Genomic DNA, 71,595 nt, shown 5'->3' with positions numbered 1-71,595 from the left:
CTCAGGAGACATAAAAGACACGGCTTTCGAATGAAGAGAGATTAGAAGAGATCAGATTCTGGTCTAACATTTACTTTCATTGATCTTTTGTATGGTTTTCCTATTCTCAATGTTATTTATTTCTGCCCTAACTTTAGTAATTTCTGTCCTTCTGGTTGCTTTAGGGTTTCTTTGTTGTTCTTCTTCTAGGTCTTTAAGATGTGCAATCAGGCTGTTTATTTGTGCCTTTTCTTGTTTCCTAATGTGTGCTTGTATAGCTATGAACTTCCCTCTTAGGACTGCTTTAGCTGTGTCCCAAATATTTTGATAGCTTGTGTCTTCATTTTCATTGAACTCTCGAAACATTTTGATTTCTTCCTTGATTTCCTCTTTGACCCAGAAGTTGTTAAGAAGTGTACTGTTGAGCTTCCACATTTTGGCACTGTTACTAATCTTTTGTTGATTGTTAAGTGTTAGTTTAATTCCACTGTGGTCTGAGAAGATGCTTGGGATGATTTCAGTGCTCTTGAATTGGCTGATGCTGTCTTTGTGGCCTAACATATGGTCTATCCTTGAGAATGATCCATGTGGATTTGAGTAAAATGTGTATTCCAGTTTCTTGGGATGAATGACTCTGAAAATGTCCAATAGTTCTAGTTTATCTGTCTCTTCATTTAGCTCCCTTATGTCTTTACTGATTTTCTTCCTGGATGATCTGTCAAGTTGAGATAGTGGGGTGTTGAAGTCCCCTACTATGATTGTGTTACTGTTAATATATTGCTGTAGCTCTTTCAGTAGAAGTTTGATGTATTTAGATGGCTTCTCATTGGGTGCATAGATATTAATAATTGTTAAGTCCTCTTGATTGACTGATCCTCTGAGCATTAAGTAGTGTCCATTCCTATCTTTTTTAATCTTATGTATTTTAAAGTCTATCATGTCGGATATGAGAATAGCTGTTCCTGCCCTTTTTTGTGGGCCATTGGCTTGAATGATAGTTTTCCATCCTTTCACTTTAAGTCTGTGTTTGTCTTGTTGCATTAGGTGAGTTTCCTGTAGACAACATATTGTTGGGTTGTGTTTTCTGATCCATCTTCCTACTCTGTGTCTTTTAATAGGTGAATTCAGGCCATTCACATTTATTGATATCAAAGATTGAAGATATTTTAACGCCATTCTTGTAGAGTTTTAGAGTGTTTTGATATATGTTCTATTTGTGGTGGTCTGGTTGTTTATAGGAAACCTTTCAGAACTTCTTTCAAGGCAGGCTTGGTGATGGTTGCTTCCTTCAACTGTTGCTTGTCTGAGAAGGTTTTGATGCTTCCATCTAGTCTGAATGACAATCTAGCAGGATATAGTATTCTTGGCTGAAAGCCTTTCTCATTGAGCACTCGATAGATATCTTGCCATTCTCTTCTGGCCTGTAGTGTTTGTATGGAGAAGTCTGCTGCTAATCTTATGGGTTTTCCTTTGTAGGTGACTCTTTGTTTTTCTCTTGCAGCCTTGAGGATCCTTTCTTTATCCTTATTCCTTTCCAATCTAAGTATGACATGTCTTGGTGTCTTTAGGTCTGGGTTAATTCTGTTTGGGACCCTCTGGGCTTCTTGAATCTTTATGTCTTTGGTGTTGTCTAGACTAGAGAAATTTTCAGCTATTATGGCCTGGAGAACGCTTTCTTCCTCCCCTTCTCTTTCTTCCTCTGGTAAGCCAATAATGCGTATATTGTTTCTTTTGAAGTCATCCCATAGGACTCTGTTGTTGTTTTCAGCATCTCTTAATCTCTTTTTGAGATCTCTTACTTCTTCTTTAGTTGTCTCTAATTCATCCTCAATCTTGCTAATTCTGTCTTCAGCCCCATTGATTCTATTCTCTCTGCCCTCTACTGCTTTCTGGAGTTCATCTATTTTGTTGCCCTGCTCTGATACTGTTTTAGCTTGTTCAGCTAGTTGCCTTCTTAGCTCAGCAATTTCAGCTTTCAGCTCTCTAATAACCATGAGATTATTAGAATTTTCTTCCATATTCTCATTTGTTGTTCCTGCAGTTCTGATTACAATTTTTTCAAATTCTTTACTCACTCCTGTTATTATTTCCTTAGCTAATGTTTGGATGTTGAACTCGTTATTTTGTGCTTCGCCCTCTGGAGGACTTTTAGCTGGACTCTTGTCCTGGTTCGAGTCTCCATTATTTTTTCTTGTTGTTTTAACCATTTTATATAAGTTAACAGTTTTTTCAATCCCTGAGTTGGAGTTCAGTGGTGTAAAAGCCTTTTTAAAAAAACCATACAAAAGATCAATGAAAGTAAATGTTGGTTCTTCGAAAGAGTAAACAAAATCGACAAACCTTTAGCCAGACTCACAAAACAAAAAAGGGAGAAGACCCAAATAAATCGGATAGTAAATGAAAGAGGAGATATCACAACAGACACTGCAGAAATTCAACATATCATGCGAGGCTTCTATGAACAACTATATGCCACCAAGTTAGAGAACCTGGAAGAAATGAATGATTTCCTAGATACCTACCAACTTCCAAAACTAAGGGGAAGTGGATAACATGAACAGGCCCATCACAGCTAATGAAATTGAAACAGTTATCAAAAATCTTCCCAAAAATAAAAGTCCTGGACCAGATGGTTTTACAAATGAATTCTACAAAACTTTCAAAGAAGAACTAATACCTCTACTTTTAAAAGTCTTCCAGAAGATTGAAGACACTGGAATACTCCCTGCCAGCTTCTATGAAGCCAACATCACCCTGATACCAAAAGCAGACAGGGACACAACCAAAAAAGAAAACTACAGACCAATATCTCTGATGAACATAGATGCGAAAATATTGAACAAAATTCTAGCCAACCGGATACAGCAGTATATCAAAAAGATTGTTCATCATGACCAAGTGGGGTTTATCCCAGGCATGCAAGGTTGGTTTAATATACGTAAATCAATCAATGTGATCCACCACATCAACAAAAGCAAGACCAAAAACCACATGGTCATATCAATAGATGCAGAGAAAGCCTTTGACAAAATACAACATCCCTTTATGATCAAAACACTACAAAAAATAGGAATAGATGGAAAATTCCTGAAGATAGTGGAGTCTATATATAGCAAACCTACAGCCAACATCATACTCAATGGTGAAAAACTGGAAGCATTTCCCCTCAGATCAGGTACTAGACAGGGCTGCCCACTATCACCATTACTATTCAACATAGTGTTGGAAGTTCTTGCCATAGCAATCAGGCAGGAGCAAGGAATTAAAGGAATACAGATTGGAAGAGAAGAAGTCAAACTCTCCTTATTTGCAGATGACATGATAGTATACATGGAAAAACCTAAGGAATCTAGCAAAAAGCTTTTGGAAATCATCAGGCAATACAGTAATGTGTCAGGCTATAAAATTAACATTCAAAAGTCAGTGGCATTCCTCTATGCAAATACTAAGTTAGAAGAAATTGAAATCCAGAAATCAGTTCCTTTTTCTATAGCAACAAAAACAATAAAATATCTAGGAGTAAACCTAACCAAAGAAGTGAAAGACTTGTATACTGAAAATTATGAGTCACTACTCAAAGAAATTGAAAAAGACACAAAGAAGTGGAAAGATATTCCATGCTCATGGGTTGGAAGAATTAACATCATCAAAATGAATATATTACCCAGAGCCATCTACAAATTTAATGCTATCCCCATCAAGATCCCAAGCACATTTTTTAGGAGAATAGAACAAATGCTACAAATGTTTATCTGGAACCAGAAAAGACCTAGAATTGCCAAAACAATCTTGAGAAAAAAGAACAGAACCGGAGGCATCACACTGCCAGATCTCAAACTATATTATAGGGCCATTGTCATCAAAACTGCTTGGTACTGGAACATGAACAGACACACTGACCAGTGGAATAGAATTGAGAGCCCAGAAATGAGGCCCCACACCTATGGACATCTAATCTTTGACAAAGGGGCCCAGACTATTACATGGGGAAAGCAGAGTCTCTTCAACAAATGGTGTTGGAAACAATGGGTTGAAACATGCAGAAGAATGAAGCTGAATCACTGTATTTCACCAAATACAAAAGTAAATTCCAAGTGGATCAAGGACTTGGATGTTAGACCAGAAACTATCAGATACTTAGAGGAAAATATAGGAAGAACTTTTTTCCGCATAAATTTTAAAGACATTTTCAATGAAACGAATCCAATTACAAGGAAGACTAAGGCAAGTATAAACCTATGGGACTACATCAAATTAAAAAGCTTCTTCACAGCAAAAGAAACCACTACCCAAATCAAGAGACCCCTCACAGAATGGGAGAAGATCTTTACATGCCATACATCAGATAAGAGTTTAATAACCAACATATATAAAGAGCTTACCAGACTCAACAACAAGACAACAAATAACCCCATCCAAAAATGGGGGGAGGAATTGGACAGAATATTCACCACAGAAGAGATCCAAAAGGCTGAGAAACACATGAAAAAATGCTCCAAGTCTCTGATTGTCAGAGAAATGCAAATCAAGACAACAATGAGATATCACTTCACTCCTGTGAGAATGTCACACATCAGAAAAGGTAACAGCAGCAAATGCTGGAGAGGATGTGGGGTCAAAGGAACCCTCCTGCACTGCTGGTGGGAATGTCAATGGGTCCAACCTCTGTGGAGAACAGTCTGGAGAACTCTCAGAAGGCTAGAAATGGACTTACCCTATGACCCTGCAATTCCCCTCCTGGGGATATATCCTAAGGAACCCAACACATCCATCCAAAAAAATCTGTGTACACATATGTTCTTGGCAGCACAATGTGTAACAGCCAAAACCTGGAAGCAACCCAGGTGTCCAACAACAGATGAGTGGCTGAGCAAGTTGTGGTATATATACACAATGGAATACTACTCAGCTGTAAAAAATGGTGACTTCACCGTTTTCAGCCGATCTTGGATGGACCTTGAAAAAATCATGTTGAGGGAACTAAGTCAGAAACAGAAGGATGAATATGGGATGATCTCACTCTCAGGCCGAAGTTGAAAAACAAGATCAGAAAAGAAAACACAAGTCGAACCTGAAATGGGTGGGTGGGTGGGGAGAATACAGGTCCATGCAAAATGATGAATTAAATAGTGGGGGTTGTATTGTTAAATGGGAATCTGGGGAATGTTATGCATGTAAAAAAAAAAAAAAGAAGTAGAAACGCAAAGCAGAAATTGACTGAGTTTGGAGTATGGCACCAAAGTAAGAAAGCAGAAGTATACTAGAGTTTGCAGTGAGTACCTCCCTAATACTTCCTCTCCACTTTTCCAAGCTTTGGGTCCATGATTGCTCAACAATTTGTTTTGCTTTGTATGTTAACTCTCTTTTCAGTCACCAGGTTCCAGGTGTCATCAGGATGCCGACCAGACTTCCCTGGATTGAAGACCCCACCAATGTGTCCTGGAGCTCAGCTTCCCCAGAGACCCATCCTACTAGGGAAAGAGAGAGGCAGACTGGGAGTATGGACCGACCAGTCAACGCCCATGTTCAGCGAGGAAGCAATTACAGAAGCCAGACCTTCTACCTTCTGCAACCCACAATGACCCTGGGTCCCTGCTCCCAGAGGGATAGAGAATGGGAAAGCTATCGGGGAAGGGGGTGGGATATGGAGATTGGGCGGTGGGAATTGTGTGGAGTTTTACCCCTCCTACCCTATGGTTTTGTTAATTAATCCTTTCTTAAATAAAAAATAATAATAATAAAAAAAAAAGAAGAGATCAGATTGTTGAACTGCATCCCCGCTCCTCAATAAAGACTGAAATGCGTTCCCAGCTCAGCCATGAGGCCCTGGTCATCTGTCTCCAGCCCACGAAGCTAGCCCAGCACTTACTGACTTAAAGCAATATTCCCTTCCTTGTCTTTCTTCCTTCCCTTTCCCTTTCCCTTTCCCTTTCCTTCTCTCTTTCTTCCTTCCTTCCTTCCTTCCTTCCTTCCTTCCTTCCTTCCTTTCACTATCATCCTCTTAAAAGGAAGGCATACACAACTATTTCTCACATTTTAACTGCTCTTTTAAGATTAATTTGCTTAGTTTATATGAGATAGAATATGAGAGGAAGAGAGTGAGAGAGAGAGAGAGAGAGAGGAATCAGAGCACTGTCCAATTAAATGACTGGGAGCCGGGTGGTGGCGCAGCGGGTTGATCACAAATGGCGCCAAGCACAAGGACCGGCGGAAGGATCGTGGATTCACAGGCAGTGAAGCAGCTCTGCAGGTGTCTGTCTTTCTCTCCCCCTCTCTGTCTACCCCTCCTCTCTCCATTTCTCTCTGTCCTATCTAACAACGATGACACCAATAACAACAAAAACAACAATAAACAACAAGGGCAACAAAAGGGAAAAAATAAATTAAAAATAAAATTTCTTTAAAAAAATTAAATGCTTGTGCTTGGGATTGAACCTGGGGCCTCTGGGGTCTCAAGTATGCCTGTCCTGTGGTCCACCTCCTAGTCTCATTACTTCTCCGTCTGTTGCAATATGGCTTCGCCTCCCCACAGAGCTCACAACCCCGTCCAAACTGCGCTTGCCAGCAGCAGTAGTAGCAATGTAGTCATGCCTCCATGTCACTTCTCATATATACATTTATATTTACCAGAGCACTACTCAGCTCTGGTTTATGGTGGTGCCGGGGATTGAGCCTGGGACCTTGGGGCCTCAGGTCTGAGAGTCTCTTTGCAGAACCATTCAGCTTTCTCCCCCACCCCACCACCACTTACTTCTCAAATCTGGTCTGAGTGCACCTGACTGCCACATAGCTTGTCCAGAAGCTTTGCTGCAAGGGTAAGACGGCCTGAGGCAGCTAGGCGTTCGTTTTCTCCTTATGCACACACAGCAGCCTAAGTTCCTAAAAGTGACCAGATGACACAATTTGTTAAATGCTTTTTGTACCAACAATGCCCTTTCATTAACAAAGGAATGCTAAGTAAGGTGCAATTCTTTAAAAAGGTACTCATACAACTTGGCTCATTATTACTGATAAAGTATCAGGACCTCCTAGCAGGTGGCTGATGATAAGGTCACCAACTGCCCAGTTGGGAACTGTAGAGCTTAAAAGAAAAGCCCTGAATATTGAGAACAGGCGTTAACCTGAAACCAACTGTCCCTTGTTCCGCGTAACTATTTCCACCTGTGCCCAGCCTGTGATACCTATAAAAATGTGGGATGGAGAATGATCGGAGTCCCCTTGCTTGGAGGGGTGTCGGCGGCCCAAGCTTATGCTTGCTAATAAAGGTTCTTGCTATTGCATGTGATTCTGGTCTTCTTTGCATGAGATCTCGACTCGAACTTCTGGGCAAACAGTAACAAAAACAACACAAAGGAAGCTAGAAGCCAGCCAAGGGAGCCTTGAGCAGAGCCAGACCAGGGAGAGTAAGGAATGCAGCACGGGGCTAATGGCAAGTTCATTTTGCATGAAGAAATTATAAGGGTGATTTGTAATCAAGTAAACGATAGCTCCACTTCCCAATAATGAGGGAGAAATGACTGTGGGTGAAGTGTGCTGATAAACACAGCTGTTTGGAGTCAGTGGATGCAGGTGTGTGTTTCAGTAATGCTAATGACACTCAACACCTGGCCTTCCAAACCAAGCAAGGAGCCTTCCACCCACCTCCAGTGGAGAGAGGGCTGGAAGAAGTCTATGCCCTCCAGACTGGAATAGGCACCGCCCCGTGCCATAGTTAACAGCAGGTGAGCTGCAGCCAACAAACTGAGCTCTGTCCAGCGTCCATGCTGAGCACGGTGCGTTATTACAAGAGCCCTGGAGGACCGTCCTTGGCACCATTCTAGAGGGGAAAGCGTCACATTGAGGGAAGATGAGTGATCCATACGAGCTCATGGAGACAGTAAGATGCAAAGCGGTTTCAGACTCAAAGGTGCGGGTGGGAACGTGTTGGCTTCGCTTGCCCAGAGCTCTTCTTCTGTTTGTGGGTCAGCTGAGTCACTTCTCCTGTTCCTTGACATGGGATCTAGAAAGGGCTCCAGGGCACAGTCACCAGAGCCATCACCTGACACAGTGGGATCCAGAAAGGGCTCCAGGGCACAGTCAGCAGAGCCGTCACCTGACACAGTGGGATCCAGAAAGGGCTCCAGGGCACAGTGACCAGAGCCGTCACCTGACACAGTGGGATCCAGAAAGGGCTCCAGGGCACAGTCAGCAGAGCCGTCACCTGACACAGTGGGATCCAGAAAGGGCTCCAGGGCACAGTCAGCAGAGCCGTCACCTGACACAGTGGGATCCAGAAAGGGCTCCAGGGAATAGTCACCAGAGCTGTCACCTGACAGTCACAGCCTGTTGGAGAGAGTTGCTACATCATCTATTCTAATATGCAGACATACACAGAGGTGTGATTATCATCAATACACACTGACTTTTTAAGACTATTTATTTAGTGGCTAGACAGAAATTGAGAGGGGAGATGGAGACAGAGAGGGAGGGTGACAGAGAGACACCTGCAGCCCTGCCTCACCACTCGTGAAGCTTCCCCCCTGCAGGTGGGGACCAGGGGCTTGAACCCAGGTCCTTGCGCGTTGTAACTTGTGCGCTCAACCAGGTGCCTGGCCCCTCAATATACACTCTGTACACTGCCACTAGCTTGCCTCTTCCATACCAGTGAAAAATGACATACATTTGAGGATTGGTAACACCAAGAATTGTCCTATAAACACAAAGTACATTTCACAAAGATGATCACTAAGAATCACATCTGTTGGCAATTATAATATTTCTCCATGGACTGTGGCTGGTTCAAAAGCAGAGACCATGCCATGGGTCGGAGATACAGTGGACTTGGAAATTCTAACTGCTAAAAGCTACAGACATCAGGCAGGCTAACATAATCCAGGCTGTTTCTTAAAAGCCCCAATGGTGTGCCTGATTTAGAGCACATATCTTTACCATGCTGAAAACCTGGGCTCAACCGCCTGGTCACACCTGCAGGGGGGAATCTTCAGAAGCAGTGAACAGGTCTGCAGGTGTTTCTCTTTTGTTATCCATCTATCACTCCCTCCTCTTCTCAATTTCCCTCTGTCTCATTCAAATAAAATATGAAAGGGGAAAAATGGCCCCTGGGAGCAGCGGATTAACTGTGCAGGCAGGCACCGTGGCCCATCAGTAACCCAGATGGCAATCAGCAATATGTGAACAAACCAACCAACAACCACAAATTTCAGGGAGCTTTGTTTTTATCAGCTTTAGTTTTTGTTCACTCTTTATTACAAAGTGGTTTAGGTGTTCTGTTCCTTAGAGTCACTCAGGGGTGGGGCTTCAACAACCAGGAGCTTCTCCATCGAAAAAGCCATCGCTCTTATCTACTCTAATAGAGAAAAGAGCTGAAGAAGTCCTAGCTTTTATAAATGATTCCGCAACTTAAAAAAAATTACTATCTTTATTTCATAGAGACTGTGAGAAATCAAGGGGGGGTAGAAAGGAAGAGAGATAGAGAGACAATCGCAGCCCTGCTTCACTACTTATGAAGCTTTCCTCCTGCATGTGGGGACTAGAGACTTGAACCCTGGTCTTTGCACATTGCAACACGTGTGCTCAACCAGATGTGCCACCGCCCAGCCCCCACAGCTGTTTTTTTTCTTTATTTTTTTTTAAATTTACTTAATCCCTTTTGTTGCCCTTGTTGATTGTTGTAGTTATTATTGCCATCGTTGTTGGCTAGGACAGAGAGAAATGGAGAGAGGAGGGGAAGACAGAGAGGGGGAGAGAAAGACAGACACCTGCAGACCTGCTTCACCGTCTGTGAAGCGACTCCCCTGCAGTTGGGGAGCCGGGGCCTCGAACCAGGATCCTTATGCCGGTCCTTGCACTTTGCATCACATGTGCTTAACCCCCTGTGCTACTGATCGCCCCCCAAAAAATATTTTTAAGGGTCAGGTAGTCAGAAAGGCCTGAGGTGTGTGTGTGAGTGTGAATGTGTGTGTGAGTGTGTGAGTGTGAGTGAGTGGTGTGTGTGTGTGTGTAAGTGTGTGTGTGTGTGTGTGTGTGTGTGTGTGTGAGTGTGTGTGTGAGTGTGTGTGTGTGTGAGTGTGTGTGTGTGTGTGTGTGTGAGTGTGTGTGTGAGTGTGTGTGTGTGTAAGTGTGTGTGTGAGTGTGTGTGTGAGTGTGTGTGTGAGTGTGTGTAAGTGTGTGTGTGTGTGAGTGTGAGTGTGTGTGTGAGTGTGTGTGAGTGTGAGTGTGTGTGAGTGTGTGTGTGAGTGTGTGTGTGAGTGTGTGTGTGAGTGTGTGTAAGTGTGTGTGTGAGTGTGAGTGTGTGTGTGAGTGTGTGTGTGAGTGTGTGTGTGAGTGTGTGTGTGAGTGTGTGTGTGTGAGTGTGAATGTGTGTGTGAGTGTGTGAGTGTGAGTGAGTGGTGTGTGTGAGTGGTGTGTGTAAGTGTGTGTGAGTGTATGTGTGTGTGAGTGTGTGTGTGTGAGTGTGAGTGGTGTGTGTGTGAGTGTGTGTGTAAGTGTGTGTGTGAGTGTGTGTGAGTGTGTGTGTGTGTGAGTGTGTGTGAGTGTGAGTGTGTGTGTGAGTGTGTGTGTGAGTGTGAGTGTGTGTGAGAGTGAGTGTATGTGTGAAAACTGATAAATGTTTTACATGGACCAACAGCTGTATTTACTGTAAAACCATTAATCCCCTGATAAAAATATTTTTAAAGGCTACATAAACATAAACACCTGAGAACGAACATCCACTGAGCACTGTCTCAAAGGCACACACACACACACACACTCACACTCACACACACACTCACACACACACTCACACACACACACTCACACTCACACACACACTCACACACACACACACACACTCACACACACACTCACACACACACACACTCACACACACACTCACACACACTCACACACACACACTCACACACACTCACACACACACTCACACACTCACACACACACACACTCACACTCACACACACTCACACACATTCACTCACACACACTCACACACTCACACACACTCACACACACACTCACACTCACACACACTCACACACACACTCACACACACTCACACTCACATACACTCACACACACACTCACACACACACTCACACACACACTCACACACACTCACACACACACTCACACACACTCACACTCACATACACACACTCACACAGTCACACTCACACACACACATACACACAGTCACACACACATACAGGCTTCTGTCTTGTCCAGTAATTTGCCACTCCCTCCTCTTTGGCATGCCTTCCCCACCCACCGGCCCCTTTCTTTGATGCCAGATACCACAAGCTCTGGAAAGTGCAGCTTTTCCTACCCAAGTAGACATTTTCACTCTTTAGAATCATGGAGCAAAGGTCACAGGCTTGTAGTGACCTGTCACATCAACTCGACCCAGGCTGGGGTCTTGGGGTTAAATACATCGCTGCGTTTCAACCCCTGCACAACCCCTGCTACCTGGTGGGAGTTCCATGCATATTCACTGAGCTGGCATGCTGCTTCTTCAGAAGAGGTTCAGTGGCCGTCCAGGACTGTGAGTGAGTGAGTGAGTGAGTGAGTGAGTGAGTGAGTGAGTGAGTGAGTCAGTGACTGACTGACTGACTGACTGACTGACTGACTGACTGTGACTGACCGACTGACTGCCGAGATCATCAGGCCCACACTTGCTCGGGGTGCAGAGAGGATCCTGGTTGCTGAGAGCCCAGCTGTGGGCTCAGTCAGGTCTTTCTGCTGACTTCCCTGGTGGTGATCACTCACTGCTAATTAGCCAGGGAAAGACAGCTACATTGTGGTGTTGCTTGTAAAGTGCAGTGATTTTCTTCAGAGTCGTTACTGTGAGCATTCAGAGGGCTGAGTCTCACAAAAGTCCAAACTTGAGTCTTGTCAGAGAACAGCTTTCAGCTAGAAAGAAAATTGAGCTCTGGGGTCCTCACTTAAGGAATTATCTTTCTCTTCCCCTCTTTGATTAAAAAAAAAAAATCCTACAACCTTTGGTCAACTTTTGGAGGGAAAAAATAAGGAACTAGATAAATTATTTGAAAGATTCGCTTTAGAATGATGATGTTATCTCCTTCACCTCATCTTGGATGGGATTTGGAGGATTCCTGTTAAGTAAGAGAAGCCAGTAGAGGATAGGCAGTGAGTTCACTTAAGAAACTAACACAGAAGGGAGTCGGGCTGTAGTGCAGCGGGTTAAGCGCAGGTGGCGCTAAGCTCAAGGAACCGGCGTCAGGATCCCGGTTCGAGCCCCCGGCTCCCCACCTGCAGGGGAGTCGCTTCACAGGCGGTGAAGCAGGTCTGCAGGTGTCTGTCTTTCTCTCCCCCTCTCTGTCTTCCTCTCCTCTCTCCATTTCTCTCTGTCCTATCCAACAACAACGACATCAATAATAACTACAACAATAAAACAACAAGGGCAACAGAAGGGAATAAATAAAATAAAATAAAAAATAAAAAAAAAGAAACTAAGAAAAGGGAAAACAAAGTGCCGCTTAAACTGGGTGTGGTAGACTGCAGGGAGCCAAGGGCTCTGAGGAAGGAAGGGGAGGGAGGAGGGAGGAGGTTTTGGAGTCCCAGTGCATGAAGGAGGAACGGGAGCTGAACTGGGGGCCAGAATGTTCTTCAGCATTTATCCCGGAGAGGTGAGATAAGTGCACTCATGTGTCAACTACTGCAAACCATTAAGCCTCAATAAAACATTGTTTAAAAGAAATACTTGGTGAGAAAAAATAGAGAGAGATAAGTAGATACAAGCTCCGTTTGTGTGATTCAGATGACATTGACAGTACTCTGAGCTCTTCTAACACGGAAACTGTGTCCGAATGCGGACACTTCAGTTTTAGAGTATTGTCTCTGGCATCATAAAGATTTTTGGGTGAGTGGTCAGAGTGGGGAGAAGTCCAGGTTATAGGACTCATGTCTGCAGGAGTCCAAGACAAGAGTCAGCAATGCCTATGCGGTCAGCAGCCACACTGGGGAACTATATGGAGGGAGGGAGAGAGGAAGGAGGGAGGGAGGGAGAGAGGAGGGAGGGAGGGAGGGAGGGAGGGCGTGCTCTAAAGAGATTTGCCTGCTTTAGTCCATACTGCTGATCTCACAGTGCACATGTCACGGATAGGAGGCTGCTCAGCCTATTCTGGCCCCTCGAGGAAGACAGGTCCTGAAATGAGAGCAGCCTAGAATGTTCCCAGCTGTGACCATGGACTGTGAGCTCAGACGGATGGACTCAGAAGTTACACAGGTTCCCATGCTGAATATGAATAGACATGGGCCCTGGGTCTGATTGATGGGGTTAGCAGTTCATGGTATTTATAGACTTTCCTCAGGTTTGGAAGCTACTCTCTGCCCTGATCCAGCTTTCTAGGCCTAGTCTCAACTCTGACACCATCTTCCCAGAAAATACTTGTAGTCCACCTGCATGTTAGCGGTCAGGCTCAGGCAAAAATTATTAAAGACATGAGCCCCTTGGAATATACCTAAAATAGACTTCCTAGCTTCCTTCCACATGCAGAACTCTAGTTTTATTTGCTCTATTCCTACCTTTGGGTGCATGTTTATTGAACATTTTGCTGTATAAACTATCACCTTTCAGCCACAAAGATGCAGATACTACCATGACACCATCCTGACCCACCCCCAGCAGACGCCCTCACCCATGTGTCTTGGAGCCTCCCCTCCCCAGACCCCTGCCCCACTAGGGACAGACAGACACAGGCTGGGGGTGTGGATCCGTCTGCCAACACCCATGTCCAGTGGAGAAGCAATGACAGAAGCCAGAACTCCCACCTTCTGCTCCCCATAAATAATTTGGGTCCAGACTCCAGAGGGGTAAAAAGTGAAGGGGATGGGACAGGGAACTCTGGTGGTGGGAACTGTGTGGAATTGTACCCCTGTGATCTTACAATCCTGTCCATCATTATTAAATCATTAATAAAAAAAAAACTCTTTCATCGGTAGCTTAGAAGACAGCTGGAGGGCAGAGCACCTCACGCCTGAGTCTGTTTTGAGCCCTGCTGACACACCTACTGGAGTACTGCTCTGGGGTATCTCACTTCCTGCCACTGTGAAACTCTATCTGTTATGAAATAAATAAAAGCAATTCTTTGAAAAGATCTTTCATTTTACTCATTCTGAAGCAAAGTGGAGCAAGTTCATTTTCAGCCAAAAGAACAGAACTAACTGCCTGTTTTCTAAGATCCAGCTTTCAAATGCAGGTAACAATAGAGCCGCCCTTCACGCCCACCAAGACGGCAACCCGTATGGGCAGATGGTGTATTGTTAGTTAATAGCACATTCACCCATAAAATGACTGTGTTTCCAGAGGGGAAAAATGGGCAGAAAACTGCTGGAAAGAAATGCAAGGGTTCTGTCTAGATACATCAAAACTTTCCCTTCCCATGGCCCACGATTTACTGAACAAGGCTTCACTTGTGTTTAAGAAAAATGTATATTGTCCTCTTCCCTAAGGGGAATGGACAAAAAAAATGCAGCTTGATTTTAATACTACTAGGTTATATCTCTAAGATTCTGTGGTTTTGAACTCTGTATGTTTCCCCCTGTAGGTGGGGGCCAGGAGCTTGAACCTGGATCCTTGTGCACTGGTGTGCACTCAACCAGGTGCATCACCGCCTGGTCCCTGGACTATAAGTCTTTATGGGGTGCAGAAGGTGGGAGGTCTGGCTTCTGAAATTGTTTCTCTGCTGGGCATGAGTGTTGGATCCACACCCCCAGCCTGTCTCTGTCTTTCCCTAGTGGGGCAGGGCTCTGGAGATGCGGAGCTCCAGGACACATTGGTGGGGCTGTCTGTCCAGGGAAGTCCGGTTGGCATCATGGTAGCATCTGGAACCTGGTGGCTGAAAAGAGTTAACATACAAAGCCAAACAAATTGTTGATTAATCATGGACCTAAAGGCTGGAGTAGTGCATGAAGAGTTGGGGGGGGTCTCCATTTTGTAGATAGCTAGTAGGCCTATTTTAGCTACATTCCAAAGGGCCTGTGACGGTGCTATTTTTTTGTTTGTTTGTTTTTTTCCCTGAGCCCGAAATCTGATATGCAGGTGGATCCAAGTTATTGTCTGGAGAGATGATGTCATGGCTGGGAAAAGGAACAGAAAGCTGCATCAGGGAAGAGAGCAGCTTCCAAATATGGGAAAGGTGTATAAATATTGTTGACTGTAAACCCCATTGATTTGATGTGATCTGGGGCCCATATTCAGCTTAGGAGCCTATGTGACCTCTGCCTCCCTGTAGATCTGAGCTCACATTCTGTGATCATGAGTAGGAACATTCCAAGCTGCCCCAATTTCAAGACCCCATTTTTTTTTTGCCTGCCTATTCCTTATCCCCCCCCAACTCAATGCTTCGATGCCCCACATCTTGTCTCCTCCCAACTCTGGTTTTTTTTTTTTTATTTTACTGGATGGTACTTAGGAATTATGCCACCTTCCTAGTTAATATCAAGTCCTGCACCAGTGTAAGGAAGTCACTCTGAAAGCAGCTGTTAAATTTGAGCATGACAGTCAACAATCTGACTAATCATGTGGGACAAAAAGAGTGGGTAGAGGAAGGGGAGTGGGGAGGTGTGATCCTTCTAGGATGCAATGCATTTGAGTCAGAGGGCTGTATCAGAGGCCACGCCACAAGCCCAGCGGAACAGCGGTGGGTGAGACAGCCCCTCACCAGGAGTGTCATTTCTCTGGCTGTGGTCAACTTGTTCTCTTACTGTCTTACCTTGAACGCTCCAGTGTGGCCTGCTAATCACACGGTTTTTCAATAGACAAGTTCCTTTTTTAATATTTTATTTTAAATATTTATTTTGGCTAGAGACGGAGAGAACTTGAGAGGAAAGGGGGAGATAGAGAAAGAGAGAAAAAGAGAGACGCTTGCAGCACTGCTTCACCACTCGTGAAACATCCCCCCTGCAGGTGGGGACCGGGGGCTTGAACACCAGTTCTTGTGCAATGTAGCGTGTGTGACCTGCCCGTTGCACCACCACCTGGTCCCTAAGAACATTTTAATGTTAATGAATGTTCAAACTGAATGTCTGTTGGGCTTGGGTATTGTAGTGCCCAGTGTGGAGTCTGATAAGAAAGCAAGGCTTCTCAAACTTGAGCAGATGGGAGAACCAGAGGAGATCTTATCAAAACCTCTGCCCCCTGGTTGTTTTCCTCTCCAGAACTCTAATAGTTCGGGGACAGGCTGAGAATTATACACAGACTCAGAACTGATCCGGAGAACACGTTGAGAAGCACCATGTCAGAGAAACTCCAGATAGGGTGAGTGGTTGTGAAATGTAAGCGTAAGAATGTAAACGTGACTTGAGATTCCTGCTTTTCTTTCTCCCGTCTTCTTGCCTTGTAGAGAGCAAAAAAATACATGCAAGGATGGGAAATTGGAAAACATGACCAGAATGACTGCAGACAGCCACGTAAAGGCTCAAACAGTAGAAATAGAATATCGCATTCTCTTACTCACAGAGGGCTCTAAGAAACAAAAGGGAAGGACAATACAATATGACTCCTCCATGGGCTGTTCAGGGATCCAGTTGGGGGAGAAGATAATTACAAAGGACGTAGAGACCTAAGTCCCTGTTGTGGAATGGGATAACGGTGTGATTGAGGATGAAATGTGCTGACACCTTCCTTGAAGAAATGGTGTATCCTTGTTACAACAAAAATCCTGTATTGTTGGTCTGCTTCTAAATTCTGCTTCTAAGACCCCTTCTGCTGCATTGCTTGGCGTTGTAGTCTGTTTACATCATCACTGTTTTCTTTGGTGTAATCCCCACTGGTTCAGGCACTATTTTCCTTCTCCCCACCCCCTTATCCTACATACTTCCTCTTCCTGACACTTCCGCCTCAGGAGACATAAAAGACAGGGCTTTCGAATGAAGAGAGATTAGAAGAGATCAGATTGTTGAACTGCATCCCCGCTCCTCAATAAAGACTGAACTGCGTTTCCAGCTCAGCCATGAGTCCCTGGTCGTCTGTCTCCCGCCCGCGAAGCTAGCCCAGCATTGTATGTCAATATTTCTTCCATAAAGTGATATTGGAATTGGAAAAAAAATCAGAAAAAAAACTAAGATGACTCTGCAAGGTTTTTTTGCTTCACCATAGGAACAGGAGAACGTCCCCTTTTACTCATTACAGCCTGCAGAACTGCCCCCTCACACCCACCTTGTCCAGATTCCAACCCTCTTGTCTCTAAAGGGAGCCATGGAAGCCTGGGAATTACTTCTCACCTAAACAAATGTTGGGCCAAGTTTTTGTCACTTATTTTGCATTTTTTCCTACTAGAATGGCTCTTCTGCTCCAAGATTCATACATATTAATTCACATATACTTTATTTATTTTATTTTATTTATAAAAAGGAAACACTGGCAAACCATAGCATAAAGGGGTAGAACTCCACACAATTCCCACCACCAGAACTCCATATCCCATCCCCTCCCCTGATAGCTTTCCTATTCTTTGTCCCTCTGGGAGTATGGACCCAGGGTCATTGTGAGATGCAGAATGTGGAAGGTCTGGCTTCTGTAACTGCTTCCCCGCTGAACATGGGTGTTGGCAGGTGGATCCATACTCCCAGCCTGTCTCTCTCTTTCCCTAGTGGGGCAGGGCTCTGGGGAAGCAGGGCTCCAGGACACATTGGTGGGGTTGTCTGTCCAGGGAAGTCTGTTAGGCATCATGCTAGCATTTGGAACCTGGTGGCTGAAAAGAGAATTAACAAATTATTGACTGATAAAACAAATTATTGACTAATTATGAACCTAAAGGTTGGAATAGTGCAGATGAAGATTGGGGGAGGTCCCTCCGTTTTATAGATAGCTAGTAGGTATATTTTGGTTATATTCCAAAGGGCCTGTGGCTGTACTAGTTTTTTTTTTCAAATATACTTGAATGTGCACTCTCCCAGAGAAGTATCTGATTTATTCAAATTATCAATGTGAATGAAAGCTTCTATAATGTAAAATTCTCTTCTTTTGCTTATTAAAGTTGAGGAAATGTATCAAAGCATTCTGCCCTGGTCTTTTCTCCTGGATGAAATATAATAACAATTCTGAAATTAAAAGCAAATTCTTTTCCATTTTCCCCATGCAATCATGGTGATTTATTTAAGTCAACTTTTCCTTCTTTGTTTGAATACCCATTCCTTTAATTTCTGTTTATTTTCTTTTTCTTCTTCCTTCTCCTCCTTCTCCTCCTTCTCCTAGCTCTCTCTTTCTGCATTGTTTAGAACTTGCACATTACCACAGGCAAGGACTCAGGTTCAAACCCCTAGTCCCCATCTGCATGGGGAAGCTTCACAAGGGGTTAGGTAGTGCTGCCAAGTGTCTCTCTCTCTCACTCTCTATACTTCCTTCTTCCTACTTTCTCTCTGGTCTATCAAATTTTAAAAAGTGATGGGTTGATCTGTAGGCACTGAGCCCCCACAATAACCGTGATTGGAAGGGTGGGGAGGACTACTATGGGAAGGTTAAATGCTAATGACTTCTAGCAGATATTCTTGATGTATTTGCAAACTTAAGGAAAACACTTCTAGAGTTTCTCACTAAATGCAGTATGGGTGTTATAGTGGTTAAACTGGAGACGGACCATCTGGAATAAGGTGACTCAGTAGCACGGACAGTGAACAGAGTGTTTCCAGAGAAGTAATAATCTCAAGGAAATTAAAAGGATATGACAAGGCAGACATGAATAACAGGATAGATCTTCAAGGGCATGCTTGTGTCTTTGAAATGATTCTCACGTCACAAGTTTTTGACCAAAAAATGTCTCCATCTGTTGACTCCGGTAATAATCCTGAAGAACGGTGTGAATGCTGACCCAACCATCTCTCACCATTGACTCAGAAACAGTGGGAGGGAGGGTTCTCCTTGAAGCAGACTTGTATAAAAGCACCAGGGCACAGTGTCCAGGAGAAGAGCTCACCTTTCAAGTGGGCCCACTCACCATTCCTTGAGAGTGTGGTTTTGCTTTCCCAAGAAATGCTTCATGCCCACTGATGGAATGAACCTCATGTTCTGAAATTCTTTTCAAGAGATCAAGAAAGAACCTGGACTGGGGAGACTCAAGCAGACCTCTGGTGACATATTGGTAAGCCAGCCAAGAGAACCTTGCTCCATCTGCAGACTCCAGCTTTTGGTAAGATGGATCCACTTCACTTTTGGTCCTTGCTCTCCTCTCTAATATCCTCATGCCTTGGTCTCTCTGGGATTTGATCCTTCTCCATCTTCTTCACCTTTGCTTTCAATAGGAAACTTAGACCAGTTGGCTTGGATGTACACCAGCCGTCTCCCCTCTACTTTAGATAAGACACCTCACCTCCGTCCCTTCCTCCATCCCTGGAGCCAGTCCACGTACTGACTGCCCTTTTCGCTGGAAATCCTTCACTTGCTAATGGTCCCGCACGTGCTCAGTGATCAGGGGAAGTGGGGTGAGATCGAAACATACAGTCATCAGTGAATTAAGTAGACTTCTGCTGGTCCTCTAAAAATATAACACTGACCCAGAAACTAGTGAGAGGTGAGGCATTTTATTTTTAATATCTATTTATTAAAATAAATAAATATAAGCTCGCCTCTGGCTTATAGTGGTGTTGGGCATCACACCTGAGTCCTTGGATCCTCAGGTATGACTGTCTTTTGCAGAAATATTAACCATTATACTATCACCCTAACCCAAGGACAAGGCACTTTGTTTTTTTATTTATTTTGGATGAAAATAGAAATTAAAACGAAAGGGGAAGACAGATGAGAGAGAGAGGGAGGGAGACCTGCAGCTCTATTTCATGACTCATGAAGCTTCCCCCCACCCGCTGCGGGTAGGGACCGGGGGCTTGAACCTGGGTCCTTGTGCACTATAATGTGTGTGCTCCACCAGGTATGCACCCAGCCCCCTAGACAAGGCATTTTATATATGCATTTTATCACTTAGGCAGCCCCAGTCTTAGGACAAACAAAAAGTGGCCTAAAAACACAGGGGTCCAGTTAAAAAGAAAGAAAGAAAGAAAGAAAGAAAGAAAGAAAGAAAGAAAGAAAGAAAGAAAGAAAGAGTGGGCATAGCCTTTTCAGTGATCAATAATAGGGAACAGGAAAAGGAGATATAACAAAATCAGGCAAGGATTTTGGCAGACCTGAGAAATGTCAAATCCACCTCAAGGTTACTCAGAAAAGGGCCCTTAGAGGAAAAAACAGAAATGCCTGTTTCAACTATAGAAGTTGCCACTAACAGAAGGAAAAAAATAAATAAAGGACTGTATTGTGTATATGCCTCACATGTCATACCCTTTCTGTAAAAAGAAGGGAGACTGAAGGGAGACTTGTCCTCCAGCTCCAAAGAGAAGAGGGAGTGTTAGACTCCTCTTAGTCAGTGGCGATGGCCAACTTGGAGTTTTTTAACTTTACTTTATTGTTTTAGTGACTCAGAGGTTTATAACCTTCATAGAATGCCTCTCCATTCTACTATTGACTTGAACTATTACCTATAGGTCTTTTTTTATCTTTATTTTATTGGACAGAAATCAAGAGAGAACGGGGAGCTAGATAGAGACAGAGAGACACCTGCAGCACTGCTTCACCACTTACAAAGCTTTCCCCCTGCAGGTGAGGACTGGGGGCTTGAACCTGAGTCCTTGTGCATTGTGACATGTGAGCTCAACCAAGTGCGCCACTGCCCAGCCCCTGTATCATTGTCCTGAGAATATGATGGCTCCGATGGCTGACCTCAGACTCAGTGCCAGGAGCCGCCACAACTCACTGAGATTTGCCCTTTGACTCCCAGTTATAACCCACAGTGAAGTACCTCACTAGCGTAGGTCCAGTCCAGAGAGCAGTCCTGGGCTACAGAGAACAGTCCCTCTCCTCTACTGACTCTTGACAACATGGTCCATCCTAGAAATTGAGAACTCCAGATACGACAGGAGAGAGCTCCCCGCCAAATATTTTTAGTCCCGTATGGAAAGGGACATGGCAAGTCCTGTTGGACGTCTCAACTGCAGTTAAACTATAGGGAACAGTGCCCTGAGTTCATTTGTCTTGAGCAAAAGTCTTTCTTGCAGGACTGGAGGAAAACCTGCCAGGGAAATATCGCTGTGAAATCTTGTGAGAACTGGAATCCTTCTTCAAACAGAAGACTCCCAGGGAATCATTTATGAATTAAGAGAAGTACTCCTTTCCTTAACCTAACTAACACAGCTAGCCAGGAAAACACCATAACACTAGCATGTCTGTAGGATATCGGCTCCTTTTGTGGATCCTAATCCAAACCTATTTATGACTAGGATCTACTCGACTACGTTTAGGATCACTGGTCGAAAATATGTTGACTCAGCAGTACCTAGATGACTGCTTGTTCTGTGCCCATATAAACAAATTTGGTCAAGAGCCAGAGTTAGTGGCAACCCCCTTAAGCCTGCCCGATATTTTAAATCTCAAAGGTAGCTATTCAGGGTTTGCTTACACCTTACATGCAGACTCTCAGGCGCAGATGTTTGGCCCACGACCTGGGGACCCTCAGTGGATCCCTAAAGACAATGCAGCTGTTGTGCCCGAGATTGTAGGACAAGCAACAACTATGCCCTACAAAGCTTCCCTGTGCTTTGGAAACTTCTACGGGTCAGGCCCGTACATCGGGTCTTTAGAACCTGAGACGAACTGCGATTACACCCTTTACTTTAACCTCACAGATCGTGCCTTCACACCAGTTGCTGAGACATCAGTAGGAGAAAAAGCCCAATATGAAGTCACACGACACAATGTATCTCTGACCTGGGGGAACAGTCAGAGCAGTGGAAGGGCTAGTTGGCAGGCTGAGATCCTGAGCATCCAAGAGTCGCCCAACTGCAGCCCTACGTGGGGAGTCGACAAGTGGTCTGGAACTCCTTGGGTCCTTCACAATGATCTCCCCATGTATAACCTGACTAATTCCACTTCACAAAGATTTCTCGTCCCTCTACTGGTCTACCGCAATATCCTATGCCAGTTCAGCCACACCCACATGGACAGGCCCGGCCTGTTTCCTAGTCTCTTGGACCATCACCAGGACAACACAGACTTTGCTATCTACCATCCACTGTGCATGGATGATTATGTCCGAGATAACAGACCTGCGTGGACATTCCATGCAAAATGGAAACCCACTCTACATCCTGCTCAGTTTGGAATGTCAACCAAAGAGCCTTTCATTGTAGCGCATGGTTATACTGGTGCCGTCACGCTTAAGGGCACAGGCCATTATTTCCTGTGTGGGGCCAATCTTTTCATGACTCTACCTGCCAGCTGGCGGGGTCTCTGTACAGTTGTCCAGACCTCGATTCAGGTATAAACTCTACTTCCCTGAGCCCCTCAGCTAACATTTCAGACCTTGTCTTGTAGCTCACCGCTGCTTTACAAACACTTCACCAATCAGAAAGGTCAGAAAACAGCTGTACAATTCCAACCTAGATTTCGGGAACCTGAACACTAAAATCCCAACAATGACGTGCTGTGGGGTTGGTCACGCTCTCTCCCAGGACTTGTTCTGGTATATTGGAATTTCAGAACATGAGAAATCCATATTGGGAGCTCCTCTCTGCCCTAATCCAGCTTTCTAGCCCTAGTCTCAACTCTGACACCACCTTCCCAGACAATACTTTTTAGTCCGCCTGCATGTTAGCTGTCAGGCTCAGGCAAAAATTACTAAGTCATGGGTCCCTTGGAATATACCTAATATAGACTTCCTGGCTTCTTCCCACATGCAGACCCCTAATTTCATCTATTTTATTCCTACATTTGGGTTCCTGTTTATTACACAATTTGTCCTGCTTTATCTCTCCCTGCCTTTCAGCCACCAGGTTGCAGATGCTACTAGGATCCATCCTGACTTCCCTGGGCAGACGACCTCATCCATGTGTCCTGGAACCTCATCTCTTCAAAGCCCTGCCCCACTAGGGACAGACAGACACAGGCTGGGGGTGTGGATCGACCTGCCAACGTCCATGTCCAGCAGAGAAGCAGTTACAGAAGCCAGAACTCCCACCTTCTGCTCCCCATAAAGAATTCTGGTCCACACTCCCAGAGGGGTAAAGAACAGGGAAGCTTTCAATGGAGGGGCTGGGACAGGGAACTCTGGGGGTGGGAACTGTGTGGAATTGTGCCCCTGGGATCCCACCATCTTCTTCATCATTATCAAATCACTAATAAGAATGAAAAAAGAGAAATGTTTCCATTTCTATGCATGCATCTATTCCAGTAACCCTGGAAACTCAACAAATAACCTTAGACTCTTCTGGGCACGTGATCCCTCAGAGTTACAGATCCTAAGCATTGTGACAGTAAGAGTGTGTTGAACTATGTACCCTGTTAGGAGAGAGAAGTTGCATTTATAACGAAACTTAAAAAATTTTTCCCTTTTGTTGCCCTTGTTTATTGTCATTTTTATTATTGTTGTTATTGCTGTCATTGTTGTTGAATAGGACAGAGAGAAATGGAGAGAGGAGGGGAAGACAGAGAGGGGGAGAGAAAAACAGACACCTGCAGACCTGCTTCACCGCCTGTGAAGCGACTCCCCTGCAGGTGGGGAGCCGGGGCTCGAACCGGGATCCTGATGCGGGTCTGGTCCGTGAGCTTTCCACCATGTGCACTTAACCCGCTGCGCCACTGCCCAGCTCCCGAGAAGTCACATTTATAACAAGACCCCTGGAAGAGCCACTAGAAAACCTAGAAACACTAAAGAAACATACCAAAATCTGGGGTAGAAATGGAATCCTGGCTCTTGACTCCAAATGTAAATGAAACAATTTCAAACTCAAGACTCAGTCTGAGTTCCTTGCTTACGACATAAGACAGTAGTGGTCCTGCCTCTCAGGCTGGATTTCTCTACGCAAAACCCAACTGTTTTAACTTGTCGCTTCTAGATTACACCCATTCCACAACAAAGTGAAGCTGGCACAGGGGTTTCACCTCTTTTCCCATGTAGCTATCTGGAACTGAAATGTCAGGGGCAGGGGCAACGGCGACCCAGTGGGACGCGGTGAAAGCCCCCCAGACAGTAAACAGTCAAGGAAGTGGACAGAGATGGCAGCACAGCCGTGAAAAACTAGGACTCTGCTGCTCCTGGTGGCCATTTTCTCCTTTTTTGTTTTTGGATAGGACAGAGAGAAAATGAATGGTGAGGGACACACTCAGAGAGAGTGAGAGAGATACTGCTGCAGACCTGCCTCACCACCGCCTATGAAGCATCGCCCCCCCTGCACAGGTGGGGAGCCAGGGGCTCAAACCTGGATCCTTGCACAGGTCCTCACACTTCGTACGGTGTGCAGTTTACTGGATACAGCACCACCCGGCCTCTCTCTCTCTCTCTCTCTCTCTCTCTCCCCTGTCCCTCTCCCTCTATCACTCTCTTTATTTCTCTCTGCCCCTGCAGGTAAGGAGCCTGGTGCTCGAACTGAGCCCCTTGCGTGGGTCCCTGTGCCATGGTCCCTGTGCCATGGTCCCTGTGCCTGTGCCATAGCTTGTATCGGGGAGCCGGGTGGCAGCGCTGCGGGCTAAGCGCACATGGCGCAAAGCACAAGGACTGGCATAAGGATCCCATTTCTCTTCTTAGTAGACGGAGTCATTCTTTAGTTTATCCGTAGCCTGGGAGGACTTTGGGCCATTTATCTTACACGGAGCTGCCATGAACTGTACACATCTTGGTATTTCAATACTGTTACTCAGTATTACTGAGTACTATTTTACATGCTTATATACTGCTACAAACTATGTGCCACACTTTATACTTGTACGTGTGACTACTGGGAGTTTTCTGACCTTTCTCTTTCCTCTTCTGTAAGAAGCTCTTTTGTTTCAACTCCATTCAGCGTGATTATTTCAATATCATCACGTTGCTGTGTGCGTCATACCCCTCAGCTGTGTTCAGTGGCATAACCGTTCCACTGTGTGAGCACCCACCCATTCAACTTCCGGTGGACATCTGGGTTGTTTCAGGATGAAAATAATAAACTGCTACTGACAACAACAACAACAAAACCCAGGTTGTAAGGGAAGTGATGCAGGTACCTGTGCATATACAAAATCAGAGGAATCTCTGGTGTCTACAAGAAGAGCGTGTCCAGATGCGCTTGGCCTTGGAGCTGAAAAGGAAGCTTCACAGAGACATCTGACCATGTGGAGAACTTTATAAGACTTGAGATGAAAGAGCTCAGTCAGTCTGGAGGATCTGGAGAGAGCACAAACAAGGAGTCTCTCTTCAGGGGTGGGTAAAGGGGAAGTCGGCGAGAAGGAGGGAGGTAAGGAAGGATGAGGAAGAGAAGTGATCCAGGCTCAACTATGTCAGATGTATTGTATATGGAGATGTATCCAGATTCTCTCTCCCTCTCTCTCTCCCTCTCCCTCTCCCTCTCCCTCTCCCTCTCTCCCTCTCTCTCTCCTTTTTTACTTTCTTTTTATTTTATTTATTTTTTTCACCACTCCCATAACTAAAAGTCTGTGTCTCCATCCGCACTCAGCTTAATTGTCTTGATCAGAGTTGTTTTGTTTTCCTGTATGTCATTCCCACTAAAATCAAGTTGGAACATCAATTTCCATTCTGTCTCCACTGTCTCTCCTTATTGAACCCTCAGGTCAGAATAAACACTCGTGGATTCACCAAGCAGCTTATAGTGTCGCTGTTATTATTGTTACGCTTATTATTTTACTTCTCATCAATCACCTGGAAACAATTCCCAGCTTGAAGTGACGTCAAGGAAGATAACCAGCCAGTCTTTGATATGCCTTTATTTCCTTTGCTGTCAGATTAAACTGTGAATGCAAAGGATGTGTGATATGGGGTGGCAAAATGGTGACTAACCCTCCCCTCTCAATTTCTCTCCGTCTCTACCTAGTAGTAAATAAATAAGATTTTAAAAGTAAATGAATAAATAAGTTTTTTTTTTTTTCAAAAAGGAGCTAGGTGGTGGTGCACGTAGTTAAGCACACACATGGTACAGTGCACAAGGACCCAGGTTCAAGCCCCTGGTCCCCACCTGCAGGGGCAAAGCTTAACATGTGGTGAAGCAAGGCTGCATGTGTCTCTGTCTCTTTCCCTCTATATCTCCCTCTCCCCTCTCAGTTTCTCTACGTCTCTATCTAATAATAAATAAACAATATTTCAAAAACACCAAAATAGTAACTAAGTCCACAATCAGTGCAGTTGGCAGAACTTGGTGATCAAGGAAAGCAGATCCTTATCCAGAAGTAGTTTCTATTTCAGTTAGAGCAGATCCCTGCCCACTCCCTGATGGATGGGTGTCTGCACCCATTCTGCATGGGGGGTTGTGTGCGTGTGTGTGTGTGTGTGTGTGTGTGAGAGAGAGAGAGAGAGAGAGAGAGAGAAAGAGAGAGAGAGAGAGAGAGGAGAGATCATTTCTAGATGTTCTCTGTATTGAGACAGTTGTCAATAAATCTCTTTGTCACTTCTTGTTCTCAAAATCTCTTCTATAAGGCCCTGGTTGGGGTTCCTTGGCATAAGGTAGACTCCGGAAAGGCTTTATAACCTTGAAAATGTTGGAAACCTTGGATGCGAGGACCTTGCTGTGATGGAATTTGTTCTTTCAGTTCCAGACTCTCTGGCAGTTCCCATTTCCCAGCAGGCAAAAACAGAGTGATCAGTTTTGAACAGAACCTCTACTGAGAGCATTTTCATCAAATGGAATGAGTATGGAGTAGCTGGCTCACCACCAAGAATTCAGAAGCGTGTCTGCACCCAGTTTGGAAAGCAATAAACAGCAGGCACCAGGCCAGGTCCATTTGGTATATTAGTTTCTTACTCCAAAATAGATCTCAGAAACAAATTTTTTTTTTCTACTCCCATCCACAAAAGTCTTTATTCCTAGCTGTCTACCACCCATGTTACCAGGACAAAAGCAGTTTAAACTCAGCTTACAATGTAGTTTCAGTAGCCTTAGACATTTTGTGTTCTTGTTGTTTCCTGCACGTCTCTGCCCCCAGAGCCCAGCTCAGCTCTGGTTTATGGTGATGCTGGGGATTGAATCTGGGACTTTGGAGTCTCGGGCAGGAGAGTCTCTTTGCATCACCGTTATGCTGTCTACCCCTGTCCAGCCTTTGACATGTTTGTATCCAAAAACCAAGAACAAAAAGGGCTAGAGAGAGAGAAGACAGGTAGAGGGAGTCAACATAGGAGAATTTACTCTTGTGTCCTTTTAAAGATAGTTAGGATCGTTCATTTGACTTTGAAACTGTGGCCATGCTAAGAGGCGCTTTCAACAGCCAAACCTTACGTATCTAAAGGAAGGAGACACATAATCACTTCAGGAGAGTACCAGTGATTAAACATATTTTTGAATTCTTTCTTCACAGTGTCTCCCAAGGCCATCAGGAAATTCAATCTTGTAGACCAAATTCATATTAGCAGTAAAATATTCTTTAATGTATTCATGCCCTTCCATCGGTCTTGACTCTGAGTGACTTTCAGCAATTCCAGGAAGGGAAATCCATTCTCAAAAGACATTTTGCTATCTCTAGAGATCCTGAAAGCAATCTATCCGTGACAGATAGCCCTAATATGACTGTCAAATATGTGGACGCATTATAGGAATGTCAGAATAAGGAATCACCCACCTGAAGGAACTACTCTAAAATAATTTTCATTTCAGACTTATTTATTTATTCATTCATTTCAAAAGAGGGCGGGCAGAACCCTACTGTAGAGTGTGCTGGCTGGAGTCAACTCTTCACCTGCATGCTTGCAAGCCCTGCTCTCCATGCTGAGACCTCCTTGTAAGTGAGGTGATGTCTATCAAATATAAAAGTTTTCACATGTCTGTCAAAAGTTCACAGTATTACCTGATAATGTTCATCATTTTGTAATTTATCACATAGTAGTATAGCTTCCTAATTTCTCCCCGTGGTCTTTTTGCTTTCAGCTGTCATTGTTTGAAAAAACTAATACTCAATGGAAAAGAAAAGAAAAAAAAAGTTTCACAAGTAGCAGAGCTGCAGGTGTCTCTCAGTCTTTCTCCCTGTTATCTCCCCCTCCTCTCTCAGTTTCCCTGTCTCTATCCAGTAATAAACAAATAAAAAAAAGACTGCTCCCCGCCTGTAGGGGAGTGGATTCACAAGTGATGAAGCAGGTCTGCGGGTGTCTGTCTTTCTCTCCCCCTCTCTGTCTTCCCCTCCTCTCTCCATTTCTCTCTGTTCTATCTAACAACGAATGACAACAATAATAATAACTACAACAATAAAACAACAAGGGCAACAAAAGGGAATAAATAAACAAATAAAGGTTGTTTTTTTTTAAAAAAAAAAGTGTTCTAGCTTCCTGTGTCTTTTCATAGCTCCGCATAACTGGTACTAACTTGAAAATAAAAACGAAAAGAAAACTAAAGAGGGAAAAAAAAGAAGGTGGGGTGGTGTGCATTGCCTTGCAATATTTTGTCATGCCTCACAGCTTATTTCTCCAGTTTCTATAGGCTAAGATGCAAAGTTATTTTCTTGGGGTCAAGAGACCTACACTGTCGTAGTGTCAACATAGTGCCATCTCTGCAGTTCATCATGACTCAGAACCTGGATAGAAAGAAAGAAAGGAAGAAAGAGAGAATGAATGAATGAATGACCAGAATTGTCACCCTACTTTTCTTGGTCCTCTGTAAGAAAAATGGTCTCTCCCAGAATTCTGTTACCTCGATCCTCGATTGCTCTTGTCCACCTGCTCCAGTCCAGATCAGAGTCAAAGGTCAGTTCCACATATAACTATTATTTTTTTCCTCCAGGCTTATTGCTGGGGGTTGGTGCCTACACCACGAGTCTGTTGCTCCTGGAGGCTATTCATATATATATATATGGGAAACACTGTCAAAAACCATAGGATAAGAGGGGTACAACTCCACACAATTCCCACCACCAGAACTCCGTATCCCATCCCCTCCCCTGATAGCTTTCCTATTCTCTATCCCTCTGGGAGCATGGACCCAGGGTCATTGTGGGAGGCAGAAGGTGGAGGGTCTGGCTTCTGTCATTGCTTCCCCGCTGAACATGAGTGTTGGCAGGTGGATCCATACTCCCAGCCTGCCTCTCTCTTTCCCTAGTGGGGCAGGGCTCTGGGGAAGTGGAGCTCCTGGAGGCTATTCTTTGCCCCTTTGTTGCCCTGGTTGTTTTATCTTTGTTGTGCTTATTATTGTTATCATCGTTGTTGGATAGGACAGAGAGAAATGGAGAGAGGAGGGGAAGACAGAGGGGGAGAGAAAGACACCAGCAAACCTGCTTCATCACCTGTAAAGCGACTCCCCTGCAGGTGGGGAGCCAGGGGCTCGAACCGGGATCCTTACGTGGGTTTTTGTGCCTCACACCTTGTGTGTTTAACCCACTGTGCTACCACCCGACCCCCCCTTCTTTTAATCTTTATTATCTTCACTTATTGAATAGAGACAGCCAGAAATTTAGAGGGAAGGGGGAGATATAGAGGGAGGGAGACAGAGAGACACCTGCAGCCCTGCTTCACCACTTGCAAAGCTTTCCCCCAAGCAGGTGGGGACCAGAGACTTGAACCTGGGTCCTTGTGCACTGTAATGTGTGTGCTCAACCAGGTGCGTCACCACCCGGCCCCATATTGCTACTGTTTGCTATAGGTTTTCAGTCAAGTTTTGCTCCACTCTCCTTTTTTTTTTTTTTGCATCATTATTTTTCAGAGTCCTTGGAACTAGAGTTTTGTCTATTTTTCAGAATTTTCTTTGCAGTCAGTGAGAGTGATAAAGGCTATAGTCTACAAACTCCACTTTGCCTTTGTGGGAATAATAGTAATAAACACTTCCTTACCTAGTCAAGAATAGTTTTGTTTTCTTACTGACAGACATATATCTATAGTAAGTCTAGCAATGACTTGACTACTGAGTACAGATTACCCAGAATACTTTGCGCCAGACTGAAAGGACAGCAGCATGAAAGCTGCTTGTTCTCCTGAAGCCACACGGGGCTGTGGAAAAGCCTTTGGAGTGAGTGAGCAGTTTTCAAGTTCTTAGTGAACAGAGTAGAGTCCGTGCTCCCACTCTCCTCTCCCTGCAAGTGTTCTCACTCTGCGTGTTTTTCATGTCTACATGCATCTGTACATTTCTGTCGACATAATTTCCCCCTCTCCATAGACCCTTCTGGCAGCAGTAAGATATTCTCCTTAGAGGGGAATAAGAAAAGAGGGGAAACATAATACATTTCAAACTGAGCATTAGCAGCTCCAAAAGAGCCTCCAGAAACTTATTTCACTTTATTTTAATCAGTGATTGTAAGATCACAGGGGTGCAATCCCACACAGTTCCCACCACCAGAGTTCCTGTCCCATCCCCTCCACTGGAAGCTTCCCTGTTCTTTATCCATCTGGGAGTGTGAACCAGAATCCTTTATGGGCAGCAGAAGGTGGGAGTTCTGGCTTCTGTCATTGCTTCTCCGCTGGACATGGGTGTTGGCAGGTGGATCCACACCCCCAGCCTGTGTCTGTCTGTCCCTAGTGGGGCAGGGCTCTGGGGAGGGGAGGCTCCAGGACACATGGGGGAGGGCGTCTGTCCAGGGAGGTCAGGATGGCATCATGGTAGCATCTGCAATTAGTTGCTGTTTTTAAAGGAGATCCTAAATGTGCTATTAAGGAAAAGACCACCAAGGGACCACCCATTTACGTGTTTTAGGAAAGTAAACCTGGAGTGAATGGAGGTGAAGTGAAGGAGTGAACGGAGGTGAAGTGTACCCTTGAAGGCCAACCCCCTATCATGTCACGTCACTCCTCAGGGCTTAGCACAGCAGCTACAGGTGAGTCTTTCACGTGCTTTGTGTATGGCTTTGTGGTTTGGGAGCTTTTAGATTATGGATTTTTGCACTGTGAACAGGTAGGATGAAAAATCAACAGTGGGGAAATAATAGGGCTAGAAGCAAGTAATGAACAAGCACCACTCTGTCTCTCCCCCTTTACCTCCCCTCCTCTCTCAGTTTCTCTCTCTATCCGATAATCAATCAATCAATCAAATGAATTAGCACCACTCTGTCTCTCCCCTCTACCTCCCCTCCTCTCTCAGTTTCTGTCTCTATCCGATAATCAATCAATCAAATGAATTAGCACCACTCTGTCTCTCCCCTCTACCTCCCCTCCTCTCTCAGTTTCTCTCTCTATCCGATAATCAATCAATCAATCAAATGAATTAGCACCACTCTGTCTCTCCCCTCTACCTCCCCTCCTCTCTCAGTTTCTCTCTCTATCCGATAATCAATCAATCAATCAAATGAATTAGCACCACTCTGTCTCTCCCCTCTACCTCCCTCCTCTCTCAGTTTCTCTCTCTATCCGATAATCAATCAATCAATCAAATGAATTAGCACCACTCTGTCTCTCCCCCTCTACCTCCCTCCTCTCTCAGTTTCTCTCTCTATCCGATAATCAATCAATCAATCAAATGAATTAGCACCACTCTGTCTCTCCCCCTCTACCTCCCTCCTCTCTCAGTTTCTCTCTCTATCCGATAATCAATCAATCAATCAAATGAATTAGCACCACTCTGTCTCTCCCCCTCTACCTCCCCTCCTCTCTCAGTTTCTCTCTCTATCCGATAATCAATCAATCAAATGAATTAGCACCACTCTGTCTCTCCCCTCTACCTCCCCTCCTCTCTCAGTTTCTCTCTCTATCCGATAATCAATCAATCAATCAAATGAATTAGCACCACTCTGTCTCTCCCCTCTACCTCCCTCCTCTCTCAGTTTCTCTCTCTATCCGATAATCAATCAATCAATCAAATGAATTAGCACCACTCTGTCTCTCCCCCTCTACCTCCCTCCTCTCTGTTTCTCTCTCTATCCGATAATCAATCAATCAATCAAATGAATTAGCACCACTCTGTCTCTCCCCCTCTACCTCCCCTCCTCTCTCAGTTTCTCTCTCTATCCGATAATCAATCAATCAAATGAATTAGCACCACTCTGTCTCTCCCCCTTTACCTCCCCTCCTCTCTCAGTTTCTCTCTCTATCCGATAATCAATCAATCAATCAAATGAATAAGCACCACTCTGTCTCTCCCCTCTACCTCCCCTCCTCTCTCAGTTTCTCTCTCTATCCGATAATCAATCAATAAAATGAATTAGCACCACTCTGTCTCTCCCCCTTTTTATCTCCCCCTCCTCTCTCAATTTCTGCCTCTATTCGATAATCAATCAATCAATAAAATGAATTAGCACCACAGACGATGCTTGGGTAACGTGGTGTCTCTCCCTTTCTGTCTCTCTCCCTTTCAATATACTGAAAGTAAGATTCATCCAGACCAGTCATATTGTGCACAGAGAAGATTCCAGAGGGGCAAATGAATCTGGCTGGTGTAGAGAATTCTGCAGCTGTGCTGATGGTCACTTCCAGATTCCATCTCACACAGAGGTGCCCAAATTTCCTGTCACAAATCAAATTTCTTTTTAAAAATAATATTGATTTACTTATGCCCTTTTGTTTCCCTTATTGTTTTATTGTTGTAGTTATTATTGTTGTTGATGTCATTGTTGAATAGAACAGAGAGAAATGGAGAGAGGAGGGGAAGACAGAGGGGGAGAGAAAGACAGACACCTGCAGACCTGTTTCACCGCCTGTGAAGCGACTCCCCTGCAGGTGGGGAGCCGGGGGCTCGAACTGGGATCCTTACTTAGGTCCTTGTGCTTTGCGCCAGCTGCGCTTAACCCACTGCGCCACCGCCCGACTCCCACAAATCATATTTCTTAATCTGAATGAGACAATAGTAACTTGAACAGCAGAATCACCTTTAGTCCAGAACCCTCAAACAGAGACTGAATAAAAGCGGGTTGTGACAGCGATTCAAGCGAAGAGGTTGTTTACTGGCGGCAGCCGGGAGGTGGCTCAGCGGTAGAAATAGGACGTAAATGTATGAAGTCCTGAGTTAGATCCTGTCACGGCCGCCGCTGCTCTGGTTCTCCAGCTCTCATAGATAAATCAGTGAGTATTTTAAGAGAAGTCACTGACCCAACTCCATGCCTCCTTTTTTTCTTCTTCTCCCTCTCCCTCTCCCTCTCCCTCTCCCTCTCCCTCTCCCTCTCCCTCTCTCTCCCTCTCCCTCTCCTTCTCCTTCTTCTTTTTTTTGGGGGGGCTTTATATGTTAACTTTTCATTTTTTAATTTTTTTATATTTTTATATTACAGAATTACATGTCGACAGGGGTTTGAATCCACACCATTCCCACCACCAGAGTTCTGAACCTTCACTCTCCCCACTGCAATGCACCACAGTTCCCCTAAAGTTGTGGACATGGGCCAACCATCTTCTCTACAACTATCTGTCCATGTTTATACATAGTTGCCCCTTCTTTTTCTGATTCAGTCCTCTCTTTCCCTCTAAGCCACTCATGACAACATAACTACCTCCACATGTCCCTCTCCTTTTCCTTCTGTCTCTCTGGGTGCTGATGGAGCTGGAGTGCAGAGTCCTCTGATCTCCATCCTGTCACTTCTCCCCCACTGGGAGTCTGGATCAAGGTTGTTTATGGGGAGCAGAAGGTGGGAGTTCTGGCTTCTGCAGCTGCTTCTCCGCTGAGCCTGGGCGTTGACAGGTCCTACACATCCCCAGGCTGTTTCTGTCTCTCCCTAGCGGACCAGAGCTCTGGAGACGCGAGGGTCCAGGACCCATTGTTGAGGTCGTCTGCCCAGAGATGTCGGGTGGAGTCACGGGAGCCTCTGTAGCCTGGTGTCTGGAAGGTGGCGTGACCTCAGTTGAGACAAGTTGGTTAATGAACAGGAACCAGAAAGCAGGATCAGAGCAGATGAGGTTAGGGATTTTAGGGTAGAAGAAAGCTAGGAGAACCATTTTAGGCGTGTTCCTGGGGGCTCACAGCTAGAGTAGTTTTGCATTTGGTGGCTCGCCTGAGGTTGGATGAGAATAGTGTCTGAGAGAAAGAAAGGTGTCAGAGTGGAGAAAGGGGCCTAGAAAGTTAGATTAGAAAAGGAAGCAGTGGGAGTCGGGCGGTGGCGCAGTGGGTTAAGCGCACGTGGCACAAAGCGCAAGGACCGGCGTAAGGATCCTGGTTCGAGCCCCCGGCTCCCCACCTGCAGGGGAGTCGCTTCACAGGCGGTGAAGCAGGTCTGCAGGTGTCTGTCTTTCTCTCCCCCTCTCTCTCTGTCTTCCCCTCCTCTCTCCATTTCTCTCTGTCCTATCCAACAACAAAGCAACGTCAACAATGGCAATAATAACCGCAAAGAGGCTGCAACAACTAGGGAAACAAAAAGGGGGAAAAATGGCCTCCAGGAGCGATGGATTCATGGTGCAGGCACCGAGCCCAGCAATAACCCTGGAGGGAAAAAAAAAAAAAAAAAAAAAAAGGAAGAAAGAAAAGGAAGCAGCTCCCATTCTTATAAAAAATAATTTTGTGGCTACATTAGCTATTCCCTCCATCCACCTGCTCCAGGGCCCAGATGTAAATGCACACTGATATTTAGTGCCAGGAGCCTGTGTGACCTCTGAGTCCCTGTTGGTCTGAGCTCACAGCTCACGGTCACCTCTCAGGAACATTGCAGGCTGCTCTCGTTTCAGGACCCGTCTTCTTCAAGTGGCTGGGCAGGATACCCCCAGCCTCCCTTCAGAGACTGGGTCATCCCTACCGTCACTGCTTTTGGGCAGAGCCAAGGTCCTGAGAGGGCCCACAAGACGCTGTTCCTTATGGAAGCGACCAGTGGTGTTCCACGCCTCCTTTTCCAGAGCTGTTGTGTTCCCACAGGGAAGTCTCCATCTAGATCCCAGGAATACATTCTGAATGATGGAAATCCACTCTCACGGTCTTACCTTGTGTAAGTCTAGTTGTAGGGCTAAGCAAGGAAACAATAGCTTAAACCAAGTAGATGTCGTTTTTCTCTGTCACACATTGATGAGGTGGTAACTTCAGTGACAGACGTGCTCCCTGGTGCTGGAGACAGCGGCCCTTCCTGTCTCTGTGTCTGAGCCTTTCAGTCTGCTAGCTTCTCTCAGTCTGACATGGCTGCTACAGGTCTGGCCATCACAGCTGAACTCTCCCTGTGGGGCAGGGGTTATTTATTTTAACTATTTGCTATTATTGTTTTGTATTGTATAAAGATAGAGAGAAATTGAAAGGGGAGGGGAGGTAGAGAGGGAAAGAGACAGAGACACACCTGCAGCCTTGCTTCACCACTCATGAAGCTTTCTGCCTGCAGGTGGGGATCAGAGACTTGAACTTGGGTCCTTGTGCCCTGTAATGTGTGTGTTTAACCAGATGCACCACTGCCTGGTCCCCTTGTGTTGTTGCTTTTTATAGAGAAAATCCATAAGTTATACACAGCAATTCTCTTTACATCCATTAGCAAGACCCTAGCTGCAGAGGCTCTGAAAAGAAAAAAAAAACATAGACAAGTCATTTTAAACTTGATAATCTTATATTTTTATTACTTAGAGTAGAAATACCTATTTTGAAGAAAACCAGAAAACTGTCATAGTAATTCTGCTTAAGGTAAAGCTTTTCAGTATTTTTGAGATATACTGGTTCCTCAAACATTCACCTTTTGGATATTTTAAAACAAGCATTTGTTGGATGGCAGGACACAAGGTTTTCTGCTATGTTGTTGTTGTTTTCTGTATATACTCAGCCATTTATTAACAAGAAAGGTGGGGAAGACAGACATGCTATTTGCAAAGTTCAAATTTGTGTCCTTATACTTGAGAGTCTAATATTTTATCTACTGCACCATGTAGATATCTAGTTTTAAAAATTATACAGGAATTGAACTTTTGATTTATAATTCTGTTAAAAACCCATGAGTGATAGGATGCACAGTTTTTTAAAAACAAGCAACTATTTTTTCTTATTTGTACTCAAGTGAGCAATAAATTGTGCAATTTATAGAAAGTTCACTATTAAGAAATCTGCAGGAGCCAGGCAGGAGCACACCTGGTTAAGTGCAAAGAGTACCATGCACAAGGACCCGGGTTCAAGGCCCCACTCTCCACCTGCAAGGGGAAAGCTTCCGTGAGTGGTGAGGCAGGGCTGTAAGTGTCTCTCTGTCTTCCTCTCTATCTCCCTCTCCCCTCACAACTTCACTCTATCTTATCAACTGCAGTAGAAAGAAAAAGAAGAAAATAAATAAACAAATGGGAAAAATGGCCGCTGGGGGCGGTGTGTGTCAGCACCAAACCCCAGTGATAACCCTGGAAGCAATAACAAGTCTTAAAAAGGGGCTGGAGGGTGGCACAGCTGGTTGATTGCACACGTCACAAGGCTCAGCAATCTGCGTTCCAGCTCCTAGTCCCCACCTGCAGGGGCAAGTTTTATGAGTGGTGAAGCAGTGCTGCAGGTGTCTGTCTGTCTCTCCTTCTCTCTACCCTCCTTCCTCTTGATTTATAGCTGTCTAATCAAATACATAATTTAAAAGTATTTCTAATATGTATAACTCAGCTTATTACAAAGATCACTATTTAGCACCTTGAGCAAACGATGAAAACAAATTAGTCTCTTAGATTATTACATTATTAAATTAAAATTTGCATATGAAAAGGTAATATCACCCCCCCAAAGAAAACTATAGAATTAAAGAAAACAGCAATATGTAAATAAATAATCTAGTTTAACATTAAGCCAGATCATACAACTTCACCAGTGTGTCCTGGAGTCTCCCCTCCCCAGAGCCCTGCCCCACTAGGGACAGACAGACACAGGCTGGGGGTGTGGATCCACCTGCCAACACCCATCCATGTCCAGCAGAGAAGCAATGACAGAAGCCAGAACTCCCACCTTCTGCTCCCCATAGAGAATTTGGGTCCAGACTCCCAGAGGGATAAAGAATAGGGAAGCTTCCAATAAGGGGATAAGATGCAGAATTCTGGTGGTGGGAACTGTGTGGAATTGTACCCTTCTTTTCTTACAATCTTACTAATCATTATTAAATCACTAATACAATTTTAAAAAAATAATAAGCCACAGACCTTAACAGACACCTCAATAAAGAAGATATACAAGTAATAAACAAGCCTATGAAAAGATGTCCTACATAGCATCAGGAAACAAAAATAAAATTAAGAGAAATTTCTATATACTTATGTTCACGCTCCAAAATCTATACAATTGTCAATCCCAAACTCCGGATGCAAACTTATAGGAGCAGGAGGTGGGAGTTCTGGCTTCTGTCATTGCTTCTCCACTGGACCTGGGTGTTGGCAGGTGGATCCACACCCCCAGCCTGTTTCTATGTTGGTCTGCTTCTAAATCCTGCTTATAAGACCTTCTGTTTTGATCATCACATTAGGTTCGCTTGTATTACTCACGATGTGTTCTGTTTACATAACCACTGTTAACTAAGCACCCCCTGCCTCCTGGACATTGGTTTAATCCTCACTGGTTCCTGCTTTTCCCTTCTCTCCACCCCCTAGCCTACGTACTTCCTTGTTCCTGACTCTTCCGCCTCAGGAGAGATGCAGGACAGAATTGTGTTGTGATTAGAAGACATTAGATTGTTGAACCGCATCCCTGCTCGTCCATAAAGAGATACTGCTTCCCAGCTCAGCCATGAGTCTCTGGTCGTCTCTCTCTCCCTCCCACGAAGCTAGGACAACAAAATGGCACCCAAACAGGGACAGAAATCTCGGCTCCACACACATGCAGCAGACGAAAGGAGACCAGATAAGTAAAGCCACCATAGCCTGCCTTTCTACTTATGAAGAGGTTTCCAAAAGCCTCTACTCTTTCTTCATGAGACAGTTTCTCTGTCTCTGGAACATTTTGCTCTGGGCCACACTTTGGTTTCTGCCTGCTGCACAGGGGCACTAGGCGCTGGCTCCCTCTGCGCTGCTCGGCCGCCGGGAGCAGGGCAGCGGGCATGGTGGGCAGGGCTGTGACCCATCACGGCCCCTGCCCTGGGGTGCCTCGGCCCGCACCTTCTACACAGCTGGCCCACCCACCCTCCTGCTGGTTTTTCATAGACTGACCCACAGTAGTTCATGGACCTTGCAGCCAGCAGCCTTGGGGAATCTATAGGCCACCCCCCTCCTTGCTAGGTGCTGCCCAGAGAGGCAAGAAATGCCCACAGAGGCAGGAAACGTCCTTTAGCCTGATAGGCCTTGCCCTTTGAGGCAAGAAACGCCCCCCTCAGGCCTCCCCTTGGCATCACACTGGTTCTTGCTGCTCTCTTACTTGCTCCTCCATGTCTTGTGCAAGTTCTTTTGAAAATGCCTGTACGATATAGGTTTCTGTTCACCCCACGCTCCTGATACTATGGCTATTAGTTAAAAAGAAAGGGGGAATTGTTGCTATGCTTCTAAATCCTGCTTATAAGACCTTCTGTTTTGATCATCACGTTAGGTTTGCTTGTATTACTCACAATGTGTTCTATTTACATAACCACTGTTAACTAAGCACCCCCTGCCTCCCGGACATTGGTTTAATCCTCACTGGTTCCCACTTTTCCCTTCTCCCCGCCCCCTATCCTACATACTTCCTTGTTCCTGACTCTTCCACCTCAGGAGAGATGCAGGACAGAACTGTGTTGTGATTAGAAGACATTAGATTGTTGAACCGCTTCCCCACTTATCTATAAAGAGATGCTGCTTCCCAGCTCAGCCATGAGTCCCTGGTCGTCTCTCTCTCCCGCCCGCACCTGTGAAGCTAGCACGACATTTCTATCTTTCCCTAGTGCGGCAGGGCTCTGGGGAGGGGAGGCTCCAGGACACACGGGTGAGGGCGTCTGCCCAGGGAGGTCAGGATGGCATCACAGTACAATCTGCAACTCAGTGGCTGGAAGGGGACAAGGCACAAAGCAGCACAAAATGATTAATGAACAGTAACCAACAAGTCCAGCTTTGCTTCTTTTAGCATTTATTACTCTAACCTATGAACTACTCAGCTCTGGCTTATGGTAGTACCGGGAATTGAACCTGGGCCCTCTGGTGCCTCTAGCATGAGGGCATGCCGTGTTGTTTCCCCTAGCCCAATAACAATGTTTCTAATCCTTCACGTGTCCCTACACAGACAAATACTATCTATTTCTTAACATAAACAAGTTAATAGAATTGACTTGCTTGCAACTTGCTCCTGCAATCATTAGTATGTCTTAGATAAATCTGCCAATCCTCTAGGTCTCCTTGGTTGCTCTCTAAGTGCTCTTTGGCACATAAATAGTGATAATTAAGCCCTTACTTATACCCATAATGTCTACATTTTCTTTATTGATGGTTATGTTCATTTTTACACTATTTAAAATTATGCTTCCAAGATCTCTGCATCAGTTACTGTGCACACAGCTAAGTCTTTCCAAAGGGTAGGTAGTGTCCAAGAGAGAGAATTGCGGAGTCAGTTTTCACATATTTCCCTCCTACCCAGCAATGGCAAAACACACTTCCTACATTTTTTTAAATTTTATTTATTTATGAGAAAGATAGGAGAGAGAGAGAAAGAACCAGACATCACTCTGGGACATGTGCTGCCGGGGATCAAACTCAGGACCTCATGCTTGAGAGTCCAGTGCCTTGGCCACTGTGCCACCTCCCAAAGCACACTTCCTACATTTTGATCAGCACCAGACACTGGGTATTGTCAATATTTTAAAGTAAAAATTCAATTAAAAAATTTTACCAATATGGTGAGTAGAAAAGTTTCACTTAAGAAATATTTAGTTCTTTATTATGAGAAGGTGAATTCACCATTTTTAATAGCTGAGTAGTATTCCATTGTGTATACAGACCACAGCTTACTCAACCACTCATCTGTTGTTGGACACCTGGGTTGCTTCCAGGTTTTGGCTATTACAAATTGTGATGCTATGAACACAGGTGCACACAGATATATATTTTTTTTGGATGGGTGTGTTTTGTTTCTTAGGATCTATCCCCAGGAGAGGAATTGCAGGATCACAGGGCAGGTCCACTTCTGAGAGTTCTCCAGATTGCTCTGCACAGGGCTTGGACCCATTGACACTCCCACCAGCAGTGCAGGAGGGTTCTAAAGGAAACCTCTTAAACAGGTAAGAAGAAGCCTGCTGTCAATAGCAGCGGACTCTCCATGGCTAGTTAGGGGGTCTAGAGTGGAGGGCGCCCCAGAGTAGGCTGGGGGCATTCTCACATTGTCCAGGACTTGTTTGTTCTCAGCCTGAAGGTCCCTGGCAGTCAGTATTTCCTCAAGTTTTGTGGCCCAATTCTAGTTAGAAATGTCCACTACGGTCCTTTCAGCCTGGGCATCAGTACTGTTTCAGTTCTGGTTGAAGATGTTTGGTGTAGGTGGGGATAAATTCTTGTGTGGGTGTGGAGTTTACTTTATTCCTTTCAGCAAGATAATTTCTTCCCATGAGACTAGGGAGGTCAGGTGTCCGCTTATTTCCTTCAGTTTGTAATGGAAGAAAGCCTGCAGAGTGGAACTCCTTACCCATTAATTTCTGAAACGTGTGTGTGTGTGTGTGTGTGTGTGTGTGTGTGTATCTCAGGATATGATGGAAAAGATGTTCGTGTCATTTCACGAACATCTCATAAAAACTGCAGCAAAGGTGGGCGCGAGGAACAACATCATTGCAAGACTGGCCAGCTCCTCATGGGGCGCGAGCGCTTCCACACTACGATCATCCTCTCTGGCATTATGCTATTCCACTGCAGAATACTGTGCCCCAGTATGGTTCCGTAGCCCCCATGTCCACTTGGTCGATTCCAAATTATATTCCTCCATGAGGATCATTTCTGGAACCATCCATTCCACCCCGGTTCCATGGCTGCCAATTCTTAGCAACATCGCCCCGCCAGATATTCGTCGTGATTCGGCATCATCTAAGTTCATTTCCCACGTCTACACTTGACCAGACCTGCCAATATACGCGGATATCTTCGCCCACCGTGTCCAACGCTTGACGTCTCATCATCCAATCTGGTCTCCTAAGCCTACACTGAACTTCTCTGTTCCAGACTCTTGGAAACAGAGTTGGCAGTCAGCTGAGGTAAAGAACAAACACCTCATCACAGACCCCTGCAAGCGTCAACCCGGCTTTGACCTAGCACGTTATGACTGGGCCCTCCTCAATCGCTATCGAACAGGCCATGGCCGGTGCGCCGCTATGTTCCATCGCTGGGGAGCCAGAGACGACCCGAACTGCCCCTGCGGCTCCAGACAGACTATGACCCACAGAGTCAACGACTGCCACCTCTCCAGATTCAAAGGAGGTCTCGAAACTTTACATCAGGCTCAACCTGACGCTGTTGACTGGCTACAGAAGAAGGGCAAACGCTAGAAGAAGAAGGGAAAAGAAGGTTTGCTTCTTGTGATTCAACACCTTAAGTAAATTAATGATCAAATCAGCATTACTCTCCATAAAATATCTAACACATTATTCTCAGATGTGTTCTACTCTGTCATGTAGACTCTGGCCACATACTTAAATTTTCATCAGCGCTCCCTCAAGCTTTGAATGTGTCACTGGAACAGTGTTCCTGCCCACGCATTTCTAGCCTTCATACCTCAGCTTGCTGTGTCTTCTTCCTAAAGGTCAGTGGACAAAATTGCATTTTGCAGTGCAATGTCCTGGATCACAGACATTCTGCGACACCAAAATCATTTCACGCTGCAGAAGCAGTGCCTGGCCCATGGAGGAAGCCGCAGGTCACAGGGACTGTTTGTTCAACTCCTCTTGTTAATAGCGCCAGTGAATGTCAGCCATCTCAGTGTTAAACTGTCTGAGTACCGTGACTGCATAGCCACAGAGCCTCAAGTACCACTCCAGTCTCTCAGCAAACTTAAACTGGGTCATTTGTGTGCTTTTGCAGAATAACGTGGAGAAGCGTGAGATCTCTCTGCTTGCATATACGCGTTTACTGCTGCCCTGTTTCACAAATGTGTTCGTGTTCACATACTGAGAATTTGAAAATAAGTGCTATATACTCAACTTCTGTATTATTCACATTTGAGTGAGATCATTTTTTTTTTCAGGCAAACTACTGTAAGAATGACATAGGACCTTGCCCTCAATGTGGATCAACAATGGTAGAGAATGTTCCATCCTTCGAAGGGAGGCTGGACAACATACTCCATGTTCCACCTGAGGAAGATGGGTCCTGAAATTGGGGCAGCTTGGAATGTTCCTACTCATGACAGACCCCTGAGATTTAATTGGAAGTCGTCTCAGTCTGAGATTCAAAGGTGCCCTGAAGCCAGTGGTCTAGCAGGTGGCTCAGTGATCAGATGCCCTCCAGGGTGGGTGTGACCTGGGCACCACAGTGGCAGCTCCAGGCATATGGAGGCTGCTTTGGCCTCTCTCATTTCTGTCTCCTTCCTTTCACTCTGCTTCAAAAGAAATATCAAGGGAGTCCTCCAGTAGCACAGTGGGTTAAGCACACATGGCACAAAGTGCAAGGGTCGACATAAGGATCCAGGTTCAAGCCCCCGGCTCCCCACTTGCAGGGGAGTCACTTCACAGGTAGTGAAGCAGGTCTGCAGGTGTCTGTCTTTCTCTCCTCTCTGTCTTCCCCTCCTCTCTCCATTTCTCTCTGTCCTGTCCAACAACAATGTCATCAAAAACAACAATAATAACTACAACAATAAAAAAAAACAAGGGCAACAAAAGGGAAAATAAATGAATAAATATTTAAAAAATTAAAAACAAAGAAATATCAACATAAATTGGGCAGAGGATATAGTTCAGTAGGATTATACTTACCTACGGCCCTAGGATTATTCCTTAGCATGACATAAAAACAAAAATAAGAGATCGCTCGCCCGGTGAGAGGACCTGGGTCCAAGTCCCCTGACACTACTTGTAAGCATCATACAGAGTGGAAGTTTTGCCACTAGTGGCGCATTGCTCTGGAGTCTCTCTCTCTCTCTCTCTCTCTCTCTCTCTCCCTCCTTCCCACCCTCCCTCCACCCCTCTTTCTCTCTCTGTCCCTCGCCTTCTACATGGAAAAAAAAGTCCACTGGGAGAGGTAGAATCTCTTGGAAACTGAAGAACCAGTGAAACCCTAGTGACAAAAAAATAATAATAATTAAATTTAAAAAATAAATTCCAGGAGAGCCAGGAAGTAATGCACCTGGTTAAGTTCACACTTTACCATGCACGAGGACCCAGGTGAGCCCTGCAGGGAGGAAGCTTCACAAGCAGTGAAGCAAACGCCAGGTGTCTCTCTCCCTCTCTCCCTCTTCCCTCTCAATTCCTCTCTATCCTATCAAATAAAAAACAGGGGGGAGGGGGAGTGACTTCCCAGGGCACTGAGTTTGTACTGCTGGCACTGAACCCTGGTGATGACCTCCCCTCCTCTCAATTCCTCTTTGTCTTATCAGATAAAATAATGGGGAGAAGGGGGCTATGGCCACCAGGAGGGGTGGATTCACAGTGAAGGTGCCAAGTCCCAGTGATAGGCCTGGTGGCAATTAAAATAAATAAATAAAGTGTGGGCAAAGTCAATTATTGCTGCAGAACAGTCTTTGTCATTCCCACACACCTGCCTTGCCCCCAAGACAATCTTGTTCAGCATCCATTCCACCCAGTGACTGGCTCTACTTTCTCAGGTCAGGCAAAAGTAATGAACTGGCAGGAAACTGAAAAGCAAGTCATGATATTTGCTTCCCAAAACTGTAAAGTTTTCAGCAGATTGTTCAGTGTGTCCAGTGTCTGTGTTTGATGCCAGCTCTACGGTAAATGCCCTCAGCATCACCCCTTTATAGCATTCCCGGCAGAACTCCTTCTGCTACAGCTGTACCTTTCCCTGGCCCCGTGGAAGTTATCTGTAGACAGAAAAGACTAAAATGGTACACAGACCTGTTGGAGACGCATGCTACCTTCCTGTGGCAAAGCTGTCTGTTGAAAAGTAAGTAAATAATGCTTGTGGAGAGACTTCCAGAGGTTTGGCTATAGAGGAATAGCAGCCTCGCTTTGTTCTCCCTGGTTAAATAGAAAAAGAGAGGGGGGGAAATCACCTGAGAACAAAACACAACCAGGATTTCTTCAGAAACTCAACAAGCCACAGGTGAGAGCAACGCCTGTGGCTAGTGGGTGGGGAAGAGGTGAGGGAGAGGTTCTCAGGACTCAAGAAACTGTGCTCAGTGTGACTGGTGCCTTGTCGGGGCTGCTCAGTGTCGAGCACGTGTCTGGTGGCAGGAAATCAGCTCTGAATGCTTAACCTGTGAACTCAGGGGCAACTGGACATTGAACTGCCCCAAAGGATCCACTAGTGTTTAAGGGGGGGGGACATCTGGCTGAAATTAAAGCCCTGGGATTGGCTCAGGCTCCTGCAGCTGGCTAGAGATATCCCAGCTGAGCTCCTGCTCTCTGGCTAGAGATTATCAGCTAAAGGGGCATCACTTGGGGAGCAGGGGGCTGAGTTAAGGCAACGACTGTGTTGTTGTTGTTTTTAATCATATAAAAACTCACCAATTTACAGCTGTGACTTCTTAAATAACTCATTTAGCCACAAGTGGGTATAGGCAGGTGTGGTCAGGAGCGAGGAAGAGGCTCTCTGGATTTTAAAATCCCACTCAGAGACAGCAGGTGTGGTCAGGAGCGAGGAAGAGGCTCTCTGGATTTTAAAATCCCGCTCAGAGACAGCAGGTGTGGTCAGGAGCGAGGAAGAGGCTCTCTGGATTTTAAAATCCCGCTCAGAGACAGCAGGTGTGGTCAGGAGCGAGGAAGAGGCTCTCTGGATTTTAAAATCCCACTCAGAGACAGCAGGTGTGGTCAGGAGGGAGGAAGAGGCTCTCTGGATTTTAAAATCCCGCTCAGAGACAGCAGGTGTGGTCAGGAGGGAGGAAGAGACTCTCTGGATTTTAAAATCCTGCTCAGAGACAGCAGGTGCTATTTTGGTGCTTAAAAAACAGCCTATGGTCAGAGTGAAGAAGGCAAGGCATTTGGGGGGGACTTAAACTGTGATCCCAGGGGTATCGAGATATTGAACTGCCCACAAGGATCACTAAGATTTATGACAGAAACCTGAGAACTAATCCTGTGTAGGATACACAAGCACTGGAACCTGGATGGGGTAATAAAGCCTCCCATTACTTATAACACTAAGGAGAAAGGAATTCTCCAAGACTGTTACTCCTCCCCCCCAAGGCTGAAACCACAGCAGAGAGACCCTGTATTGACATCGAAGACACTAAACCAGCCTGGTGATACCTGATTAAATCTCCCCTCCTGCCCTTCCCCCACCAATTTCCCTGTAAACAGGGAAATCCAACACCTTAGCCTCAGTGCCTCCAGCTGGCATAACAACAAAAGCCACAGTAAACCCAGAAACTGAGAAGTAGACAGCTATGTCAGAAACCCCAAATGACCAGATGCAGATCTGAAAAAAAAAAATGACAGAGATAGAGTTCAGAAAACTTTATGAAATCAATTCAAGAAAATAAACTCAAGAACCCAGAGATTATTTAAGAAAAGAATGACAAAGTATAGGGGGAAAAACAAACCCTCCAGAAAGAGCTACAATGTGGAAGGACACTTTGACAGCAGTTCAGGCTGCATTGGGAGGCCCAGGAAGTAGACTAAACTAGGTGGGGGAGAGAATATCAGTGCTAGAAAATACTCTGTGAATTTAAAGTTTTTTGGAGTACAAAGGTTTAGGAAAAATGATGCATTTCTCTCTGAAATAGCAGATGCCGTCATAAAGGCAAATGTTAGAGTTATTGGGGTCCTGAGGAAGAGAGGGAGAGAGGAGTAGAGAAATTATAGCAGAAAATTTCTATACCCAAGCAATGTTCAGAACATAGAAATACAAGAAGCTAAATGCACACCTAAATTCCTGAATGCATACACCAAGGCACATCATTGCAAAACTATACGAAATTTTTTTTAAAAAAAGTGTATTTGTTCATGCATACACATTGGGAAATAAACAGGTTTGGATTGCCTGAATATCTTCATTTTTTAATTTAAAATAATTTAAATGTATTGCCACTCACTGCAAACTTATCTTTTTTTGTCATTGGAATCATCTTTGGAGCTTGGTGACAGCATAACTTCACCAGTCCTGGCAGCCACTTTTCCCTTTTCTTTTTGATTGAGGAAGAGAGAGAGAGGGAATGAGAAGACAATAAACAGAGAGAGAAAGACATAGAGAAGGAGAGACATCTGCATCATGATCCCACCACTCATGAAGCTCTCCCTTCTAGATAGGAATCAGAACTTCAACCCAGGTTTCACGCATGGTAACATATACACTCTACTGGATGCCCCATCACTCAGCCTCTGTCCTGATTGTCTTTAAAAAGAGTTTTGTATTCTGTCCCAAGCCCTCTCTAGATGTGTTACCTTCCTAGTACCTCCACATGCTCTGAGCCCCATAGTTTAGTGATTTGATTTGATGATTTGACCTCATAGGCATGGTCAATTGCTAACTCAATAACCTGCCCAGCCCCTTTTCAAACAATGGTCCATGGGGCTAAAAGTTTCAAACTTCTAATCTAGGCATGGTCCTTCTTATGACTTGTACCTACCTACCTACCTTGAAGTTATCCAGAGGCCCAAGAGTCACCTTACCTGAAGAAAAGATGCACGTGTCTTTACCAAACAGTTCGGTTTCTCCTGTATCTCTGTATTAAAGTACAAAAATATTTCAATTGTGTATGTAGCTTACAACTCCTCTTTAAATACTCCCACCTTTTTGAGAAGAATCCAGAATCTCTTACAAATGTGATGCTTATGGGTGGCATGTCTGCAAGCTCTGTTTCTAAAACAGTCAGTGGGACGGTTCAGAATCCTGGTGCCCTCCAGCTAATTTTCAACACATCTTAATCTGTAATCTAGAGGCTGACCAGTATCCAGAAAGTTCAGTAGGCTCATTTCTATCCAAATATGGGATCTAGAAACAACCTTGCTTTCCTCTATACAGAATACATGCAGTGAATAGGGGTGTCCACGTGCCTCTGAAACCACACCATTTAGTTTTGTGTACCATACTTCAAAAGTATTCTAATCATCTCTTTGATAACCAGCGTTTAAGCCCTTTTTCAGATCATTTGATGTTGGCCCTATTATACCACTCTAAATTAAATCCAGTGAGGATCTATTTCCCCCAAAAGATAGTGGATTTTTCAGAAGCATGATACTATTGCCTGATTTTAAGTATCGTCAATTTCTTGACTTTCTATATAAGTCTTGACTTGCTATATGGGAGATACCTGCAGCCCTGTTTCACTACTCATGAAGCTTCCCCCCTGCAGGTGGGGACCAGGGATTTGAACCTGGGTCCTTGCACAATATAATGTGTGTGTTTAACCAGGTGCACCACTGCCTAGCCCCCCAATATATCTTCTTTTTGAAGACAACAACTGATAATTAAAATGTGGGGCTAAAATGTGGGGACTATCCTTGCTAAGTATAGTCAGTTTCTTGCCTTGAACTTGCAGCATTGGGCCCTGGAGACTTCAGTGATGACTAAACCCATTTTTGCTCTACTCCTGAGGGATACTACCATTGGCAAGCCCTCCTGGGGAGAATGACTAGGCTGAAGAAACCACTGCTTCTCTCTCTCTTCCCCAGAGAAGCATCCTGTGGTCTAGCATTCCTTGCAGAAAAACTGCTTCAAATTGAGCAGGAATGGATTAGGACCTGAATTCTCTGCCCTGGAATAGGTCAGGGTTATTCTTAGATTCTTGCCTTCATGCTATATACTAAATCAAATGCACCCTCCTGCCTTAGAGGCGAGCGGGAACTTGGTCAATTCAGTTTGTTCCAACCGACCAGGTTTGATGGCCCCCTTGGGCAATGCAATTTCAGAATATAATCCAGAGTCTACTAAACTGAAGTACATTACTTTAGCTTCACTCTTAAATAACTGCAGAAATTTCCAGCGAAAAATTTTAACACAGACTCTTATTTCAGTTTGTTTCCTTAATTACTTGGTTGATTGCTACCTAAGGTTAAGAAGAAAAATAACAGGGCCTCCAGAGTTTTTACCCAGGGACAGCTGCTGAAAAAAGTTTGATGAAACGATTTGAGGTAGAAATATAAAGGAGATGATATCCCACATATTAGTTATGCTTGACCAACAGTTTCATGTTTTTGAGAATTTGTTTACAGTCCATCGTGTGTTACCCTTTATTTATTTCTTTCATTTTATTGTTTTTTTAATTTTTTTTTCCCTCCAGGGTTATTGCTGGGCTCGGTGCCTGCACCATGAATCCACCGCTCCTGGAGGCCATTTTTCCCCCTTTTGTTGCCCTTGTTGTTGTAGCCTCACTGTGGCTATCATTATTGCCATTGTTGATGTCGTTTGTTGTTGGATAGGACAGAGAGAAATGGAGAGAGGAGGGGAAGACAGAGAGGGGGAGAGAAAGACAGACACCTGCAGACCTGCTTCACCGCCTGTGAAGCGACCCCCCTGTAGGTGGGGAGCTGGGGACTCGAACCGGGATCCTAAGCCAGCCCTTGCGCTTTGTGCCACATGCACTTAACCCACTGCGCCACCGCCCGACCCCCGTTACCCTTTATTTCTACAGGAAGGCAGGGAAGACTAGAGAGGGAAAGAGACCACAGCACCAAAGCTTCCTTCCATGCAGTGGGGTTCAGGCTCCAGTTTGGGCTGTGAACATCACAAAGCCGTCCACTATCCAAGTGAGCCATATCTTCATCCTGTGTTCTATTTTTCTATTCAAAAAGGTGATGCACTGCTGGTTAAGTGCACATGCTACAGTGTGCAAGAACCTGGGTTCAAGCGCCTGGTCCCCACCTGCAGGAGGAAAGCTTTACAAGTGGTGAATCAGTGCTGCAGGGGTCTCTCTTCCTATCTTCCCCCCACTCAATTTATGTCTGTCTCTATCCAATAAATAAAGAAAATTAAATTTTTTTAAATAAAAGGGGTGGGGGCCAGGCAGTGGTTCACCAGGTTAAGGGCACCTAGTACAAAGCGCAAGGACCGGCACAAGGATCCAGGTTCAAGTCTCTGGCTCCCCACCTGCAGAAAGGACACTTCACAAGGTCTGCAGGTGTCTATTTTTCTCCTTCTCTGTCTCCCCCCTTCTCTCAATGTCTCTGTCCTGTCCAATAAAATGGGGAGGAAAATGGCCTTCAGGAGCAGTGGATTCATAGTGACAGCACTGAGTCCCAGTGAAACCCCCAAGGCAAAGAGAAGAAGTATTTGTGCTAAGCACACTCCCCTGGTGTTCCACGAGCAGCTCAGTGCTAAAGAGACTGGAGTTAAAGTAGCTTCACTGCTGGACGGTAAAGCGAGTCAAACAAGGCCCTACCATGAGCAAAGCCCTCGTCCTCTACCTAGAGCCCACATGCACCTCTCCCCTCCCTGGTCTCTCTCTCTCTCTCTCTCTCTCTCTCACACACACACACACACACACACACACACACACACAGAGGTACCATTTTCCAGTCGTCACACTCCCACAGTGTTATGGAAATAAGATCGTGTTCCCAGAAACCGCAATTAGCTAGTCACAGGCACCCCGAGAGCCGCTCACCTCCCCCGTGCTGAGTAAGCAGCACAACAACATTTGTCCTGCCAGAGACAAAGGCAACAGCGGTGCACAAGCCACTAGGACCTCCAAGTAAGAGGGACTTTTTAATTTTTGTTTTACTAGCTGACTTCACGGGGGAAATGATGATTCACAAGACAGCTGTCACCTGTGTGTAGCCCCTTATCTTCCTGTGACCCGTGTCTTAGCTTCCTGCACCACAACCGCCACTAGCTGGCATCTTCCATCACAGAGCACTGGGTCTCTGGCCCCCTTTTAGCGCCTCTGGCCTTCTCCTTAGGAGTCCTTGGTTCTTCTGCAAGAGACTGCAGCTACTCTCTGTTCCCCTGCACTGACCCATTGCTTCTGAAGTTCAGCCTGTTAGTGAGGTCATCCAGTATTCTTAGAGGGGCAAGCCTTTCAAAAACATATTGCAGGTAATCATTGGCATTTGGGGCTTGTTGTGTTCCTAACAGCATAGCCTTCTTCCTGTGTGTCCGTGTACACAGTGTCCTCTCCTCTCACAAGAACATTGGCCATTGAACCTAGGGCCCACCTTACTCCAGTATGGCTTCATCTTAATTTATCATATTTACAGAAAACAGATAAGGGCAGTCACCCAGGCAAGTCAACTGCTTTTTTTTTTTTTTTTAATCAAGGCTACCTTGATGATGAGTGAAGAACTGTAAATCCACAGAGTTAATTAAATAAGCACCTTGTAGCATCATTTGGGAGACTGAGGTACGCAGGAATACCCATCTTCAGCCCACTACCATTCTCTCTGCCACGATTAACTCACGGCCTCAGCTCAAGGCTCTAACTGCTCCTTTTCAATGCCTGGATCAAACTATTTAATTATTGGGTAATTTTCCACAGAGTATAAGGGCGAGGAGTTAAACTATTTAATTACTAGATGATTTGCCAGAGGAGAGAGACAAGGAGTTCAACAGAGCACTAGCATTAGGAGCTTGGTATATGAGAGCATTTAATAGATAAACTGCCCACACTCTCGTCTCATAACTTAGTGCCTCCAGGTGGGAGCGGAGGAGAAAAGAGAAGGCACCTTTACTTTGCTTCGTCATGGAACTGGAATAAAGGAGTTCAACATCATCAAAGAATCTTGGAAGATTCAAAAGTCCTTTAACATAAGAGAGTATTTATTTCTTCACTGATATAATATATAGCAGGACTATGGGTTAAATTGCAGCAAAAATAAATACACCAAGGACACATTTAGAGGCATCAGCCATTGGTAATCAATCATTTGAAGTCTTAGGGTTCTCTGCAGTCACTCTTACTTTCTAGCAAGGAATAGGATTTGGACTTCTTTTGCAAAAAGTAAACTCTATGTTCTATTCACTGTCAGAATCCAGGCAACTCAAGAATTTTTTTAATTGATGATTCAATAATGATTCACAAGATATTAAGACAGCAGGGGTACAGTTCCACACAGTTCCCACAACCAGAGTTCCCTGTCCCATCGCCTCCACTTGAAGCTTCCCTGTTCTTTATCCCTCTGGGAGGATGGACCAGAATTCTTTATGGGGAGCAGAAGGTGGGAGTTCTGGCTTCTGTCATTGCTTCTCCGCTGGACATGGGTGTTGGCAGGTGGATCCACACCCCCAGCCTGTGTCTGTCTGTCCCTAGTGGGGCAGGGCTCTGGGGAGGGGAGGCTCCAGGACACATGGGTGAGGGCGTCTGCCCAGGGAGGACAGGATGGAGTCATGGCAGCATCTGCAACTTGGTGGCTGACAGGCAGTCAGTTATAAAGCAGACAAATCACTTAATACAGAGGAACCCAAAAGTAGGAGTAGAGCAGATGAAATGAGGGGCCTTCTCCTCTGATAGATCGCTCTCTTCACCACCACTGGTCGCCTCCATTCGGAATATCATCATGTCTCCTGAGGCCTTGCCCTCACCGTAAAGCAGCAATGGTAGGGACTGCCCCAGTCTCCAGAGGGAAGCTGGGGCCTACTGCTCTGCCACTTGAGGAAGATGGGTCCCGAAGTGAGAGCAACCTGGAAAGTACCCAGCTGTGGCTTTGAACTGCGAGCTCAGACTGACAGGGACTCAGAGGTCACACAGGCTCCTGTGCTAAATAGGAACTGACCTGGAACACGTCAGTGGGGCTCACAGTTAATGGCGTTTATAGACTTTCCTCCTGTTTGCAAGCTCCTCTCTGCCCTCATGCAGATTTCTAGTCCTAGTCTCAACTCTGACATCATCTTTACAGACAATACTTTTAGTCCACCTGCATGTTAGCTGTCAGGCTCAAGCAAAAATTATTAAAGTCATATAAGTCATTGAAACATATCTAAAATAAGCTTCTTTCTACATGAAGACCCTATTTTTTAAAAAAAAAATCTGTTAGTGATTTAATATTGATTGCAAAATTACAAGAAAACAGGGGAACAACTTTGCACCATCCCCATCACCAACTCTGCACCCCAGCCCTCCACTGGGAGCTCCGGCAGTTCTCCTAAGGCTGCATTGGATCGACCTTCCCGTGGTGCATCCCGCGAGTCCCCATTCATTGGGGAAACTGACGATCCTTCCTAGCCGACTGAATCCACATGGATCCCAGTCACTTTCAAAGCCAGCAACAAGCAGCTCCTGACGCTGTTGACTGGCTACGGAAGAAGGGCAAACGCTAGAAGAAGAAGGCTGCAGATGTGGGGTAACTATTATTTCTACAGCCATCTGTCTATGTTTGTACAGATTTGCCCTTATTTTCTTTCTCTGTGGTCCCATCTTCTCTTCCTTTCTAAGTCACACATAAACTCACTACTACATCTATTTCTATTTAGCACAGGAGCCTGTGTGACCTCTGAGTTCCTGTCAGTCTGAGCTCACAGTCCGTGGTCACAACAGGGAACATTTTAGGACAACTCAAGAATTTCACAGAGAGATAATTCTCTCTAAGAAGCACTGTTTCCAGGTAACAAAGGATCGCTCACCACAGCAAGATCATAAATAGTGCTTTATTTTCAGTGACAGTTCTACTAAAATTAGACCTCACGTCATAGAGGTTAGTCTTGTTTATGTCTATGTGTGACGAACAAGACAGAACTATCTTTTCCCAGGATCCAGCCCTAGAAGTGGTGGCTCAAACTTGCAGGTAGGAAGGAAATCAAGTCATTCCAATGAATAGCCAGATGAATTACTTGATGTGGGACTGGGCAGTGGCGTACCTGGCTGAGTGCACATGTTACAGAGCTCAAGGACCCAGGTTCAAGCCTCCAGACCCCACCTGCAGGGGGGAAAGCTTTGCAAATGCTGAAGTGGGGCTGTGGGTGCCTCTGTCTCTCACCCTCTTATTTTTATCATCTTTATTTATTGGATGGAGACAGCCAGAAATCGAGATGAGAGGGGAAGCTAGCGAGGGAAAGAGATGCCTGCAGGTGGGGACGGAAGCTCAAACCCAGGTCCCTGAGCATTGTAACACATGCGATCAGGCAGGCACACCACCACCCAGCCCCCCTCTCTCTCCCTCTCTATCAGCCCCTTCCCTCTTGAATTCTGGCTGTTCCCATCCAATAGATAAATCAATCAATAAAGATATGTTTTAAAAGTTCGGGCACAGCCAACCTGCTGCTCACCTGTCCTCTAGCAAAAGCTGCTTCCTTCCCTCTGCGGAGTTCTGCCATTCACTCATCCCTCTGGGCTTTCTTTCCTCCTAACTGGGTCTTGTCAGCTTCCCCTCTTTTCCCAAGGACCCTGGGGAGAAGAAATAGGAAGTCCAATGGGCACTGAGGCAGATGCGCGTAGTTCGGATACCTGGCTGAGTATCCGCAGTACTGAGGCAGATGTGCGTGGTTTGGATACCTGGCTGAGTATCCGCAGTACTGAGGCAGATGTGTGTGGTTCAGATACCTGGCTGAGTATCCGCAGTACTGAGGCAGATGTGCGTGGTTTGGATACCTGGCTGAGTATCCGCAGTACTGAGGCAGATGTGTGTGGTTCGGATACCTGGCTGAGTATCCGCAGTACTGAGGCAGATGTGCATGGTTTGGATACCTAGCTGAGTATCGCCTCCATAGTCACTGGCCAGTTTCCTCTCTTCTGTAGACCCTGAAATGGCAAGAAAAGTGATTGCTACCAACTGATGTTGGGGACTAGTTGAGATCATCTATTTCATCTGTATTCCCCTTATCTCAGAGAATATGCCTGGCGTCCATGTGGTGGTGCAGTGAATAAAACACTGGACTCTCAAGCATACGTATGTCCCAAGTTCAATACCCAGCATTACATGTGTCAGAAAGTATTTCTAAAAAAGTGACTTAACAAAGACAAATAGAAAGCAGGATCTAGAAGGCCAGGTGTGGTGCGCCCAGGTGAACACGCACACCTCCATGTGCAAAGACCGAGGTTCAAGCCCCTCGTCTCCATCTGCAGGGGGAGGGGTCTTCACTAGCAGCAAAGTAGAGTTGCAGGTGTCTCTCTTCCTCTGTCCCTCTGTATCTCCCCAGCACTGCTTAGTTCCCCTCTGTCCTGTAATAAAATGAGTAAATCAATCAACGTGCTAAAAAGATAAAACATTATACCGACCAAAAGATGTAGCAGAGTATCTGGCACTCTGAGGAAACATACCTGGGTAACTTGTCTGGCTAGAAATGGTTCCTGATTATTTGTACATCAAAGTCCGCCCTAGCGGTGCGTCAAGGCCAGTGAACTAAGAGATGGAAATGACCAGAATCTGCTCTGCAGATGAATTATAGAAAAATCAGTCAGCAGAAATACGGGTGAAATTCCAACAAAGCCTAGTGGAGAGGAATACTACTGAGCCCAAGAAGCTTTCCATAGATTTCAGTTAACCCTCTCAACAATCATATGATTCAAGTACTCTTTTTAAATTTTTTTCACTAGTGATTTAATAATGATTAACAAGACTGTAAGATAACAGGGGTACAATTCCACACAGTTCTCACCCCCAGAATTCTGTGTCCCATACCCCCTTCTGGGAGCTTCCCTATTCTTTATCCTTCTGGGAGTATGGACCAAAATTCTTTTTGAGGTGGGCATAGATAGCATAATGATTTTGCAAAAAGACTATCATGCCCGAGGCTCCAAAGTTCCAGGTTTAGTCCCCTATCCCACCATAAAGCAGAGCTAAACAGTGCTCTGTTGAAAAAAAAAAAATCCAACATTCTCTATGGGGAACAGAAGGTGGGAGTTCTGGCTTCTGTCATTGCTTCTCCACTGGACATGGGTGTTGGCAGGTGGATCCACACCCCCAGCCTGTGTCTGTCTGTCCCTCGTGGGGCAGGGCTCTGGGGAGGGGAGGCTCCAGGACACATGGGTGAGGGCGTCTGCCCGGGGAGATCAGGCTGGCGTCATGGTAGTATCTGCAACTTGGTGGCTGAAAGGCAGTAAGATATAAAGCAGGACAAATTGTTCAATAAGCAGGAACCCAAAGGTAGGAACACAGCAGGTAAAATTAGGGGTCTTCATGTCAGAAGAAGCTAGGAAGTCTATTTTAGGTATGTTCCAAGGGGCCCATGACTTTAGTAATTTTCACCTTAGCCTGATAGCTAACATGCACATGGTGGACTAAAAGTATTGTCTGGGAAGAAGGTGTCAGAGTTGAAAATAGGCCTAGAAAGCTGGATTAGAGCAGAGAGGAGCTTGCAAACAGGAGGAAAGTCTATAAATACCGTTAACTGTTTACCTCATTGATCTGACCCAGGGCCTATATATATATATATATATTCATACTACCTGACTTTCTAAAATCAAATTCAGTTCTGATCATAGTAAATTAACCATAGTAAATAGCACAGTCATTCTCTTGTCTCAGTCTCTTCATCTTTAAAAGGGGAGCAAGAGGTCACATACTATATAAAGTTCCCTGAGGATTAAATTGAGTCAATAAAAGTAAACCAACTACACTAGTTTTTGTTTTGTTTGTTTTGTTTTGTTTTTCCTATGTCTGACCAAAGGACAGCTCAGCTCTGGTTTCTGGTGGTAGATGGAATGTGAGACCTCAGAATGGCAGGCCCTTAAGCAGTTTTGCATAACCATTATGGGGTCTCAAGGTCCAGGCCTCTTCCTTGGAAAGCCACTGAAGAGGGTCTGAGACCCTAGTAAATCCAACATTGACACAGAGGAGTTCAAAGTGCCCCCCACCCCCCAGTGCAAACCATTAGGCATTTCCAGACTCTAATTAGGATGGGGGCTGCAGAGAGAAAGAGGGTAATTGTGTATGCTCTGCAATCCTTACCATTTGTTTACCACAAAGCAAGCCACTCTCAGGAACAATTAGCACTACATTCCTTTTATGTGTCACAGTTCCGGGCTAAGTCAGTGCTGTGAAGTGCTTGCATGTTGAGTCATAAGTGCACTATAGATGCTCAGAATAAAGAGCCTTTATCCTGTTGTTAACTTGCTTTTGTTGCCTGGAATTCCAAGTACTTGTTGGCATCTGAAATGTCACAGAGATGTTTAACTCACTGAGATGAGTCCTGCTGTAAAGTTCCAGTTCCATCCACTTGCTCCAGAAGAGGACATTGTTGTTGAGTTCTGGACAATAAGTTCCATGTTCATTGTTTTGCTACATTTGCAGCACCATCAACAAGCACACAGCAACTCAGCTTTCTTTACACTTTGAAATAAAAATAACACACGTCTAATATTTATATACTTTTCCTGTGTTGGGGAGCTATTCTCTCCCCTGATCCATCCTGCTAGTCCTATTCCCAACTCTGACACCACCTCCCCAGACAATACTTTTAGCTCACTTGCATGTTAGCTGTGGGGCTCAGATAAAAATTAGTGAAGTCACGAGCCCCTAGAATAGACCTAAAATAGACTGACTTCCTAGCTCCTTCCAACATGCAGTCCCCGAATATCACCTGCTCTATTCTTACCTCTAGGTTCCTGATTATTAAACAATTTCTTCTGCTTTATATCTTAATGCTTTTCAGCTACCAAGTTGCAGGTGCTACCATGATGCCACCAGATCTCCCTGGGCAGACGCCCTCACCCATGTGTCCTGGAGCCTCCCCTCCCCAGAGTCCTGCCCCACTAGGGAAAGACAGACACAGGCTGGGGGTGTGGATCCACCTGCCAACACCCATGTCCAGTGGAGAAGCAATGACAGAAGCCAGAACTCCCACCTTCTGTTGGTCTGCTTCTAAATTCTGCTTCTAAGACCCCTTCTGTTTCATTGGTTTAATCCCCCCTGCTTAACACTGTGTTCTATTTACATAACCACTGTTAACTAAGCACCACCCTGCCTCCAGGGCATTGGTTTAATCCTCACTGTTTTGCAGCTTTTTCCTTCTCCCCACCCCCTATCCTACATACATCCTCTTCAGACCTGACTCTTCCTCCTCAGGATAGATAAGGACAGGATTGTGATTAGAGATAGCTTAGATTGCGCTGCATTCCACATGAATAAAGACTGAACTGCGCACCACTCAGCCATGAGTCCCTGGTCGTCTCTCTCTCCTGCCTGCGAAGCTAGCCCGACAACCTTCTGCACTCCATAAAGAATTCTGGTCCAGACTCAAAGAGGGATAAATGATAGGGAAGCTTCCAGTGGAGGGAATGGAATGTGGAACTGGTGGTGGGAATTGTATGGAATTGTAGCCCTCTTTTCCCACAGTCTTGTCAATCATTATTAAATTATTAATAAAATTAAATATATATATAACATAAGTCCATTGACACTGCCTATGAACAACACCTGAACCACGGACGGGAAAGGGAGGGTCTTTCTTTATTGAAGGGTGCTGCATCTGTTAGATATGACTTAGACATGGTAAAGAAAAAGTGTATTATTTGTCACTAGAGTTACAGTCGTCTCTGATGAGACACAGTTTGATATCAACGGCATAAAAGCAGTCACGGTGCAATCAAGCAAAATGGCATGTGGTTCCACTTCTCCCTCCTCCACGGCCACACTGGCCAAAGTCAAGCATGTTTTGGTGCGAGCGGAAAAAGCTCTCTCGACAGTCGCCCTTGGAGTTTCTCACGAGTTGTGCTCATGCCTGGGGAATGTGACTAATTCAGGAGATTGTTTTTTTTTTTCTGTCTGCCCTGACCAAAATAACAATAACAACAATAATACCATCTCCAAGACCTGAAATGTATACTTTCAAAGTTTAATAAAACTCAAACTCACTTTTGTTGATGGAAAATCAGGACATGGGGGTCTTGAAGAGTATATTTGTTCTCAAGGTGTCTGCACACGTGGAAGTGGGGTGCACGCTAGCATATTTCTAGCGTCGTTTGTCTTCACTGAGTTTGCACAGGTGGGACAGAGAGGCACTTGGTGAAGGGGTTTCTCCTTTCGCATCATATGAAGGGGGAGGAGTTTGCTTCATTGGGCCAGTGAAAAGTGGGGCCCAGTGTGGTGTGAGGAGGGTGTTATAAAAGGAGCACATCTTGAACAGAGGTGGGGTCTTGGGCCTTGGTCATGGACCTTGGGTTTTTAGCCTGGGTTTTTGGGCCCAGAGACCCTCAGGTTATCAATCCCCTGAGTCTTTCCTCTTTACTTTGCTCATCTAATAAAGGATTTAAAAACCATACTCCTGAACTCATGTCCTTTGAAATTCTTTTTCATCAGAGCAGCAAAGGAACCAGAGGGAAACTCCTTCTTGACCCTGCTTTCCCCCAACACTTTTTTATTCTTTTTAAGTTAAGCATCACAATACCCAAGATTTCCTCAGTACAGTGGGGCCCTGGCTCAGACCTACGTCAGCATGTGGAGAAGTAACACATTATCCAAACGAGGTAGTTCCCTAGCTCCGAACCTCAATTCTGCTGTGCCCTGGTCTTCACTGAATTCTTTACTGATAAGACTTTTCATGCTTTGCATATACACTGGCTATCAAAATGACTGAAAAATAATACCATTGTGGAATTTTTATTGAACGGAGTATTCAGACAATTGTCTATTTTCTGTGAATTTTACTTTTTGGTTAAGAGTAAATATGCCCCACACTGTGTCCGCCCCCAAAAAAATCTGTCTGTTGAAAACCCTTCCAGGCCTGAGGAGATAGTGTAATAGATATGCAAAAAGGGTTTCATGGCTAGGGCACCAAAGCTCCAAGGTTTTATTTCTAGCACCACCATAAATCAAAGCTGAGCAGTGCTCTGGAGGGAAAATTTTTATTATGCATTTTCAAGATATAATAAGTATAATAACAAAAAAAAAAAGCTAAGACTAGGTAGTACTTACCACAGGCCATTCAAGTGCTGTAAATGTTAAGGATTTTGCATCTGACTGCACCTATGACAAGCTGAGACAGACTAAGGCTGACACAAGAAATAGGGGAAGTTGAAGTATTTATTCACACAACACACAGAATAGCCATTATTACAAACTTACGCATGTACAGACACAGAGCAGACACAGAACACTGGGACCTCAGGAAACCTGAAGGGTTCCCCTGAAAGCTGGAGTGGCAGTCAGTGGCCCCGTTGTTTGGGAGAGAGACCCAGATGCTGGGAGCTCATCTCCTTTTAAAGACAACAGGAGTGGGGGGCTTCAAGGGGGCCACATGAGTACATTCCTAGAATAAATGTTCCGAAACTACCATGCGGCACCAGGAAGCAAGCGGGCAGGCTGGTGGTAACCATCACGGCACAAAGTTCACAAGATAGACAGGTTTCGGTAACATTCTTAGTCAGAAATTCTCTGCTGTCCTTGGGTTGGCAAAGGGGGACATTCCGCCACTGTCTAGTCCTCTAAAAGTTTGCTCTTAATCGCTAAAATCACCTAGCTTTCTATGTGGGGGACTCCTGATTGAATCAACTTGGGGAACTTACTCCTTCACAGTAAAAAGTGCTGTATAGAGCGGTAGCAGGTGGCGCAAAGCACAAGGACCGGCATAAGGATCCCGGTTTGAGCCCCCGGCTCCCCACCTGCAGGGGAGTCGCTTCACAGGCGGTGAAGCAGGTCTGCAGGTGTCTGTCTTTCTCTCCCCTTCTCTGTCTTCCCCTCCTCTCTCCATTTCTCTCTGTCCTATCCAACAACGAACAACATCAACCATAACAATAATAACCACAACAATAAAAACAACAAGGACAACAAAAGGGAATAAATAAATAAGTAAATATTTAAAAAAAAAAAAAAGAAAAGAAAAGAAATAAAGAAAAACAAGGAGTGACAATGTGCAAGGACTCAGGTTAGAACCCCCAGTCCCCCCACCTGCAGAGGGAAAGCTTTGTAAGTGGTGAAGCAGGGCTGCAGGTGTCTCTCCTTATCTCCCTCTCTCTATTACTCCCTCTGCCTCTTCATTTCTGCCTGTCTCTATCCAATAAATAAAGATAATAATAAAAGTAATTTTAAAAGAAAAACAGTGTATGTGTGTGGGGGGTGGCGAGGCAGTAGAGCGCCCAGTTAAGCGCACAAAGTACAAAGCGCAAGGATCTGGGTTCAAGCCCCCAGTCCCCACCTGCAGGTGGAAAGCTTCACGAGTGGTGAAGCAGGGCTGCAGGTGTCTCTCTGTCTCTCTCCCTCCCTGTCTATCTCCCCTTCCTCTCGATTTCTCTTTCATAGCGTCGGCATGGAGCCCCAGCAAAAACCCTGGAGGCAAAAGAAAAAAGAAAAAGAAAAAGGGAGGGAAGGGAAGGGAAGGGAAGGGAAGGGAAGGGAAGGGAAGGGAAGGGAAGGGAAGGGAAGGGAAGGGAAGGGAAGGGAAGGAAGGGAAGGGGAAGGAAGGGAAGGGAAGGGGAAGGGAAGGGAAGGGAAGGGAAGGGAAGGAAGGGGAAGGGAAGGGAAGGAAGGGGAAGGGAAGGGAAGGGAAGGGAAGGGAGGGAAGGGAAGGGAAGGGAAGGGAAGGGAAGGGAAGGAGGAAGGGAAGGGAAGGAAGGGAAGGAAGGGAAGGAAGGAAGGAAGGGAAGGAAGGGAAGGAAGGGGAAGGGGAAGGGAAGGAAGGGGAAGGGAAGGGAAGGAAGGAGAAGGGAAGGGAAGGAAGGAGAAGGGAAAGGAAGGGGAAGGGAAGGGAAGGAAGGGGAAGGGAAGGGAAGGGAAGGGAAGGGAAGGGAAGGGAAGGAAGGGGAAGGGAAGGGAAGGGAAGGGAAGGGAAGGGAAGGGAAGGGAAGGGAAGGGAAGGGAAGGGAAGGGAAGGGAAGGGAAGGGAAGGGAAGGGAAGGGAAGGGAAGGAAGGGAAGGAAGGGAAGGAAGGGAAGGAAGGGAAGGAAGGGAAGGAAGGGGAAGGGAAGGGAAGGAAGGGGAAGGGAAGGGAAGGAAGGGGAAGGGAAGGAAGGGGAAGGGAAAGGAAGGGGAAGGGAAGGGAAGGAAGGGGAAGGGAAGGGAAGGGAAGGGAAGGGAAGGGAAGGGAAGGAAGGGGAAGGGAAGGGAAGGGAAGGGAAGGGAAGGGAAGGGAAGGGAAGGGAAGGGAAGGGAAGGGAAGGGAAGGAAAGGGAAGGGAAGGAAAGGGAAGGGAAGGGAAGGGAAGGGAAGGGAAGGGAAGGGAAGGAAGGGGAAGGGAAGGGAAGGGAAGGGAAGGAAAGGGAAGGGAAGGGAAGGAAGGGGAAGGGAAGGGAAGGGAAGGGAAGGGAAGGAAAGGAAAGGGAAGGGAAGGAAGGGGAAGGAAAGGAAAGGGAAGGGAAGGGAAGGGAAGGGAAGGAAGGAAGGGAAGGGAAGGGAAGGGAAGGGAAGGAAAGGGAAGGGAAGGGAAGGAAGGGGAAGGGAAGGGAAGGGAAGGGAAGGGAAGGAAAGGAAAGGGAAGGGAAGGAAGGGAAGGAAAGGAAAGGGAAGGGAAGGGAAGGGAAGGAGGGAAGGGAAGGGAAGGGAAGGGAAGGAAGGGAAGGGAAGGGAAGAGGGAAGGGAAGGGAAGGGAAGGAAAGGAAAGGAAAGGAAAGGAAAGGAAAGGAAAGGAAAGGAAAGGAAAGGAAAGGAAAGGAAAAAAAGACAAGAAAAAGAGCTGGGAAAGTGACCATGCACTAATGATCATTTAGAAGTCTTGCCTTGTTCAAAAGCAAATAATAATCATAACCAGGGAGCTTACCTTAGCAGATTCTAAAAGGCAAATAATTTGAAATTAAAAGCACAGGGGTATTTAAGTTGAGTTTCTTAGGGAGCGGTTCAATGCAGATTAGCTGGATCAGGGTTTTCCTAGCAGAGAAGCAATTATATTTAAGAAAGTTCTAAAAGGTGGTTACTTAGCAACTACATTCAGCCTACACACATTGTTCACTGTCTCCGGGAAATTACAGAAAATGACAGACTGTCATTATGGAACAGAGACATGCAAAATTAGGGAGTTGTTGTTCATGGTCCTCCTACAGGAAGAAGATCAATTATCTCTTTGGCACAATGATCAAGTTAAATAACTACAATAAGTATTAAGTGTTAGTATGTCATGATTAAAAAAATATGTGTGCAGAGTCCAGACGTTTTTCAAATAACGGCTTTTGGCAGCGGGTAAAATTTTCCCTACAAGCTGATTTCATATCTTGTATTTTGCGTCACATCAAGAGCAAATCAAAACACTCTAGTCTATTGGCAGATTTTAAAGTGACTATTTGGCCAAAGATCTCCATAAGAAAAAGACACATATTAGTATTATTACATTAAGAATGATGCTACCCCTATCAGGGGAGGGGAGGGGAACGGAGTCCTGGTGGTGGGAACTGTGTGGAGTTCTACCCCTCTCATCCTATGGTTTTTGTCAGTGTTTCCTTTTTACAAATAAAAAATTTTTTTAAAAAAAGAATGATACTCCCTCAATTTTTTTATAGAAATCTACTGAATGATTATTTAACCATTAATTTTGATGTTGCAGTAGATAGACTCCAGACATCCCAATTAAACAGAATCAGGGATTTCCCATCAAGATGGAGGTGGACTGGGACATATTGTTTTCTTTTGACACCATATCCACAACAAAAAATGCAATGTGCATGGAAATACCAGCATGGAAATGAGTGGTGAATACACAGAAAGAAGAGAAGAGGAGAGAAGGGAAGGGGAGGGGAGGGGAGGGAAAAGGGGAAGGGGAAGGGGAAGAGGAAGGGAGGTGAGGTGAGGTGAGGTGAGGTGAGGTGAGGTGAGGTGAGGTGAGGTGAGGTGAGGTGAGGTGAGGTGAGGTGAGGAGAGGTGAGGTGAGGTGAGGTGAGGTGAAGGAGGTGAGGTGAGGTGAGGTGAGGTGAGGTGAGGTGAGGTGAAGGAGATGAGGTGAGATGAGGTGAGGTGAGATGAGGTGAGGTGAGATGAAGTGAGGAGAGGTGAGGTGAGGTGAGGTGAGGTGAGGTGAGGTGAGGTGAGGTGAAGTGAAGGAGATGAGGTGAGATAAGGTGAGGTGAGGTGAGGTGAAGTGAAGGAGGTGAGGTGAGGTGAAGTGAGGTGAGGTGAGGTGAGGTGAGGTGAGGTGAGGTGAAGTGAGGTGAGGTGAGGTGAAGGAGGTGAGGTGAGGTGAGGTGAAGGAGGTGAGGTGAGATTAGGTGAGGTGAGGTGAGGTGAGGTGAAGGAGGTGAGGTGAGATTAGGTGAGGTGAGATGAAGTGAGGTGAGGTGAGGTGAGGTGAAGTGAAGGAGGTGAGGTGAGGGGAGGAGAAGGGAGGGGAGGGGAGGGGAAGGGAGGGGAGGGGCGGGGAGGGGAGGAAAGCCCAAAATCCAGTAGGTGAGGACAGAGAGGTTCCTGGCAAGGATCACAGTCCTGTCTTGGTTTTTTCCAGGCCACGCCTCAGCCTCCACGTCTTCAGCCTTCCCCACGCAGCGCTCTAAGCACTGCCATCACCAGGCCCAGTCAACTGCTTTTGGTGTTGCTTCCTGGGCTGATCCTCTGTCATGACCACCTGCACCTCCACACCGGTGCCCGTTGCAGCCTCGCCCTGCCGTCCTCGTGACTTGGCTACCTTCACTGCTGCCCGCTTGACTGCCTGCCCTACTTTTTTTAGTTCTGGTTTATGGTGGTACTGGGGATTGAACTGAGAGCCTTTAGTGTGTCAGGCATGAAAGGCTTTTTGCATAACCATTATGCTATGAGGGGGGAGAGAAAGGGAGGGAAAGAGAAAGGAAGGGGAGAAAGGGAGGGAGAGAGAAAGGGAGAGAAGGAGAGGGAGAGGGAGAGGGAGAGGGAGGGAGAAAGAGAAGGGGGTGGATGAGAGGCGGGAGGGAGGGGAAACAGATCAGGACACTGCTCAGCTCTGGCTTGATGCTGGGATTCACGCCTCAGGCAGGAATATCTTTTGGAGAACCATTATGCTGTCTGCCCAGCTCCATTTTTCTTTCTATTTTTCTTCCTTCCTTCCTTCCTTCCTTCCTTCCTTCCATCCTTCCATTACACATCATCTTCCTATTTCTTTCTTTTCTTTTAATTTTTATTAGTGATTTAGTATTAATTTACAAGATTGTGAGATCACAGGGGTACAATTCCACACAGTTCCCACCACCAGAGCTCCGTGTCCCATCCCCTCCATTGAAAGCTTCCCTGTTCTTTATCCCTCTGGGACCAGGGACCCGAATCCTTTATGGGGAGCAGAAGGTGGGCGTTCTGGCTTCTGTCATGGCTTCTCCGCTGGACATGGGGGGTTCCTGTATTCACAACTTCACAAGTAGGGAGAGAAGAGAAAGGGTGACAAGAACTGTAAGCCATGAGTCAGTCACGGTGAGGACCGTTCATTCCAAAGCCCCAGTCCCCACGGTGAGAGGATCAGAGTGTGCGATCACAGGGACATAAACAGGACATTGGCAAAGACTGGCACAGTCCTCCCAGCAGTCTGTGACCCTGCTGCAGCCTCGGGCTTGGCGTCCTATAGCCTGAGCCAGGTGCTCGTGATGGTGAATCACTCACTGCCCAGACCTGCCCGGACACAGCCTGCTGACGCATGTCTTCACTGAGAATCAAGCATATTGGGGAAATCGGGGCAGTTACCTCCAGTGATGGACCCAGGCAGCGGCTTGAAAAAGAAAATTCTACAGGGCTATGGATTAGAGGTCTCCTGAGAAGAACACCGAAGCTATGAGCCCAGTGACGCTCACCGGACTGAAAGAGGAGTCCAACAAGTTCCGAGAAATGATGAAAGTTTTCAGAAATTTCTTAACATTGATCAGAGGAACCAAGAGCACAGTGACTGAGAAAGGGAGGAGGAGGAGGAGGAGAGAAAAGTACGGACGAGAGCACTAGCAGGAAGACAGATGGCAGAGGGCAAAGCAGCTGAGAGTAAAAAGTAAAGGAAGCCACTTAAAATCATGAGAAAAGCACAGAAATAATGTGAGAGAGTTATGGGACAACATCCAGAGAAAGAATGCCCATGTCATAGGGTTACAAGAAAGAAAAGAGAGAGGGGGACAAAATCCACTCGAGTCCCGGCAGACGATGGTGGGAAAGAGTTTAAGCTGGGAGAGCATTTCACAGGCACCTATCGTGGGGAGATGGGGAGTCGCACGCGTATGTCAGGAACTACACTGCAAGCCGGTGAGTTGGAAAAGGGCGTGTCAGTCACGGCAGAAGAGAATGAAGAATAAGGCGGACCGCAGGGAGGGGAGAAGCCCCAGATAGCAGGAGACCTTGAGAAAGCTTCCCCCACACCCTCCCCCAGTGGTGTAGCTCATTCTGACAGGACCTGAAGCTTCTCCATCCTAAGGCTAAACTTTCCCAGACACAGTGATGCAGGAAAAAGAGAACAGTGCCAGGAAGCAATGACAGAAGCCAGACCTCCCACCTTCTGCATCCCACAATGACCCTGGGTCCATGCTCCCAGAGGGATAGAGAATAGGAAAGCTATCAGGGGAGGGGATGGGATGCGGAGTTCTGGGGGTGGGAATTGTGTGGAATTGTACCCCTCTTATCCTATGGTTTTGTCAGTGTTTCCTTTTTATAAATAAAAAGAGAGAAAGAGAGAACAGTGACTAAGGCGACCAGACCCTCAGCATGGGGGCCAAGTCCCACCCCGTCAACCTCGCAGCCTCTGCTCTGCAATGAGCTTTCTGCTCCTGGCCCGCAGCCCCTGCAGAAGCTGGGCGTCCCTTTGCTGGGGATGCAGACTTCTTTAAGAGAGCGAGCTCTTTCTGCGGCCCGTTCACGGTAATAACATTTCTCCTTGTTGGCTCCATTGTCTGGCTCTGATTCTTGAAGCTGCAACACCAGTCACTTGCCAATAAAATGATAGTTAAATTTCTAATCATACTCTCTCCCACTTGTGCTAGTGAAGGATTTAAGAAGTATTAATAATACACTGCCTTATTCTCAAGTCAAATTAGCCAGAAAACTCATTTGTTGAAAGATAAGCTCTACCATCTAACTACTTTTTATTCCAGGTTTATTTGATTTAAAACACCATACTTAGATCTGTGGTGAATTTTGTATCTTAAATATAATTTATTTTCCCTGGTACTTCCTGCAATAACACTAAAATGAGAGGGAAAGGATAAAAGGCAAAATCCCCAGGAAAAAAAAAAACACACAACAGAAGAGATCTGTCAAAAATAAATAGATAGATAGATAGATAGATAGATAGATAGATGGATATGTTCCCAAATCTAGAAGCTGAAAACCAGTAAGCAGAAGGATAAACCGAGTAAGATAAAGCCTGAATCTGTAACGCAAAATCCAGTGAGAAATAAGTAAATTATGTGTCAAAAACACGACAAGTTACAGAACCTTGGGAAGCCTTGAGAACTTAATAAACTACATATCAGAGTCCAACAGAACAGCCAAAGCAGAAATCTTGGCTATGCGTTCTTCAAGGAGTACATAGGTCCCAAATGACTCCACCAGGCCACTCACACGGCACGCACAGCAGAAGTCCCGATGACGCCTAAGACTTGATGTAAGAAGCAGGCAGAGCCATGGTGAAGTAGTCGCAGGATGCCTCGCCCCGTGAAAGCTGCCACACGGTCAGCAGTGACGCCCAGTGAGACCTCACCAACGAGCATCCATGTTTGCCTAAGGTGGAGGAAACCGCACTAAGGACAGGGGGTCAGACAGACACCTTGCATTTGGAAGTGTGTCATACGCTGTTTCTGGCTTCAGTTCTGGGAAACCAGAGGACCTGGATGGATCAAAAGAAGTCTCCATACAAGAACCTTACACCCACACAAAGACAAACAAGAGGCTGGAGTGGAAGGCTGGAGCAAGTTGTTTCTAGGTAATAAAACAGGAAAAGTACAGGAATTGCTTTTCTTATACCTATCAAAATGGACTTTTAACCACACACACATACACACAGGACAGAAATAGAGATAGATACTAGGAAGATATAAAGGTTATCAATGCAACCCAAAGTAGATGTAGCCAAATTCACAAAACTATCACTGACTGACCTCAAGGGATACATTAACAAAAGCTCAGTAACAGCAAAGGACCTCACAAGCTGATTACTGCAAGGAACAATTCATCCAGACAAAAAAAAAAAAAAAAGAAAGAAAGAAATGAATGAATGCCCATGGACTCAAGTGCATATGGAATGACATCCTTGAGAACTGACCGCTGATTAGGACAATAAAAATAATCCTGATAAGTATGTGAAGATTGCAATCACAATGAGTATCTTTTCTGATCACCTGAGTGATCAGTGAAATGAGCTTAGAAACCAACAACAAGGAAAAAGTGGCGTTGGAGGGGGGGTGTCTCAAAGCTGTGGAGACTAAACACTATGCTTCTGACTAAAACTTAGGTTAGTGATGAGCTCAAAAGAGAAATAAAAACTTACCTGGAAAGCAACAGAAGTGAATTACAACAACGGAAGTTGTAATTCAGTGTTCGTCTATCCTTCCAAACAAACCCCGAGTCTTTGAAATTTGCTGACTTTGGTACTTGAATGACTGAGTCCAGTTTGCTCCGCTACCCCAGCTGTGAGGTACAGAATAAATATCCTGACTCTGTGATTGTGTTCTGTGCCCATGATTCTCGCAGTACCTTCTTAGGCAGGAGCTCTTCGTCGCAAAGATACAGAACTTACCAAATTCAACAGAAAAATCAATGCCGGAAGGGATGGTGGGACTGTTCTCCACTCAGTATTTTATTGTTCACTATCAACTTGTTACAAAATTTCTACGGCAGCTTAAATTCTCTCCCGATCATAAGAGACACGTGCTGCTCTGGCAAGCATCCTAGCCAGCAGTCATTCCCCAATCAAACAGACACATGCGTTCAGCTCTGTTCCTTCAGACTTGGTGTGAATGGATTTATGGGTTGTTTTTTTTTTTTCACATAGAGTATTCAGAAAAATCTAAACAGTTTACATTTCAACATTTCCTCCTGCCGGTTCTCATCATATTCTCAATTTTTTAAATGTTAAATAATTGTGCAGCTTGGTACAGTAAACTCACTTTTCTGAATATACTGCCAGAAAGAAAAAGGGGAGAAAGGAGAGGAGATGGATTCAGGAAAATAAGTGGGGAGGGGAGAGAAGAGAAATAATGAAGAAAAGGAAACAAGGAGTTGATTGACTCTTGGGGAAAATGAACGGGAAGGAGATCCGACCTGGGACAGGCTTCCAGAAAAGCCCGGAAAGAAAACAAAAACTCATTCCTGCGCTGTCCTCACATTATAATAACGCCTCCTGACCGAACAGGACGCAGTAAGATGATATGTCATGGTCTAAGAATGGGGAAGCTGTCACTGAAGTTTCCATAACAGACTTTCCTGCCTGAGGCAACAGAGGTCCTGGCTCCAACCTCCAACACCACCATACACCAGAATTGAGCATTGCTCTGGGGAAAAATAAATCATAAGTCAGGGCTCAGTTGTCCCAGGATCACTCCCGGTTTCCTGTCCACTAGTAACTGAGACCTTGGATGAGTTGTTTTCTTTCTTTTTTAAAAAATAAGTTTCTTTTTTTTAATTATCTTTATTTATTTATTGGATAGAGACAGCCAGAAATCGAGAGAAAGGGGAGATAAAGGAGAGAGAGAGACCCCTGCAGCCCTGCTTCACCACTTGTGAAGCTTTCCCCCTGCAGGTGGGGGCCAGGGACTCGAACCTGGCTCCTCGTGCACTGCAACATGTGCACTCAACCAGATGTGTCACCACTCGGCCCCAATAAGTTATTTTTTGATTCCTTGGATTCCCTAGCTACAAAACAGAGTTCTAGTAAAGCCTGTTCCCTAAGCTTGTCATCTATGAGAGGACTATAAGAACTGTAGGATGATACTGTGTCACAGCTATCAGATAAGATATATAGAGATATTATAATATATATACACACATACATACCCAATAGTGAGTACTGTTGAGGAGTTCAGGAAAGAAAATCCTCTTGCAGTTGATAAGAATGTTACCAGGATTAACTCTTTTTGCTCGGTGCACATGGAAGCCAACAATACCACAGCACAGCTTTTGAAAAAGAAAGGCTTTAGAGGGAGGGGAGGCATGAAGCAGAGCTCCAGGTCTGCTTTCCATTTCTGGGGCCAGGTCCATTTAGAGGAATAAACAGAGGGAGGGTCCAACCAAGCTCATTTGTTTGAAATTTCTGTATTGCTTCACAGGAGCCTTTCAACAGAAAGTTACAATGTGCCGTCCTTTGTAACAGTCGCCAGAGGTGACCTTCCTATGTCTTTCCAGACCTGATCCAGCCAGTCTCAATAAGGAGATCTCAGTGGACGTTGTTCTTGGACTTGGAAATGTAGTGGGAACTGAGATTGGGTCTGTGCCCTGGGGAGGCCACAGGGAAGCTTTCAGTGAATGAAAACATGGATAGATGGATATGTTCCCAAATCTAGAAGCTGAAAACCAGTAAGCAGAAGGATAAACCGAGTAAGATAAAGCCTGAATCTGTAACGCAAAATCCAGGATGGATTTTTTAAAATAACTTATTTGTTTATTCATGAGAGAGATGGGAGGAGAGAAAGAACCAGACATCACTCTGGTACATGTGCTGCCAGGGATCCAACTCAGGACCTCATGGTTGAGAATCCAATGCTTTATCCACTGCGCCACCTAGATTTTTTTTTGCCTGTCTCTTTTTCAGAAGTAAATACTAGAAGGAAGGAGTGTTTTGGTTGCAATAAGAAAGCCAGGACTAGAGAGATAGCATAATAGCTATGCAAAAGGACTTTCATGCCTGAGGCTCTAAAGCCCCAGGTTCAATCCCCAGCACCACCCAAAACCAACTCCCCACCTGCAGGGGAGTCACTTCACAGGCGGTGAAGCAGGTCTGCAGGTGTCTGTCTTTCTCTCCCCCTCTCTGTCTTCCCCTCCTCTCTCCATTTCTCTCTGTCCTATCCAACAACAATGACATCAATAACAACAACAGTAATAACTACAATAAAACAACAAGGGCAACAAAAGGGAATGAATAAATATTTTTTAAAAAAGGGGAAAAAAGATCATAAGCTAACAGGGCCACAATTCCACACATAGTTCCCACCACCAGAGTTCCATGCTCCATCTCCTCCATTGGAAACTCTTCATCCCTCTGGAAGGCTGGACCAAGATTCTTTATGGGATGCAGAAGGTGGGAGGTCTGGCAATGCCCTCTGTCCAGAAGAGAAGCAATTACAGAAGCTAGACTTCCCACCCTCATCATCTTTTATCCCATATTGGTCTGCTTCTAAATTCTGCTTCTAAGACCCCTTCTGTTTCATTGGTTTAATCCCTCCTGCTTAACCCTGTATTCTATTTAAACAACCACTGTTAACTAAGCACCACCCTGCCTCCAGGGCATTGGTTTAATCCTCATTGTTTTGCACACTTTTCCCTTCTCCCCACCCCCTATCCTACGTACCTCCTTTTCGGACCTGACTCTTCCACCTCAGGATATATAAAGACAGGATTGTGATTAGAGATAGCTTAGATTGCTCTGCATTCCACATGAATAAAGACTGAACTGCGCACCACTCAGCCATAAGTCCCTGGTCATCTCTCTCTCCCACACCCGAAGCTAGCCCGACAATCCCAGCTGTGAAAGGTGTGAAAAGCTGTGAAACCTGATTACGTCGACAGGAAGCACACCTCATATGCAAAGGAACAGGCCCTATGGGATCCCTCTAGAGCTCCCGTTCGGGCTGCATAGGCTGGCAGGGAAGCACACGCATTTTCACATGGCTTCAACTGCTTCAGGATAGATTGCACCTTTAAATCATGACCAAAACTGAATAAGCACAAAAAAGCCTTTATCTGTCAACCAGCGTATCATTTAAATACATACAGTTTTCACATTTCCAGAGTGAAGACTGCATTAAATTATCTCCTAATACTTCCTAAGAGTAGAGCAAGCCTGTCCTTGTGTTTACACTCTCCAACTCAAGTTGAGCTGAACACGATTTTTTGCTAGGCACCAGGCATTTTGCTCAGCTTTATATTTAGAACAATTTAGGGTAGTAGAGAGAGGTCCCATAAACAGGGACACCTAGTAGCTCCCGCTAGTACCGTGTTACACAAGTATGAACAGATAATAATGTATTATTAGCTAAAGCTTGTAAATTACTCAGATGTTTTCCTGTCTTAGCCTAGCATCTTTTTTTCTGTTCCAAGATCCCATGCAGGAAACCAAAGTGCTTTATCCAACATATTTTTCTTAGACCTCCTGGGTGTGACAGCTTCTCAGTCTTGTCTTATTATTTATTATGTGAACAATATCTTTTCTCTCATTATACTTTTTTATTATTATTATTATTATTATTATTATTATTATTATTATTATTATTTAAGAAAGGAGACATTAACAAAATCATAGGATGGGGGGGTACAACTCCACACAGTTCCCACCACCCAATCTCTATATCCCGTCCCCTCCCCACTAGCTTTCCCGTTCTCTATCCCTCTGGGAGCATGGACCCAGGGTCATTGTGGGTTGCAGAAGGTAGAAGGTCTGGCTTCTGTAATTGCTTCCCCGCTGAACATGGACGTTGACTGGTAGGTCCACACTCCCAGTCTGCCTCTCTCTTTCCCTAGTAGGATGGGTCTCTGGGGAAGCGGAGCTCCAGGACACATTGGTGGGGTCTTCAGTCCGGGAAAGCCTGGCCGGCATCCTGATGACATCTGGAACCTGGTGGCTGAAAAGAGAGTTAACATATGAAGCCAAACAAATTGTTGAAGAATCATGGACCCAAAGGTTGGAATAGTGGAGAGGAAGTGTTGGGTGGGTACTCACTGCAAACTCTAGTGTACTTCTGCTTTCAGGTATATATTTGCCCTAGTATATGGATACGTGTGAACATATGCTCTATCTCCTGGAACCTGGTCTATATCTAGGTTTTGGGACTTTGTTAGGAAGTGAACCCCCTGGGATGGAATTAGAGTATACTATGAAAGGAAAGGTCTCACCTGAGTAATGAAGCTGAAGGGTTGTCATTCCACACCTGAAGTCTCTGGTCACAGTCTGAAGTGAAGCATGCTGGGGTGGCACTCAT

General features: G+C 45.3%; 1 protein-coding gene and 1 long non-coding RNA gene across 4 annotated transcripts; one reads left to right on the top strand and one right to left on the bottom strand.

The window, feature by feature from the left end:
- The first annotated feature begins 18,923 nt into the window (after positions 1 to 18,923).
- Positions 18,924 to 23,361, top strand: LOC132541185 (uncharacterized). Of its 2 annotated transcripts, XR_009552356.1 has the most exons (3): positions 18,924 to 19,124; positions 21,667 to 22,298; positions 22,806 to 23,361. XR_009552356.1 is itself a non-coding variant. In XM_060200956.1 (2 exons), the coding sequence occupies exons 1-2, from the start codon at positions 21,300 to 21,302 to the stop codon at positions 22,827 to 22,829; spliced, it is 1,023 nt and encodes a 340-aa protein (XP_060056939.1). In that variant the 5' UTR covers positions 21,046 to 21,299; the 3' UTR covers positions 22,830 to 23,361. The 2 variants fall into 2 exon arrangements, 1 of the variants encoding a protein (XP_060056939.1); XM_060200956.1 differs by lacking the exon at positions 18,924 to 19,124 and having other exon boundaries at positions 21,046 to 22,298.
- Positions 23,362 to 52,013: 28,652 nt separating this feature from the next.
- On the bottom strand, positions 52,014 to 67,238 carry LOC132541285 (uncharacterized). Of its 2 annotated transcripts, none has more exons than XR_009552437.1 (3): positions 66,954 to 67,238; positions 58,532 to 58,608; positions 52,014 to 53,838 (listed from the first exon to the last, which is right to left on the bottom strand). It is a non-coding gene; the product is annotated as an uncharacterized LOC132541285 (long non-coding RNA). The 2 variants fall into 2 exon arrangements; XR_009552438.1 differs by lacking the exon at positions 52,014 to 53,838 and adding an exon at positions 55,648 to 55,866.
- Between the last annotated feature and the right edge of the window lie 4,357 nt (positions 67,239 to 71,595).

The sequence above is a fragment of the Erinaceus europaeus genome, chromosome 11 (assembly GCF_950295315.1).
Source record: "Erinaceus europaeus chromosome 11, mEriEur2.1, whole genome shotgun sequence".
Classification (NCBI taxonomy): Eukaryota; Metazoa; Chordata; class Mammalia; order Eulipotyphla; family Erinaceidae; genus Erinaceus; species Erinaceus europaeus.
The sequence above is the reverse complement of the archived record's forward strand: the minus strand, read 5'-3'. Positions and strand labels throughout refer to the sequence as shown.

What these genes read in the sequence shown, in the direction of transcription:
- LOC132541185 (XM_060200956.1), top strand. Translation starts at nt 21,300, where the DNA reads ATGTTGACTCAGCAGTACCTAGATGACTGCTTGTTCTGTGCCCATATA. An exon ending in TTGTCCAGACCTCGATTCAG is followed by an intron (nt 22,299 to 22,805) that starts GTATAAACTCTA and finishes CCTGCCTTTCAG; the next exon opens with CCACCAGGTTGCAGATGCTA.